Source organism: Rosa chinensis, chromosome 5 (assembly GCF_002994745.2).
Source record: "Rosa chinensis cultivar Old Blush chromosome 5, RchiOBHm-V2, whole genome shotgun sequence".
Taxonomy (NCBI): Eukaryota; Viridiplantae; Streptophyta; class Magnoliopsida; order Rosales; family Rosaceae; genus Rosa; species Rosa chinensis.
The window spans coordinates 43,716,072-43,777,019 of NC_037092.1; the positions used below are offsets into that span (position 1 = coordinate 43,716,072).

The 60,948-nt window shown below is 40.5% G+C and overlaps 1 protein-coding gene, 1 long non-coding RNA gene and 1 pseudogene across 2 annotated transcripts; 1 reads left to right on the forward strand and 2 right to left on the reverse strand.

Annotated features, from left to right (window-relative positions):
• Nucleotides 1–31,731: 31,731 nt before the first annotated feature.
• LOC112167294 lies at nt 31,732–35,139 on the reverse strand (annotated as a pseudogene).
• A 17,558-nt stretch (nt 35,140–52,697) lies between these two features.
• On the forward strand, nt 52,698–55,241 carry LOC112167930 (putative MO25-like protein At5g47540). The gene is made up of 6 exons (XM_024305033.2): nt 52,698–52,917; nt 53,662–53,736; nt 53,869–53,962; nt 54,059–54,118; nt 54,350–54,418; nt 54,998–55,241. Exons 1-6 carry the CDS (start codon nt 52,760–52,762, stop codon nt 55,094–55,096), a joined length of 555 nt encoding a protein of 184 aa, XP_024160801.1. The 5' UTR covers nt 52,698–52,759; the 3' UTR covers nt 55,097–55,241.
• A 1,522-nt stretch (nt 55,242–56,763) lies between these two features.
• Nucleotides 56,764–60,262, reverse strand: LOC112202674. The gene is made up of 4 exons (XR_002937516.2): nt 59,997–60,262; nt 59,795–59,908; nt 57,306–57,385; nt 56,764–57,218 (listed from the first exon to the last, which is right to left on the reverse strand). It is a non-coding gene; the product is annotated as an uncharacterized LOC112202674 (long non-coding RNA).
• Nucleotides 60,263–60,948: the final 686 nt, after the last annotated feature.

Here is a 60,948-nt window from a genome sequence, read left to right on the forward strand (position 1 = left end):
TTACTTGAATTGATTTTTCATCTGTAACAGAGAGAAGAATTTTGTTCACCACTTGGGACCTGCAGAAGGCTTATTTCTTTTTCATGTGTGACGTATGTATAAATTTTTGGTGCGTTCAAGAACAGAAATGCATGAAACGGAATTGTTATAAGGGTATACTTGACAAGATTGATGATCAGGCTGCTATGTTTGCTTTGTTCTATCTGATGAAAGAACTTATGGCTTTCTTTGAGGAGGTTGAGAGTCTGCTTGTTCTCAGGTGGCTTGTTTCTCTACTTGATTTGGTTAGATGACATAAAAATTGTAGTTGGTTTGGTTGCTGATTTGCTTATGCCTTTTTTTGTTCATCTTCTAAGGTATGCTCTGTATATTATGTGAATTGTACATGAGCTGCTATTGAAAACAGAGGAGCATGAAATATGATTCACATTTTCGAGAACTATTTGAATCAAGTTATGGAGATGAAATGATTCAAAATTTCAAATCGTTCTTTCTCTGATCTGCTTCCACCCTTTCCATATCAATAACTTAAATCAACTTTTTGAGTAACTATTAGTTTGGCATTTTGCTGGCTTCATTTTATCTTTTCTATTCACGAAAACTGCACCCGGCTTCATTTTATCTTTTCTATTCACGAAAACTGCACCCATCATTGAATCAATTTTATGTATTAGATACTGTGTTGCCGCTCATTACAGGGGGATAACCGTAACAAGCAAACGGAGTCCTCCCAGCAGTACGCAGTGTTTACAGTCCTCACAGCCTCGTATGAGGAGATATATGACCAGTGCAAGGATCACATTCCGCCACCACCCCCAAGAAAATACCCAAGGGTGGGAAAGCCCAGAAACATTGGCAAGTGGTGCAAATACCACGAGGACAGCGATCACAACACCAATAACTGCAATGCTCTTAAAACGGCTGTTGAAACTTTATACCACGATGGCAAAATGGAACAATTCAAGGTGCGCCAACCGCCACCTGTGGTCGCCAACACTGAACCACTGCGCCGCATCAACACCATTGACCACGGTGCTCCAATTACCAACATGTCTCATAGGGAAAGAAAGCGTTATGCACGCGCCAACCACCCCAAAGAAGTTTGCAACATCCGCTATGAAAGATCCGCCAAACTCCCAAGGTCTGGCTGGGGGCCCATCACCTTCTCAGGGGAGGGGGAGCGCGGAGTGCATCTCCCTCAAGACGACCCATTCTTGATCAACTCTATACTCGAGAAATGGTCAGTGGCAAGCGGATCCGCTGTTAATGTCATATTCAATGGTTGCTATAACCAACTCTAGCGGAACAGAAAATTGCCCCAGGATCATGAGCCCCTGCTCAGCTTCTCTGGTGACGTCACACAGCCGCTAGGTTCTGATTACATGCGCCTGGTAATCTGCACCAGCCCATGTACGGTGGAGATTCATACAGAGTTCATCATTGTCGACTGCTTCAGCTCGTACAACGCCATTATTGGTCGACCGGCTCTCAACAAACTCAAGTGCATCATTGCCGGTTATATGCTCCTCATGAAGTTCCCTACGCCCAACGGCACATGCTGTGTGAGGGGAAGCCAGCAGCTAGCATGGGAATGCTACTCAACGACTGTGGCTTGATCAGTGGGCCGACATGAGATCCTCACGGTAGGAAACCATGCACCAGCGGCCAATATCTTTGAGGATCCTAGGGATGATGAGGAGAAATATGTGAGAAAAGAGCCTGTTAACCTAGAAACATCCTTGAGGGTTATCAGCATCTCCGACGAGCACCCTGAGCGGATCGTTCGCATCGGCGCATAGCTGGCCCCAGAGGTAGCAGATGAACTCACACAGTTTCTACGTGATAACGCCGCCGTCTTTGCATGGTCCTATGCTAACATGCCGGGCATCTCCCCTGAGATCATTACACACAAGCTGAGTATCAAACCATCCTTTTACCCGGTCAAGCAGCGGCGGAGGGCCTTCGATGAGGAAAGATACCGCGCTATCGGAGAAGAGGTCGCCAAGCTCCAGAACATTGGGTTCATCTGCCAGGTCAATTATCCTCGGTGGATTTCCAACCTGGTCATGGTCAAGAAACCTAGCGGAAAATGGCGGATGTGCGTCGACTACAAGGCCTTAACAAGGCATGCCCAAAGGATAGCTTCCCGCTACCCCGCATTGATCAACTGGTCGATGAAACCTCTGGCCATGAACTGCTCAGCATGATGGACCCCTTCTCCGGCTATAATCAGATCAAGATGCACCCCGGTGACCAAGAGTGTACCACCTTCACCACCGATAAGGGCCTATACTGTTACAATGTCATGCCCTTCGGTTTGAAGAACGCCGGTGTAACCTATCAGCGGCTGATGAATGCCATGTTCGCCGAGCATCTCTACAAAATCATTGAGGTCTACGTGGACGACATGTTAGTCAAGAGCATCAAGGCTAGTGGACATGTGGCAAACCTCAGAATCATATTTGCCATTCTCTTGGCCTACTGCATGAGCCTCAACCCAAAAAAATGTTTCTTTGGCGTAACCGCCAGCAAATTTCTGCGCTACATCGTCAGTGAGCGGGGAATTGAGGCCAACCCTGACAAGGTGCAGGCCATCCTCAGCATGAAGGCTCCCGAATGGAAGGTGCACGTTCAGAGCCTACAGGGAAAACTGACCACCCTTTCCCTGTTTATATCCAAACTCACCGACAAATGCCTCCCATATTTCAAGCTGTTGAAAAGAACCCACAAGAAGGTGATCGATTGGACCCCAGATTGTGAGGCAGCATTCCAGGGCCTGAAAGAATACTTGGCGGCAGTACCACTTCTTTCCATTCCTATTCAAGGTGAGGTACTATACGTATACCTGGCGGTATCACCAACAGCGGTAAGCTGCGCCATTGTACGACGAGAGAACCACGAGGAGCTCCCAATCTTCTACGCCGGCAGAGGCATGAACAGGGCAGAGACAAGATATCACCCACTAGAGCAACTCGCTCTCGCACTCATTGTTTCCGCTAGGCGACTCTGCCAATACTTCCAGGCCCACACAATTCATGTCCTAACAAATCAACCGCTGAAGCAGGTAATGCAAAACCCTGAACATTCTGGCTGCCTCAGCAAGTGGGCCATCGAGCTCAGCGAGTTCGACATTGACTACAAGCCAAGGACTGCCATGAAAGGCCAGGCAGTGGCAGACTTCATCGCTGAGCTCATCGAGCGGTAGGATGAACCCAACTCAAGGATACAGTCTAACACAGAAATAATAGCCGCTGAGGACCCAGCCCCCCAGCTGCAGTCAGATTGGAACCTCCACGTAGACGGTTCCGCTTGCGCCAAGGCTTGCGGCGCTGGAGTCATCTTGACAGGACCAGGAGGGCTAAACGTGGAATACGCGATAAAGTTCAATTTCAAAGCCTCAAATAACATGGCGGAGTATGAAGGGCTCATTGCCGGCTTAATCCTCGCCATCGACTTGGGGGCTGACAACGTTAACATATTCAGCGACTCCTAGCTAGTCGTCAACCAAGTCAACGACACGTTCCAGGCCAAAGACAAACAGTTAGTAGCATACCTGGGGTACATTAAGACACTCAAAAAATTCAAATTTCACACCATCACACAGATCCCCAGGGAAAAGAACGCCAAGGCTGACTCACTGGCAAGATTGGTAACCGCCTAACCACACCAAAGTCTAGCGGACACAAGGGTGGAATGCCTTGACAGGCCAACCATCACTAAAACCCTGGCGGAGATTTTCAACATTGAGGTCAATCCCAGCTAGATGGATGAAATCATAGAATACAAATGCAATGGCACACTGCCAGCGGATAAGGTCGAAGCACGACAACTCAAGCGCAGGGCAACCCGCTACAACATCCAGGATGGTAAACTTTACCGCCAGGGGTTCACCCATCCCAACCTTCGCTGTATGACTCCAGAGGAAGGGAAGGTTGTTCTGGCCATGATACACGCTAGGGAATGTGGAAACCACTCCGGCGCCAAATCTCTGGCCAATCGCACAATGCGACAAGGTTACTTCTAGCCCATACTCGGATACGACGCCCAGAAAATTTCCAGGTCTTGCCACAAGTGTCAACAATATGCTGATCTTCCCCACGTCCCGGCGGAACCCCTCTCCGTCATCATTGGTCCATGGATTCACTCCACGTAGGGCCTTGACCTACTTGACAAATTCCCAACTGCCAAGGGCCAGTTCAAATATATCATTGTCACTATCGACTACAACAGTAAATGGATCGAGGCGAAACCGCTGACGACAACAACTACCCGCCAAGGTAACTCACTTTCTCTGGAAGAACATCTACTACCGCTACAGCGTTCCCCACACAATCATCACGGATAACGGCACATAGTTCAACAATAAGGAACTCATATCTTTCACCGTGGGCACCAAGATGAGCTTTGCATCTGTTGCCTACCCCCAAACTAATGGCCAGGTCAAAGCAGCAAATAAGATAATTAAGAAGTTGCTAAAAAAGAAACTTGACGACCCCAAGGGTTTCTGTGGGCCATTCGGACTACCCTAACTTCCACCACTGGTGAAATACCATTCTGTATGATGTTCGGAACTGAGGCCGTCCTACCAATTGAGGTCATCCAACCAACCGCCAGGGTCGAGGGTACTGCTCTGAGACCAACGACGAAGGCATCAACCTCGACAAAGACCTCCTAGAGGAAAAACGCAGCAAGGCCCACCAGCGCAATTTGCAAAACAAACAACGGGTATCAAGTTTTTACAATGCAGGGTCAAAGTCCGGAATCTCCAACTGGGGGACTAAGTAATGAAGGAGGTCATTCCGCCACCAACGGCACTCCGCCCAACCTGGGAAGGACCATACAAAATTGTGGAAGTCGTTAGCCCCAGCACCTTCTACTTGATGGACAAGGATGACGTCACAACGACCCACCCTTGGAATACCGAACACCTTCAGTACTATTACAAATATTCATGCCGCTACCCAAGAACATCTTGACTTAGCTAAATTTTTGTTCAATATTTAGCTAAGGGAAGCTACCCAACGAGTAAAACCCCGCTTTTGTAAACGCTGATCTATCAGCTATCAATGAATCGAGGAATTATTCAAACCATTGTCTCCAAGTCCAAGCACAAGAATTAACCGGCAACGCCAACAATGTTCGGTACATCATGCACTTGGAACAATTTTAATTCCTTTAATGTTTCATTCATCAATAAAAGCTCAAGTCAAAAATCTAACGGAACAAACGCATGCATAACAATCATATTTTCACCAGTAATCACATTTGCAAAGGGTTCAAACAAAATACTTCATATATAAAGGGTCGGAACTCCCCGCCCAAAACATTGTCAAATACATAAGCAAAAGGCCTCAGCGACACAAAAAAAAAAAGAAAAAAAAGAAGCCTCAGCGGCATTACAAAAGTACAGCAGCCTTCACAGGTTCTCCGGAGCAGCGGCAACATCTTCACCCGCCGGAGGCGGTTGTTGCTCTGCCAAGCGGCTCGTTTGGTCGGACCCACGAGCAGTAGGGCTAGGTGTCACCATAGTACCATCCGCTCGGGTGTGGGCGGCCATGAAGTAGGCATGAGAGATCTCGGACTGAGTAGGAGGTGGAGTCCGCTGGGAATCGTCCGCCGGATGCTCATCACTTTCCCCGCTACCAGAGCGAGCCCCACCCCCCTGACCAGCGGCAGACACCCCTGCTGGTACTGGCGACAGCCTCGACGTACCCACAGGCTGCGATGCCTTAACCCAGTCAATGGCGCCCTTTTGCTTCAGCAGGTCCAGATTAGCAGCAGCACCAGCCTTCGCCGCCTCAGTCAAGGCTTGCTTGTACGCTGCGGACTGCTTGAAAGCCTCCACGGCGATGGCCTCGACGCGACTCAATTTAGCTTACAGCCGAGCAACCTTATCTTCCAATTTCATCAGCTCGGAGCCCTTGGCGGTAGACTCCCGCTGAAGGATCTCAACCTTTTTCTCCTTCGCCTCCACCTGATCCTTCACCAGAGCTATGTCCTGCTCCAGGCGAGATATTTGGTTGTTCCACTCACATGATGATCAATGGCCACCTTCAGCTTACTGCGGGAGTCCAGGGCATCACACTCCGCCTTGGTCAACTGCCGTTCAAAGTCCACCAGCTTGCCCTGGGCATCCGTTATCTCCCCCTGGAGACCCTTAATCTCCTCCCTTAGCTGCCGCTTAACCCGAGGTTGGCTCGACACCGCAAGGAAGAGTTTGTGCAGCCCGACAGATAGGTGCCCAAACGCCGAGCTATAGGGCGACTGTTGGATGGTGGTCGGGCGGACCGACCCATCCAACCCTCCAAACCCTAACCGCTCACAGAGGTGGAACAGAAACTCCCGCTTTGAGTCCGTCAGGAATTCGGCATAGGCGGCAAATGAATCAAGTTCTCCCAGCGACACCTCCCCGACAATAGCCACGGTCACCTGCGGCGCCTCTTTCCTCGTCTTCTTGGGATAGCGGGCCTCGACGACCTCCACGTTTTCTTCTTCTTCCTCATCATCGGCGTCATTCTGTCGTCGCTTTGTTTAGAGCACCGCCCGGGTGGTAGCAGCGGCGATGGGCCTCGATCGTTTCTGCGGCTCCAGCCCCACAATGGCCACTGCCTTCTCCTTCTGCGGCCCAAGGCGAGTGGCGGGCGCTTTTTCTTTCTGCTGAACAGGAGCAGCAGGACCCTCACTCCGCCCAACCGCCCAGCGATCACCGCCGCCTGACGCTTGGATAACGGACACACCATCAGAGCCAAGATGCGAGTGGTGCAGCATCGGTAGTACCACCGGAGCCTCCGACGGACTCACCGCTAGTGTTTGAGGATCGATGGTGGTCTACTACGCCGCAAGCCCGGCAGCATACATGCCCTCCAGGATATCCTGCATCTCCGCTCGATCCATGGCCTTGTGAAATACGTCGCGACTAGATTTGTTTCCCGGGGGAGAATCTGGCCAAACCACCAAGTTAGCACCAAAAAAAAAAATTTACCACTTGTTGGCGGATGACACTTACCAACGGAATGTGTCAACCTCAAGTCGACCAGCAACTCCCAACCTGTAAGTAACCGCAGGTCAAGCAGATTACGATTCTGCCAACACCCCCTGATCCGTGCCAAGCGGTACTACTCCTCTCGGGTCAGATTAAAGCATAGGCCCGCTGCACAATAAGAAAACATGTCAGAAAGTGACCAAGGCACATCAGTCAAGTACTGCTAAGACTAAATCAGCGGAACACGACAACCTCAGAGTGGTTGAAACTCTGACTTAATCCTATGCATCGGCGGACCCTCGTTCGCCCCCACATCATATTCCCATCCCGCCGTTGCAACACAATAGGTGCCCCGCCAGGCGGACATGGAATCCTTCAAATTCTCGATAAGCTTGGGAGCCCCCTGGCGGTGAGTTAGATTAACTTGACCGCTGCACCCCTGCCGCCTCACGTACACCAGCTCGTAGAAGTGCAGCACCTCCGCCATGGTTAGACCCTCGCATCCGGACAACTGCCACAACGAATTCAAGGCCATAAGCAGCCGCCACATGTTGGGATAAATCTACCCAAAAGCGAGGCCGAACTCGCACACCAGGATCTGAAGGTTGGGCAACAGCGGAAAGGTAACACCTTGGCGGAAGAATGCCTCATGTACGGCGGCGTGCCCCGCCGGCAGAATGGATGCCCTTTCATCCCTCGCAGGCACCCGCATCTTCACTACGCCAGGAAGGCGGAACACCCGCTTAATTAGGTTTACAGCGGCTACAGTCATCGGCCCGCCTGCCTCGTCCACTGGGGTACCGTCACTAAGGACCCAGGCTGACTCGACTTCCTCCAAACCAGTCTCCTCCTCGTCGGCGGAACCGCTAGCGGCACTATTGCTCGCTAGCCTCTCCTCACGCCTTTTGTGGGCGGCCGCGTACTCACGAGCCCTAGAACTCTCTGGATGCCCGGCACGACCCATGGCAACGTCCGCAGGTATGGTCTGTAGCGGTTCGATGTCTAGCGGATTGGACAGTGAGGTTCCTGTAGGGGCAGACGGGCGCAACGAGTCAATAAACACTCTATCCGCCACGCTCTGCGACACATCAAACCCGGAATTCTCACTACTCGAGGTCTCTATGACGCTAGCCATCATAAACCTTAAAACCCAGGTTGGTTAGTTCAACAACGATCTAAACTATCCCACGTCAGTTTTCACCCAAGAACATCAAGAACAACCCAACCCAGAAAACACCAAAACAAGAACACTGCATATGTCAAAACCCAGATTCGACCATCCAGCAGCCTCAAAAACCCTAACCATCTGTTAAAAACCCAAAACCATCCCCAAAACACAATCTACACCCTCAACCACGTCGGAAAATACCAAACACCAATTCAAACACTGAAACAAGAAAGCGACAGAGGCAAAAATCAACAAAACGAGGAAGATCAAATTACCAACCTTGAGTTGCAGAAGATTTGATGCGATTCCAGATGAGTATCTCTTCAACAACACCCTTTTTTCTGTAGACCGGCCCTAATTGTGTAGAAGGTGGTTCTCGGCTCTCGGAAGCTAAAGCTTGAAGATGACAACGACAGTTCAAAGTTTTCGCAGAAGTGTCAAATCTCTCAAGTTTCCCTCCCTTTTATGTCAACATCAAGCAAATCTAGGCCGTCCGCTAAAAAATGACATTGCGTGGCAATCGTACGCATGCCCCACGATCGCAACTACTCTCCGGATTAACCGAGGCGATGCCTCGGTTACAAAATCAATAATTTCCAGCATTAATGGCAAGGAGGCGAGCGTGCTGAGGAGACGTTATCCCACACGCTAACCCAATGCATGGCCACCACGTGTAGGCAGATGTCAGACGAAGCGTCTATCCAAAATAACAGTCCAAAAATAGCACCAATCATCAAGCGAGATAGTCTCCGCTAAGCGCAACTCCGCTAGCAGAACTTCTTCCCTTGTCATCTTGCAAGCGAGATAGTCTCCGCTAAGCGCAACTCCTCTAGCGGAACTTCTCCCCTTTTTATCTTGCAAGCGAGATAGTCTCCGCTAAGTGCAACTCCGCTAGTGGAAATTCTCCCCTTTTCATCTTCATGAGAGATAGTCTCCGCTAAGCGCAACTCCGCTAGCGGAACTTCTCCCCTTTTCATCTTGCAAGCGACAGTCTCCGCTAGGAGCAACTCCGTTAGCGGAACTTCTCCCTGTTTTATCTGGCACGCAAGATATCCTCCCCTACGCTAAACTCCCTAGCGGAACTTCTCCGCCAAATTCAACATCGCGCAGGGAGCTTAAAAACCAGGCCCCCGTGACATTTCTAAACTGCTCCCCATTAGCGGTGGAATGTCCGCCAACGGCGCTTCCTGAGGCAACGCCTCACAGTAACAATGACCGCCACGCGGCGTTGCAGTCAAGTAATGTCCCTCCGAGACAAGTAAAGGGACATGTCTTGGACGGCCCTGATCAGGCACATTGGCCCCCGACAGTAAGGTATCAAAGGTTGGGCTCCCTACCCAACACCTTTGACTTAGCGCAGCTTCCCCTCAACAAACAATATACCGACCACACGGAGGTCTATCTTAGCTGGGGAGTGGGGGACTCCCTGGGGGGCCTAGCAGGGGCCCACCCGAAAGGGTATAAAGCGTTTGCTTAGGTAATGCATGGTTGACAACGCACTGATACTAATTATGCTTCTGCAAGTCTAGCTGAAGTAACGCTTCAACCGCTAGGCAACTCCCTAACCAAGATTGCCCTCCTTGACTGGGGACTTGGGGGACTTGTACTTACATAAGAATTTGCCAAGCATAATTAGCTATAATGAGCCACGCTCATGCTACCGCCAGCAGTACCAACTACCACCAACGGTGTGACCTACGGAAACACTGCCAAGCAGGCTACCGCCTGAGTCCTGGCTCACCCTCAGATCACCTCGGACGCGCCGCCACGTGCCGAGCCAAGATGACACCAAAAGCTCCAGAAGCCGGGAACTGAAGCATATCAATCCCACATCAAAAACATGAGAGAAGTCAGCTTCCTCCCCACCTATAAAAGGTCAACTCCTCTCTCCTCATTGATTACGCAATAACTGCTTTACCTACTGTTATTATGTCAACATGCATTGACTAACTTAGGCATCGGAGAAGAGAAGACCGCCCAATGTAGTCTCCCCTCTGACGCTCTTTGTATGTCACTTGGCAGATAGCGGAAGTCACGTACACCTTCAAGCAGCTGTCCGCCCATCGGACAGGTGTTAGTAAAGATTTGGCAGTGGCCAAATCTGAAGCATTAACACTCTCTAGCATTATCAAGTCAAATTGACTGAATGAGATGATCTAGGTAGTGAGCCTGTAGCCATATGTTCTGGGCTAGGAGTTTATAATAAGCAGCATTACGAGTGGATGATAGCGCGACACGTGACCAGCGTGTCCACACATTAACCAACACCATGAAACATCTAAGCAGTCCGCAAGTTGGTTGAATCGATCCACAAAATCCCCTTGGATTCTATGTAAGAATGGAATTATTTCTTTAGTGTCCTTTGCATAGGATGGTCTTGATCCTAAAAAAAAAACAGGTTTTATAGAATGAAAGATTGGCCTTATAATCAACCAATGAAGGTTTTGGTTGAGCCACAATGTCACAATTTACTTTGAGAAGTACAGAGAGGAGCCAAGTCTCCATACATGGGGTCAAATCTATGATTTTGCAGCAGGGGGATCATGGCGCCGGCGTTGGCCTGCCGTTGGTGCATGACGGCGGCGTCCCTAGGCGCGGTGGCGGTGCAATGCTCTCTTTGAATCGTCTTTTGATTCTCACTTCTCTTCATTCTGAAGAAGAGATGTCCGTGTGAAGTCTTTAGTACCACGGATCATCATATCATGACCTGGGTGTCCCAAACGGTCGTGCCAAAGCCTATATGTGTCAGAATCCCATAAGTCATCTCTCATGACATGGTTGGATTCAATGACTCGAATAGTGGTTGCATACAACCCACTAGAGCGACACATAAGTTTCTCTAATACTTGTTTATGTCCGTAGTCATTAGAGGTGATGCAAAGGAACTCTTGTCCATTCTCACAATGTGTTTCCACATGAAAACCATTGGCTTATATCTTTCAAATAAAGTTTGAATTAAGGTATGTCCAAGACATTAAGTAAAAGAATCGACACTTTATTAATAGCCAATGATTACATCAAAGTTTCTTAACCAAAGTCTAATCCAAAATAAAAATCAAACTTAGACAAATCGTAGTCACTCAATCCGTTTGGTAACTCTAATCAAATATGACCAGGGAAGTAAAGAGAGATGTCGGTGGAGCGAGGCTCTCTTAAGTACCACTAATCTCAATCACTTTCCTAGACATCATACTTCATTAGATGCGCCACTTGAGAAAGACTTAATACAAAATTGTCATTTATTGATTAAGGCATAATTGCCATTACATAATTCTTGGAAAAAAATAAAAGACTATTTGAAATAAAAATCTGAGGCATTTTGTCTTCATCGCCAGATTTAAAGTCTTTTTGAACTCGATGTCTTGATCACCATTGATCAAGTACTCCATAAAACATAATGTAGAGGATGCTCTCTTGATTGAGACGTATTGACGCAATATAAATGGTCCCTAGGACCATTGGCATTGGAATAGTGTTACCATGGCCAAAAGTGGCGCCATGGTGTCCAACCCCCAACCCTCAGCGTCATGACTCCTTTGGTCATGTATTTGCCAACTTTGGTGATTACCTTCATGAGGATGTTGATCATATCATCCATGGCGACTTCTTCTAGCCATTGAACGATGCTCATGGTAGCCATCTTGAGGCCTACCATATTTTCCATTCACAAAGTTTGTGGCTGTGCCTTTCAACACATGTCATAGCTCTAATTGGCTGATGGAAATTTATGATCCGTCTTGCGTTTACATGAGTCCGGAATAAATCAGAGGACTTCATACGGAATAAATCAGAGGACCTCATAGCATAGACAGGGAAGGTATTAAGGGTTTTCTCAATCAATTGTTCTTCTGTGATAGTTTTTCACAGGCATGCATCAATGTCTGATGCAGAGAGCTTCCGAACAATATTCCATAACTTTGTCAAAGTTAGAGAAGCAGAGATAATTCCATCATGCTTCTAAGATCGGAAAATTGTGAATGTTGTTAAAACATTCACGAAGCGCTGCCCAAAGGTTTCTAGTGCTATCCTCATTCATGTACTCAAACTGGAGTGCCATCTCCATGTGGCGCTTCATCAGGGTAAGTGCTCTGGAATTATCTATCTCAGTTTGTGAGTTTTGAGCGGTTCCTTTAGAACAGGGCTCTTGGATTGTAGGCAATAAATATCCCATGCCCGTAGAATCCAATGGAGTAAAATCGAGCTTGTTCAAGTTTGATATCCAAAAAGGAGAAACAAGAAAGGATTAGTTTCGGAGTCAATGCTTCCACGAAAACTAATATTAAGATTTCCGAGCCTTAATGCTACCAAGAAATCGATTTCCAAGAAATTTGGATTAGACCGAAATAATGATGTTTAATATGGTCAAAAATAGATGATTGCGGACGCTGTTAGTCCGAAGATTATGAGCACTCTTAGTTTATTGTTTACGAACGCTCTTAATTCGTTTAGCGTGAATCCCCACAATTCTGCTTATTAAATAATTGAACCCATGTTCATATATTGCAAATCCTGAAGCAAATAAAGAAATTTAAAAGATAGGAAAGCAGGAACTTTAATCACAAAAACTTACTTGTTGAAATTGGGAGCAGATTTGCTTCTGAACAGCTCCCACTTTGAATGGTGTACAGGTATCAAAACAACTCCAATAGGGCTGAAATTTGGAGGTAAGATAGAAAGGACAGAAACGAACAACTTTTATGAAGGAATGATTTTGATTTGAGGTCCCAATCAAGACGTTTCGGGGCGTGCAAACAGGATGATCTGCACAGGAATGAGCGTGCTGCTATGTTGCAGGGGCAGCGGGGGTGCGACGATGCTGCAGGGGCAGTAGGCTGCGCACGGGTGCTTAAGGACTGTAGGGGCAGCGTAAGGTATGGCTAGCTAGGGCTAGGAGCTTGCGGCAGTTGGTATTGGCCGAAACAGGAAAAACTGGGCAAAAAGTCGTTTCTGCCGGTTTTTCTGCAGGAGGACCAGTTGGTTTGAAGGCTGGTTCAGGGGCTTCTGGACCTGTTCTTAGTGTTCCTCTTCCAGTTCCTGAATCCTAAGACAGAGACGGTGTTGCTGACAAAATTTGGTGGCAATTGGGTGTCTGGAAGGTGGTGAACCGGTGGAGAGATTGCAACAGATGGTTTGTGGCTTCCAGCGGCCGGTTTTGGTTGTGTTGCCACCGGTTCAGGACTCCTTGGGTCGGGGGCTACTAGTTGGGAAGCGGAGGGAACTAGGGTTTGAGGGTTTCCACTTGTTTTAGGGTTTTGGTTATTTGTTACAGGGTTAGGGCTCGTGCTGATAATGTGTTTAAGGAAAATATGATTTACTGAGAGATTGATGAGAGAATTGTGTGTGTTCTATTATTGATAATATAAGCCCTTTATATAGGGATTTACAAAGTACATAATCTTGTCATACAAGGAAATAGAATCCAAATATAATTAGGAAATCTAGAACCTTCTCTCCTATTACAACTCTAGAACTAAACCCTAGTTTGAAGAGTCACACTCAATGTCGATATCCTTCAACACTTACATATTTCTATATTCAACTAACTACAGTATTTAATTTATATTCTTCCAAAATATATGGATTACTTAATTGCATTATATGATCTTGAATTGGCGAGAACAAGATATTTCTGTCAGTGCACTAGACTCAAAAAAGACACTGAGAACTGGAAATTCATTGAACAAGATATAGTTTTCATGTTTCTGCAACTACTTTGAAAACTTTTAAAAGTTCGCCATATGTGTAGCCACTACAGTCCACGGAAAATCATAGCTGTAAGAAGTCTGCAATACATTTAGATATTGCACTCCACACAGAAATCAAAGCCTTAGAGTGTCTTGCTAGTTTTGTTTCCGGTCTGGAAACAAATATGTTACCTACCCCCTACCTGTCAACTATTTCACTCAGCTTGCCATAATGTGACTTGATGATTCTTTGTTTGTTTTGTTTTGTTCTTTTTTTTTTTTCAAAGAAAATTGTACTTGATTTCAATGAATTTCCAGTTCTCAATACGTGCCTTTTTTTCTCATCTCTACTTTGTCTATTGTGGTTATAAATTTTGAAACTGTTTCCTTAATATATATATATATAAAAGCTATTTCATTGGAGATGCACCTTTATGATCCTAATAAGGGACCAAATTGTGAGTTAAAACCCTCTGCAGCATATGAAACACAGTCACTTATTTAAATCTCATTGCAGCTAGTTATGTGAAAGAGAATCCAGTTAAGTGAACTTTTCATTTATATTTGCTGTTAGATACATGAATCTCTGATGTGTGATAGAAATAGGAATTAAGTAACCAAGTTAACAAATTTGATCTTGAATATCAAGTGCACAACTATAGAGAGAAAAACCAATGTGATGTTGTAAGGCCCCGTACCTTAATATTTTTATGAAGTACGTTTTTATCGGTTTTGACCGAGGAGTTGACTTTTCAATTTGTCTGTTATGTCAGAATATTCCTTGAGTACATCGTAGGTTATAAAAAAATTTAGTTCGTGGACATGCAGTTGTATTGATCAGAGTTTTTATGGGAAAGTTGTAATTTAAGTGTTGGAAGGTACTGTTCCTTATTAAAATATTGGTTTTGTTTAAAGAAAAAGGGAAATAGGAAATTTAAAAAGGAGAGAGAGAGAGTGAAATCGGGAGACCAACCACCCCCCCTGTTTTTCTTCTCTTCCGTCTCTTCGCACCCGAAACCGATTTCCAGCCGATCCTTCGCCGCCGGACCTCGTTGGACTCGCCTCCGGCCACCGCAGCTTCCTCTCTTCCTCCTCCTTCACCTCAGGTAAGATTTTTGCGTTGGGTAACCTTGTTTTGAGTGAATTTTTGAGGATTACCGATCGGGGGTTTGGGGATTTTTGATTGGGTTTTCGATTTCCCGCTGTTTCGACCGGAAATCCTCATGGTTTTGGTTCCCTGTGAAGTGCTAAACATGTATTCAACCTCATTTCAGCTTGAGGAAGTGAGTTGGATGTTGAATGGCGGTGTTGAACAGTAAACATCGAATTTCCAGATTTTTGGAGTGAATTTCCGACCACTTCTGCTTAGTTTTAGTTGATATTGTAGGTATAAAGATTGTTGGGCTTGTTGAGGAGATTGTGTTGGTGAATTTTGGTGACCGGATTTGGGTGTTGGAGTGGTGGCGCGTGAAACCACGCGCTGCTGATGGTGGTGGTGCTGAGGAGGCTCTGTTAGCCCCTCCAAAACCCATTAATTTGATTTTGAGTTTCATTTCAGACTTGAGGTTAATTGTTTGGAGTTTCTTGGAAATTAAATGTGGGATTTGGATGTTTTGAATTTTATAGTTGATGAATCTTTTGGCTAAATCTCTTGATAAATTACTATTAATGTTGTTGCGAAATTGTTCTATTTTGTTGAGGAATTTGGAGTTGAGTTTGTGGTTTGGAAAAGAAAAATTTAGAGAGAATTTGAGATTTAGAGATGGATTTGTGAATGGAAATAAGGAAAGTTAAGAAGGAATTCAGAAATTTTGGAAAGGATATTATGTTTAATTTGGTGATCAATTATGGTTAAGGAATCGAGTTTGAATTGATTAGATTATCGAAACAATCCTTGTGAAGGTTAAAGTTTAGGCATGGACGTTAAATTGTTAGGAAATTTCCGTATTCAAGAATGTAAATTTCAAATTGAAGAGTGAGATTTTTAAAATAGAATGAATACTAATTCTCAAAGGAATGAGTTTTGATCTTGAGATTGTTTCCTCATTAAGGTTAATTATGTCCATTTATTTCAAGACGTACTGAGCCCTCGAGCGAGGAGGACACGGGCAGCTAGCAGGATTAGCTGCGGGACTTACTTGTGAGTGGACCTTTATTTTTATTTAAATAATGCATGCAGCATGGTATTCAGTTTTGAAATGTGATTTTATGGAAAGAAAATGATTTAAAAAGGAAGCAGTTGACAAGGAGGCCAGTTTTGGCTCATGCGTATCTTACCTAGTTGGCAGTCCCTTCTAGGTAATAGTCTGGTTGGCAGTCCCTTCCAGACTACAGCTCGTTTGGCAGTCCCATCTGATGCGTCATCTGGTTGGCAGTCCCTTCCAGATGACATGAGGTATTAGTCGGCAGTCCCGTCTACTACCTGTGGCTAGTTGGCAGTCCCAACTAACCACCGCCTCCTATTCCGGTTGGCAGTCCCTTCCGATGCGTCATCTGGTGGCAGTCCCTCCCAGATGGCATGAGATGCCTAGGAAGCAGTCCTTCCTAGTCATCAAATGAGTTTTTTTGAAAAAAAAAAAAAAAGAGATTGAGTTGGAATTTTTATAGAATCTCGCTGCATGTTGGTTTTGCTGATAAGAGAAATGGGGAAGGATTCCATTAATTGTTCGGATATTTTGTCCACTCACTCTAATGGATTTTATATGTTTTCCCCTGGGCCCTTCGTTTTCCAATGCCCAGATTTCAGATTTGCCGAGATCGCATCCAGGCTCTAGAGACTTTGGAATCAGCGCTTCCGTTTTTGTCCATAGGTTATTACTTAACCTACCTTGTTTGATATCAGCTTAGTTATTAGTGTTGCTCTGATAACCCTTTTTAATTTGATGGATGTTTTTGTTCAGATTGTTGTTGTTTACGGAGGTTATGTTGGGATTTGAACTTTCCGAATGTATTATATGTGCTTGGAATGTAAATATGGTATTGTGGGTTGTGTAGAAGTTAAAGTTTTAATCATGTCCAGGTTTGTGAACTTTTTGGGCAGCCCATATTTAGGGGAGGTTCTGCCGATTTTTCGGTAGGATTTCGCTTAATGTGGGCCCCGCAGGCTCGTATCCAGGACTACTGGGTGTTCTTGGGTCGGGTCCTGACAGTTGGTATCAGAGCACTAGGTTATTAGATTCTGTGGCCGATATCTTCTTATAGTTGTCTTACATGCTTGATAGTATTCAGTACCTTCCGAGTGATGGCCCGACTGCAGCGGTTCCCCATCATATACTCTTCGGTGCTGAAGTACTAATCAAGTATGTAAGATAGTTGTTGTTGGTGTAAATACTTTGGTGTAATTCAATTATGGGAATTTCTAGTGGAATGAGACGCGGACGCAGATCTCGTGCTGGTAGGAACCATTCACCCGCTGGTGAGGGTGATGATGAGCAGGTCCCTCGTGGGTTGTTACGGACCGTGGAGTGGTTGTTTGAGCATTTTGCAGCGGCCCTCCCCAATCCTAAGACTGACTATACTGTGGAGCGTGCTAGACGCCATGGGGCGTATACTTTTTCCAGTGCTCCTACGGAGTCCGTAGTTGGAGATTGGATTACACGCATGGAGAGAGTATTTGAATCCTTGGATTGTCCAGCTGCTAGGAGGGTTCCTTTGGCTATTGACCTCTTAGACGGGGATGCATGGCTTTGGTGGCAGGGTACCAGGAATATGGGTTTTGACCCAACTACCATGACTTGGGAAGAGTTCAAAGAGGAGTTCTCAAATCGGTACTATAATCAGGCATCCCAGCACCGTCTCCGATTTTATTTCATGCAGTTGAAGCAGACTGAAGAGATGATTGTGTTGCAGTATGAAGAGCGTTTCATTGCTTTGTCTCGGTTTGCCACTGAGTTGGTGGCGACAGAAAAGTTGAAGGTTGATCAGTTTATTAATGGCCTCCTACCTATATATCGAGATTGGTTGGCGCCTCACGATTACCCGACTTTTAAATTAGTTGTGGAGGCTGCTATGAGGTGTGAGGCTAGATATCTAGACGGTTCCCGACCTTTGGAGAGTGGCGGTCCCAGTCAGGGGCCATCCAAGAGAATTGCCTCTAGTTTGGGTTCTGCATCGTCATCAGGTAGTAGACCGAGCAGTTCAGATTCTAGCTCTCATCAGCGCTTTAGGGGACACTTCAGGAGGCCTGGGCAGACGGGTAGGAGACAGTCCCGGGGTGGCACTGCTAGTTCCAGTGGAGGCTTTGGTAGACAGGAGATTCCGAGAGACTATCCCCAGTGTGCTACTTGTGGTAGACACCATGCGGGCCCGTGTCAGGCAGGTGTGGGTACTTGTTACTAGTGTGGCCAGTGGGGTCACTACAGGAGAGAATGCCCTCAGTTGACCCATGGAGTCCTCACTACGACTAGTCAGAGTGTGGGTCAGACCCCTGTGGGTGCTACTAGTACAGGTTCTCATGGCAGTTTGTCAGGCAGGAGTAGTACTCAGCCGGGTCGTGGATAGAGAGGGCGTCCAGTGACTCAGGCCCGTCTTCATGCTATGACCCAGCAGGAGGGTCGCGCTGCACCGAACGTCATTATGGGTATGTTAATTGTTTTTGGCCAACCAGCTTTCATTCTGATTGATCCTGGAGCCTCTCACTCCTTTATGTCTAAGAGGTTTTCTTTCTTTGCTAATGTGCCCCCATCCCTCCTACTCGGAGAGTGGCATGTTGTTTTACCATCGGGGGAAAGACATAGAATTGAATGGGTATATCATTTTTGTGGAGTGTTTGTAGAAGGAGTTTGCTTAGAGGCGGACTTGATTCCATTTGAGTTAGTGGAGTTTGATGTAATCCTGGGGATGGATTTCCTTCGGATGCATCATGCCTTAGTAGATTGCTTTTGTAGTACTGTATTATTTCGGAGTCCAGGTAAGCCAGTTGTCACCTTTTATGGTGAACGGGAGGTTCTCCCATCCTGCATAATCTCAGCTTTAACTGCTAAGAAGATGTTGAGTAAGGGTTGCCAATCTTATTTGGCACATGTGGTGAATTCAGATGCTGAAGTTATGGATCTTAGCCAAATTCCGATTGTTGGTGACTATCCAAATGTATTTCCAGAAGAATTGCCTGGTTTTCCCCCTATGCGAGAGATAGACTTTACCATTGATTTACTTCCAGGTACAACACCCATCTCTCAAGCACCTTATAGAATGGCACCGACGGAACTAAAGGAGTTATATATTCAGTTGCAGGAGTTAACGGATAAAGGGTTTATACGACCTAGTGTATCTCCCTGGGGTGCACCTGTGTTGTTTGTGAAGAAGAAAGATGGTACTTTAAGGCTTTGTATTATTTATCGGAAACTAAACAGGGTGACTATAAGGAATAAATATCCCTTGCCCCGCATTGATGATTTGTTTGACCAGTTGAGGGGTGCTAAAGTTTTCTCAAAGATTGATTTGAGGTCTGGTTATCATCAGTTACGGATTAAAGAGGAGGATGTAGCCAAAACTGCTTTTCGATCATGTTATGGTCATTACGAGTTCCTTGTTATGCGTTTTGGGTTGACTAATGCACCCGCTGCTTTCATGGATCTCATGAACAGGGTGTTTCGCTCGTATCTTGACCGCTTTGTGATTGTGTTCATTGATGACATATTGGTTTATTCTAAGAATGAGGAGTTACATGCTGAGCACTTGAATATTGTGTTGGAGACTTTGCGGCTACACCAATTGTATGCTAAATTTAGTAAGTGTGAGTTTTGGCTCGACCATGTGACATTCTTGGGTCACGTCATTACAGCTGCTGGTGTTGGTGTTGATCCTCAAAAAGTAGAAGCAGTGTTGAAGTGGGGAAGACCTCCAATGTAACGGAAATTCGTAGTTTCTTGGGTCTTGCTGGTTACTATCGACGTTTTGTGCAAAACTTTTCTAGAATTGCCGCTCCTCTTACCCAGTTAACGAGAAAGGGTGTCAGATTTATTTGGTCTGAAAATTGTGAGCGGAACTTCCAAGAACTTAAGAGTCGGTTGACTAGTGCTCCAATTCTATCCTTGCCTGATGATAGTGGGGAGTATATAATTTACAGTGATGCCTCTAGACAAGGCTTAGGCTGTGTTTTAATGCAGCATGGTAATGTGATCGCTTATGCTTCTAGACAGTTAAAGCCACATGAGTTGAATTATCCTACACATGATTTAGAGTTGGCAGCTATTGTGTTTGCTCTCAAGCTGTGGAGGCATTATCTGTATGGAGCCAGATGTCAGATTTTCACTGACCATAAAAGCCTCAAGTATGTGTTTACACAACCGAATTTGAATTTAAGATAACGAAGATGGATGGAATTGATCGAAGATTATGATTGTACTATTGAGTACCACCCTGGTTAGGCGAATGTGGTGGCGGATGCACTTAGTAGGAACCCATCTGTGACCTTGTCATATTTAAGGGCCACTCGAGTACCCCTATTGTCAGAGTTGAGGTCTTGTTCTTTACAATTTAAAGGAAGTTGGGACAAACACCTGGCTTTGATGGAGTTTGCATATAACAACAGTTATCACTCGAGTATTGGTATGGCTCCCTACGAAGCTTATATGGGAAACAGTGTAGGACCCCCTTGTGTTGGGATGAAGTGGGAGAAAGACAACTTATTGGTCCTGAGATTATTGAAATCACAACAGATAAAATTAAGGTGATCAGAGAAAGGCTCAAGACGGCTCAAAGCAGACATAAGAGCTACGCCGATAATCACAGGAAGCATCTTGAATTTCAAGTTGGTGATTGGGTATTTTTGAAATTATCTCCTTAGAAGGGTGTGGTAAGGTTTGGTAAACGAGGGAAACTAAGTCCAAGGTATATTGGTCCTTATGAGATTGTGGAACGAATTGGTCTTGTCGCTTATCGCTTGGCTTTACCTCCACAACTATCTCAAGTACATGATGTTTTCCATGTCTCCATGCTTCGCAAGTACATAACTGATCCTTCACATGTGTTACCAGCTCAACCTATTACACTTACAGAAGATCTAACATATGAAGAAGAACCAGTACAGATCCTTGATCGTCGTGAGCAAGTACTCTGAAGTAAGGTCATACCTTTGGTTAAGGTATTATGGAGGAATCACCTGATTGAAGAAGCTACTTGGGAACCAGAGGATCAAATAAGGCAACAGTATCCACATCTTTTTCCTTGACAGGTATAATTTCGAGGACGAAATTTTATAAGGAGGGGAGAATGTAAGGCCCCGTACCTTAATATTTTTATGAAGTACGTTTTTATTGGTTTTGACCGAGGAGTTGACTTTTTAATTTGTCTGTTATGTCAGAATATTCCTTGAGTACATCGTAGGTTATAAAAAAATGTAGTTTGTGGACACGCAGTTGTATTGATCGGAGTTTTTACGGGAAAGTTGTAATTTAAGTGTTGGAAGGTAATGTTCCTTATTAAAATATTGGTTTTGTTTAAAGAAAAAGGGAAATAGGAAATTTAAAAAGGAGAGAGAGAGAGTGAAATCGGGAGACCAACCCCCCCCCCCCCCCCCTGTTTTTCTTCTCTTCCGTCTCTTCGCACCCAAAACCGATTTCCGGCCGATCCTCCACCGTCGGACCTCGTTGGACTCGCCTCCGGCCACCGCAGCTTCCTCTCTTCCTCCTCCTTCACCTCAGGTAAGAGTTTTGCGTTGGGTAACCTTGTTTTGAGTGAATTTTGGAGGATTACCGATCGGGGGTTTGGGGATTTTTGATTGGGTTTTCGATTTCCGGCTGTTTCGGCCGGAAATCCTCATGGTTTTGGTTCCCTGTGAAGTGCTAAACATGTATTCAACCTCATTTCAGCATGAGGAAGTGAGTTGGATGTTGAATGGTGGTGTTGAGCAGTAAACATCGAATTTCCAGATTTTTGGAGTGAATTTCCGACCACTTCTGCTTAGTTTTGGTTGATATTGTAGGTATAAAGATTGTTGGGCTTGTTGAGGAGATTGTGTTGGTAAATTTTGGTGACCAGATTTGGGTATTGGAGTGGTAGCGCGTGAAACCACGCACTGCTGATGGTGGTAGTGCTGAGGAGGCTCTGTTAGCCCCTCCAAAACCCATTAATTTGATTTTGAGTTTTATTTCAGACTTGAGGTTAATTGTTTGGAGTTTCTTGGAAATTAAATGTGGGATTTGGATGTTTTGAATTTTATAGTTGATGAATCTTTTGGCTAAATCTCTTGATAAATTACTATTAATGTTATTGCTAAATTGTTCTATTTTGTTGAGGAATTTGGAGTTGAGTTTGTGGTTTGGAAAAGAAAAATTTAGAGAGATTTGAGATTTAGAGATGGATTTGTGAATGGAAATAGGGAAAGTTAAGAAGGAATTCGGAAATTTTGGAAAGGATATTATGTTTAATTTGGTGATCAATTATGGTTAAGGAATCGAGTTTAAATTGATTAGATTATCGAAACAATCCTTGTGAAGGTTAAAGTTTAGGCATGGACGTTAAATTGTTAGGAAATTTCCGTATTCAAGAATGTAAATTTCAAATTGAAGAGTGAGATTTTTAAAATAGAATGAATACTAATTATCAAAGGAATGAGTTTTGATCTTGAGATTGTTTCCTCATTAAGGTTAATTATGTCCATTTATTTCAGGACGTGCTGAGCCCTCGAGCGAGGAGGACACGGGCAGGCAGCAGGATTAGCTGCGGGACTTACTTATGAGTGGACCTTTATTTTTATTTAAATAATGCATGCAGCATGGTATTAAGTTTTGAAATCTGATTTTATGGAAAGAAAAGGATTTAAAAAGGAAGCAGTTGACAAGGAGGCCAGTTTTGGCGCATGCGTATCTTACCTAGTTGGCAGTCCCTTCTAGGTAATAGTCTGGTTGGCAGTCCCTTCCAGACTACAGCTCGGTTAGCAGTCCCATCCGATGTGTCATCTGGTTAGCAGTCCCTTCCAGATGACATGAGGTAGTTAGTCCGCAGTCCCGTCTACTACCTGTGGCTAGTTGGCAGTCCCAACTAACCACCGCCTCCTATTCCGGTTGGCAATCCCTTCCGATGCGTCATCTGGTGGCAGTCCCTTCCAGACTACAGCTCGGTTAGCAGTCCCATCCGATGTGTCATCTGGTTGGCAGTCCCTTCCAGATGACATGAGGTAGTTAGTCGGCAGTCCCGTCTACTACCTGTGGCTAGTTGGTAGTCCCAACTAACCACCGCCTCCTATTCCGGTTGGCAGTCCCTTCCGATGCGTCATCTGGTGGCAGTCCCTCCTAGATGGCATGAGATGCCTAGGAAGCAGTCCTTCCTAGTCATCAAATGAGTTTTTTTGAAAGAAAAAAAGAAGAAGATTGAGTTGGAATTTTTATAGAATCTCGATGCATGTTGGTTTTGCTGATAAGAGAAATGGGGAAGCATTCCATTAATTGTTCGGATTTTTTGTCCACTCACTCTAATGGATTTTATATGTTTTCCCCTGGGCCCTTCGTTTTCCAATGCCCAGATTTCAGATTTGCCGAGATCGCATCCAGGCTCTAGAGACTTTGGAATCAGCGCTTCCGTTTTTGTCCGTAGGTTATTACTTAACCTATCTTGTTTGATATCGGCTTAGTTATTAGTGTTGCTCTGATAACCCTTTTTAATTTGATGGATGTTTTTGTTCGGATTGTTGTTGTTTACGGAGGTTATGTTGGGATTTGAACTTTCCGAATGTATTATATGTGCTTGGAATGTAAATATGGTATTGTGGGTTGTGTAGAAGTTAAAGTTTTAATCATGTCCAGGTTTGTGAACTTTTTGGGTAGCCCATATTGAGGGGAGGTTCTGCCGATTTTTCGGTAGGATTTCGCTTAATGTGGGCCCCGCAAGCTCGTATCCAGGACTACTGGGTGTTCTTGGGTCGGGTCCTGACAGATGTTGATTTCATTCAATAGAAATTGATGTACAAAGTAGTGTGTATAACCCATTGATTGGTTTAAGAATGAAAAAATGTACATAGTTACATGTAGGAGTAAAAAATAAAAGTTATAAAAATTATCTGGAAGTCCTAGCTCCTGATCCCCGATTAAGAAGTGGTGTTCCAAGTTTCGAACCATTTCATTCATCTAGACTAGCAGATGGGAAGAACTCGATTGACTGGGAAGTAGAGGGAGATACCGAGCATTTTCAATTGGATCACTAGTATTCTATTGAGCATCTAAATCACCTGATCAGGGTGATCATCATTAGATACCAAGTTGAAGTTGTTGCCCTCATTCCAAGTTGGGGTTTGTGCAAGTAAGTCATCAATAGTAGAGAAATCAGGCTTATCATCATCACACAGCTCAGGACAAAGCTCAGAAAAAGAAAAATCTTGATCATCAACAAATGGATAGGGAAACACTACTTGCATCAGTCCATGATCTTGATCCAACTCGTGATTGGTCTCTTCCACTTTCATCTAATCAACAATGCCGCCTTCTTCTTCCTCATCACAACTCTCTTCCTTTTTCTGCATTTTTGCTTTAGCCGGCTTTCCGGGTTAATCAACAATGCTCTTTCTCTTTATTTCATTAACTCTGGTCATTTCAACAACATTGCTCCTCTGAGCAGGTGGTGCTTTTCTAGGGTTCTTCCTCAAAGCGTATAGTAGAATCATCAACAATGATCTTGTACTCTTCCTTCAACCAAGTCTAGTTGTGACGAGAATCGCAACCAAACTCACATCGAAACTCCCTCTTGATCCCAATAACAACACTATCATCCTCCTGGTCAACCGCCTTGTTGTACCTCCACCTCCTCTTCCTCATAGAACTCATCCCCATGAGGGACCCAGCCTTTACCTCTACCTCTACCCCCTCCTAGGGGTCTACCTCGGCCTCTAGTTCTGCCTCTTAGAGGATCCATCACCTAAGAAGAGCAACACTTGGTCAATACTTGTATAAAACTTAAACACAAATATAAGTCAAATACAATGATCGCATCAACCAAAACGCTAGCACAAAGAGGACACACTTCCATAAACAAAATCCCCTATGTCCAACAAGAGTTCAATCTAGAGGTTCCCATTCCTCAAGGACTATAATTGAAAAGAAACTACACAAAGCTATTACACTTCAGCTATAGAGCCGACCTATGCTCTGACGACTTAACGTTCAAAACGACACCTAACACTACTACATACCCAATGACTATATCGATACTAAAGAGTATCTGATGGGGATCCGTTGTAGACAGGCCATCACTCAAGTAGTACTGATTATCGCCAAGCGTGTACCTTACGCTTTGATACCAAATTGTCACGCCCCAAATTTTGAATAAGGAAATTCAAATCCGAAATGCGATAACTAAACAATTCGTCCAAATATACTTAGAATTTTTTTTCATTTAATCTAAGCAACAAAACAAACCGAGCCCACAAATGTCAATACCGACTTGTTATCTACAGTCCCATATTACATTACAAAGTGTTTACATAAACTCAAAAGATCAAAGTAAAATCGCAAACGCTCACTAGGAGCATACTACAAACAACAGTAGAATAAAAAAATACGTTCTAACTTAACACTGCTGCGACAATAAGCCACGGTCTCAACCCTGGTTGCCCTAACTCGAATAGTGCACTGGGTTCCAACAACAAACCCAATAAGCTTTTTAAGCTTGTATGAGTAAATTCAAATAAATTGACTCAATCAACACATACTTATAATTTTCTCAACTTAAGAATAAATTAATTCAACCATACTAAACTCCACAAAATCATCCTTTCACTGAAGTAAAACAACTCACACTTTAAATAAGAAAACCAAGTCCCACATGGACAATAAAAGAAAGAATACAAGTAACATCACCGTTATCCCCATGAGATACAATGGTAGACAGATTAGAGCTCTAACTAACCGTAACCACTCACTCGGCCAAAGGTGTGGTTCCAGATATACTTAGCACAGTCACTACTGTGACACAAGGTCTCCACAGACCAGAAAAACATTTAAAAAGGTCCTGCACAACCCAAAAATGTTACACCACAACTCAAAGTACTCTTTCAACACAATATAAATCAACAATCACATTATATATTGCCTTCCCGAAAAGAGTAAATTCTCAATACAATAACGTGAATAAAATCAGAATTATTGTATTCACCACAATAGCACACCATCAAGATATATATTTCACGAAAATATATATAAACACGTACGTAGTCATCCTCACAGGAATGTCACTAATACCAACTTTAGTTCACAAAGCGCAAAACCTGTGAAAAATCATTTTTATAATAAAATTTCACTTTAACTTACCCATGAACCATGGACGATCAAGTTCATATCATTCAAAACAAATATTTATTTTCGAAAAAAATTTAACAATTCAACAATAATTCCAAAACAATAATGTAACCTCTAGGGCCAGCCCTGAGGGCTACCACCTGAGGCAGCCTTCTCAAGCCAGAGGTCTCCGATGGGCCTCCAAATATATATATATATATGTGTGTGTGTGTGTGTGTGTGTATTTGTAGTCCAACTACTTATATATATTCTTTGCCATTTTTACAACGTGATGCTGCTTTAGCATAATGGCAAGTTTGTTGTGTGGCTTTTTAACCACCCAGGTTTGAGACCAAAAGGTTTCGTTTTATATTCTCCTTTTCTTTTTCTGATTTCTTCTCGTATTAAACAACTTTCCTTTTTTCTTTTTGTTTTTTTCACTGCTACTACTCCCTACTAGTGTCATTTCTAGAGTTCGAATCCCAGCTCCATTCCGTGGCCAGCAGATTTGAGGGACCTGGGTTAGTTAAAACACCTAATGGTTCGTGCGTCTGCGGTGCAATGATTAGTCTGGCTATGCTGGGATACACAGCATGGGTGTGTGTGTTGGTTCTATTGTTGTCTTCCACTCAAAAAAAAAAAAAAAAAGAATACAATATAGATGTTTTTGTTTTTTTATATTTCTACTAGTGTTTTTGGATTTAATTTATTTTAGAAAAACATTTGTATAAATATTTGACTCAGGCCTCTAAAAAGTCAGGACCGGCCCTGGTAACCTCGTTCATAAATGAACCTCGTGAGATTTACTCACCTCAAAATCCCGCTGCCTTTTCTCTCATAGATGAGTAACGTACATAATACACTCCATTAGGCACGTAAGTAAATCAAAGTCTCAACTTAGTACACAACTAAAAACGAAAGTGTTTACAGTTTGAATCGTACACTTGACCCAAAAACCAAAATTTCGTCAATCGCTCAAGACCTTCCTCCTAAGGTCCCCGGAATACTTCTAGGATCAATCTTTCAAAAGTAAACGACGATCCAACGGTTGGATCCTCACAGATTAAAAACCGAATAAACCGAAACTACGTTAAACCTAACATGCTTCAAAAGATGACAACAGGACCCATAATAAATCAATATACTCATATCGACGAGTAGAAGAAAAGAACAAAAATAGAAGTCCCATAACTAGTCGGATGCACCATGATGCGCTGCTACTTCAACTTTCAAACCAGCACAATCCAACCATCCAGAATGTAGATCACAACAAGAGGATCAAACTTTATACCTAGAGCTAAGGTAAAATTGCTACCGAAAGCCAAGAATTTCAAATTGGAAATTGGACCTCTACACTTCAAATCGAGTTGCAAGGCTGGTATGGATGGAAAGAGCAAGAGAAGAACTTAAAAAATCGGTAAAATTTCAAGCCCAGCCACCGTCGGAATCAAAACTTCCAACCAGAGCAGTGCCTCTGTAGAGATCAACCTTCGATCCACCGCTTTCAATCCAATTCAGTGGAAACCAGCCCTGTAATGACCACGGTGTGGTGGAGGGGAGTCAGCCTGCGATTTTGGCGTCGTCGGAGGTCGTCGGATGGCGAAGATATGGCTGGGCTGAGCCGTGCTTCGGATCAGCTTGGCCGGATTTTGGGAGAGAATTAAGGTTTCAGGTTTTTGGATTTTTGGAAACTTTGAAAATTATGACTTTATTTTCGGATTTTTTTTCTTCTATTTATAGGGAATTTCAAAAAAAAAGAGAGAAGGTTTTTCCACTGACTATAACCTTTTCATACGATCTCCGATTTTCGCGTTCCATATGTCCACGAACTCGAATCGACGCACTCTATGACTTCTGTGAAGGAAGCTTTGACAAAATCCTAACGTGTAGAAAATCAACTTTTGAGCTCTTGAAAACTAATTGTTCTGAGCAAATAATCGTCCAAAATCATTTCTATTTCACAACTAACAAAAGAATAAGACACCGAAACAATAATTTGTACCAATTTGGACTTTAATAATTTCAAGAAAATTTCATGAAATTAATATGAAATTCCAGGTCATTACAACAACAACCCCAACAACTTTCCTAACTACCGCAAAGTCAAATTCCAAATGAGAAAGCCAGAATTTATCTTGAAAGCTCCGGTGGCTGGAAATCTTCAAATCCAAAATTTTCTTTCCTTGGGTTGAATCAAGATGTGAAACTTGAAGGGTTTGTACAAGATTGCAAAACGAACAAATCCTAGTTAGTCTCCATTTCAAATTTGGCCGAAATTTGGAGAAAACACCGGAAAAGAGCCGAATCTTCTTTTCTTCGATTCTTTGTGTATGGTGAATAGGTGGATGCAAGGCTTATATGGTTGGAAAGCTCGTTCCAAGATGAAGAAAATGGGATTTGTCTCATGACATGAGGTGGACGAAATCGTCACCGGCGAGGCCGAGAAGGTCCGGCAATGAATCAACAAATTTTTTGGCAGTTTTGGGAAACTTTCCTGAAATGGAAGGTCTGATTTGACATTTACAGAAGTAGGGTATAAGCAAAATTACAAAACTACCACTCAATTTAAACCCTTATAATTTCTTTGTTAGAACTCTGATTTTTACTTGTCACGTATCCACGAACTCGGTTTGACGCCCTCTATAACTTTCATGAAAGACGTTTTCTCAAAATATAAACAGGCAAAAAAAAAAAAAACCAACTTTGGGTCCACTAAAAGTTTGAAGTTAAGGTAAAAAGTAAAAATAATCGTCATTTTATGTCCAAATGACTAGTATGCCTATAAATTAAGGTACAATGAGATTGTGCGGCACAAAGCTCCCCTTGTGGCGCAAGGCTTCTCTCAACGCCCTAGAGTCGACTATGAGGAGACATATTCTCCCAAAATGGACGTTATAACGTTCCACTACTTTATCTGTTTGGTAGTTTCTGAAAAACTGAACATGCAACTTATGGATATGGTCACATCATATCTCTATGGGGATCTAAATATAGATATTTATATATATATATATATATATATATATATGAAAGTGCCTGATGGATTTCCATTACCCGAATCAAGTAGCCATCGATGACGGAGCACGTTTTCAATTAAATTAAAACGCTCGCTTTATGGATTAAAGCAGTCTGGAGGGATCTGGAATAATTGTTTAAGCAATTTCTTGATTAGGAAGGGATATATCAATAATGAATTATGTCCATGTGTTTTCATTAAGAAGACAAGTTCCCGGTTTGCAATTGTTGCGGTATATGTCAGTGAAGTGAAATTAGAAGTCTAGATAAGTTAAAAGAAACCGTAGAGCACCTGAAATCTGAATTGGAGATGAAAGATCTCGAAAACACACGGTTTTGTCTCGGTTTAGAACTTAAGCACCATGCTGATGGAATTTTGATTCATCAATTCCCTTACACACGAAAGATGCTTAGGCATTTTCATGAAGATAAAGTCAAGCATGTTAGCACTCCCATGGTCGTCCGAAGTAGTGACCCTAAAAATGACCTGTTTCATCCCAAGGATGATGAAGAAGACGTGTTAGAGGCTGAAGTGCCCTATCTAAGCACAATAGGCACATTATTGTACTTAGCACAATCAAGACCGGATATATCATTCATTGTGAACTTGTTAGCTAGATATAGCTATGCTCAAACGTGACACCATTGGACTGGTGTAAAGAATATCTTTCGATACCTAAAGGGTTTGATAGATATGGGTTTATTCTATCCGTACAAAGAGAAAAACAAGTTTGATATGATGGAGTCAGACTCTACATATCATGGAGCCACAGCCCCACCACCACCGGATGGCATGATTCCTCCCCCCGTCATAACTCTTGTTACGTTTTGATGGGATCTGCTGATGTCAGATACCTCTCTAAGCTATACAAAGGAAGTTCCCAAACTGGTTATGTATTTACCATGGGAAACACTGCGATATCTTGGACATCTACTAAATAGACCCTTATCGCTACTTCTTCGAATCATGCTGAGATTATAGCTATTCACAAAGCCATTCATGAATGTATATGGCTTAGGTCCATAATTATGCATATTCGACGTATATCTGATTTGAAGTCTACTTTGCATTGAACAAATGAAGCAATGTTTCATCAAATGCGACAACACTATGTATATATTGTCTAAGTTCTTCTACAATCAGCAACAACAAACTCTCCTCAAGATCAAAGTGAATCAAGTTCAATATGAAGATAATGTGGTAGAATTATATACTAAGTCATTGCCTAAATCCACATTCCAGAAACATATGAGTAAGACTGGTCTACTGAAACTATCTGAACTCCCTTGCAACTATTAGGGGAAAACATTGACATCATTAGGAGGATTGATGTCCATAGGTTTGATCTCAAAATGTGAAGGGTGAATTGTACTATTTTCCCCCCTTAATTGAGATTATTTTTGTCGCACTGAGTTTTTGTTATTTGGCAAGATTTTTAATGAGGCAACATGAGAAGCACCATCGATGACATGTTTGGACGACACATGGGGGAGTGTTGAAGGAAATTCATATTTAGTGTGCCTGGCGCAAACAGGTTTCATTATCCTAATTGTTATAGGGGTAGATTATTTTAGATATCCTAGTCTTAATTAGAATATGATTCCTTATAATGAAATATACTATACTTGTAATCCTCTATAATTAGAGGCCTCTATTATCAATGAAATACACATCTACTTTCTCCCAAATCTCTCTCCTATCTTTTTTCTACAACACTAGTGTGTTCTATTTCCAGCTTGGGTGCGTTTTCTTCTGCTAGAGGTAAATAATGTTTAGTCGATAAGGTTCGTATAAAAGAATCAATTGATTCCCACTTCACGATCGAGTATTTATGCAGGGTAGAAAATTAAAACCACCATAACAGACATCACACACACACACACACACACACACACACATATACAGAATATATCTAGAGCGAGGGATCCCTTTTTTTAGTCTTTTCTAGAGATAACCATTAGACCAACTTTTCGATCATATATTGGCAACTCAACCGTTTAGTTTTTAGGTCCTAATATGTAGATCACTTCTGTAAATTTTCAGGCAAATTGATTATCGTTAAGGCATTCAAAATGGCGATTTAAGATTATAAGTATGAACTGTTTAAGTTTGACAGATTTGGTTCGTCCATTAATTTAATATAGTTTGATGCCTTAACGATCATTGATTTGACTGAAAATTTACAGCAATTATCTACACACTAGGACCTAAAAACTGAACGGTTGAGATGCCGAAATGTGATTAAAAAGTCGGTCTTATGCCCTATCCCTAGAAAATACCAAAAAAAGGGATCCCTTAGTTTGATAGATTTGGTTCGTTCATTGATTTAATGTAGTTTGATGCCTTAATGATCAACGATTTGGCTGAAAATTTGCAGAAATGATCTATACATTAGGACCTACAAACTGAACGGTTGAGATGCCTTAATGTGATCAAAAAATTGGTCTGATACCCTATCCCTAGAAAAGACCAAAAAAAGGGATCTCTTAATGGAGGGGCCCTATATATGTGTGTTTATGTGTGTGTGTGTGTGTGTTTATGTATGTATGTATGTATAGCTTTATCTTCCAGTTACAGTATTAAGTACATTACTTTTCTTTGCTGAGGCACTGAGCTCGAATTGAAACGAACTAATGGTACGTTGTCATAATTTTTTTTTGAGGGAAACGGAATCAAGTTCCATTATATTAACGACGTCTCTCCGTCAAACTAGAAGGACTAGAAAATCCTTCATAATACATCTCAAAGTACGTTCAGTCTGCATAAAGCAAAGCCATAAAAAAAACTAAACCAAAATTAAAAAATGCAGAATATAAAAAACCCTACACCTATTCAACCTTAAATCAGAGCAATCGACTTGACAAGTATTGACGCCTAAGACTCTTTTGGTGTACATCATCACTCATCAGCCAGCATATAGCTACGACTGAGGGCAGAACAAGGTAAGAGCACTTATTAAAAAAAAAAAAAAAAACAACAACAACAAGAACGAGGCTCACCACGTTGTCATAATTAGTACAACCGGAACAAGCTAAATGCCTTACACATATAGATCGAGTAAGGCCTTTGTTCCCTCGAAATACTACCGTATATTGTGAAACAATAGTGGTTGTACATCAGATCGATGAAGAACCTGCAGTACCACTATCTGTAAAAGGACCGGCTGATGTAGAAACAATATCGCAATAAGCTTGGGTGATTATTTCATGAGTTCCGACGTCTCTTTTCTCTACCAAATTTTGTTGAACATGATCAGCATCTTTGACTGCCAATCGAACTCCCTCCAATGCCGCCGCTACTTCTTTCATAGTAGGACGTTTCCTTCCATTCAAATCTATGCATTTTTGCGCAAGGTAAGCAACTGCTATAATTTCTTCTTTGATACCATCTTTCATAACTTGAGGGTCAAGAATATCAAACAAACGATTCTGCTCCATGGAAAGAAGGAAATGAGTTGCTAGGCTTCTACTTTCTTTCGACCTCGTCATGGAAACTGGTTTTTGTCCGGTCAAGAGCTCAGCAAGGACCACACCGAAGCTGTAAACATCACTCTTTTCTGTAAATTGGCTTGATTGAAAGTACTCTGGGTCCAAATAACCAAATGTTCCATGTACTACTGTTGTGAGATGTGTCTGGTCAATGGAAATGGATCTTGAAGTCCCAAAATCTGCAATTTTTGCTCTATACTTGGCATCCAAGAGTATGTTCGTGGACTTGATGTCCCGGTGGTAAATAGGAATAGAAGCTGCTGAGTGTAAATATGAAAGAGCTCCAGCAACTTCGGTTGACACTCGCAATCGCGCGCGTTCCCCATGTAAGAGGAAACTCATCATCTTGGTCATGAATGTACTGAGAAAGTGTTCCATTCGGTAGAAATTCATAGACCAAGAGGGGAATTTCGGTTTCCAAACAACAACCCAATAGTTTAACCACATTTCTGTGGTTAATTTGTGAAAGAATCACAATTTCATTAATGAATTGTCGCACTTCACGATCACCTCCATTAACCATTTTAGACTTTTTGATAGCAACAATTTGTCCACCCATCAACATTCCTTTGTAAACAGTACCTTGGCCTCCCTGGCCAAGAATTCTATCTATGCTAAAGTGGTCCGTGGCTTTCTCCAGCTCCCTTGAATTGAACAACTTGATTTTTTCAACATTAGCTTGATCACCAGAAGATAATTGTTGCTCCAATACTAAACCACCATTTTGTTTAAAAAACTTCTCCTTTCGTATTTTGTTTTCCCTTTTCTTTATGACTTGGACCAACCACCATGCAGCAATGGCTAGAAATATCAGTCCAAAACTGCTGCCAGTACCTGAATACGTCAATGAAATTAAGAAAGGTTAATTAACTTGATCAAGAAGCTATATATTGCTTGCTCTTACAACTATACATGTGTATATGTGTGTGTGTTCATGTACAATTAACTAAACGAAGTGGAACCAGTGCTCGATCAAAGCTTCTCTTTTGGTTTGGGTACTCGAGTACATGAACCAGTTTTGATCAACAGTTGAGGCATGCTGACTCTTGTCCTATTTTCTATCATTTTAATCTTTAGGCATGGTGACTCTGGCTTTATTTGCTGTTCTTTTCTTTTACCAGCAAGCGACAAAATATATCCAATGATGGCAAGTAATATGATAGCAACCACCACTGAACGGAATGATACAAAGAACTAATTCTTACTGATGTGCCTAATTCAACCTTGCTAAACAACTAGAAGAAAACAACCCTTTTTTTCTTTCTTTAATTAACAATATGCATGTATATACGTACCTAATGTGATCAGAAAGAGTTTCCTAGCAGGTTGATTGATCTCCAATTTGAGGCAACCTTTTGCATTTGTTCTGTTTTTGTACGCTTTGGGACACAAACAGGAGTAATTTCCTAGTGAATTGATGCACGTTCCGTGATTGCAGGGGCTAATTGAAGCCTTGCATTCATCAATATCTGAAAAACCCCATATATATCACAACTAGATCAGTTGAGATGAAATTAGGAAAGGAAAAGCCATACAAATCGATCATTTAATTTGGTAAAATTGCAATGTTGAGCTAGTTTTAGTTTCTATATATATATATATATATATATATATATATATATATATATTAGGCTGAATTAAAAATTAGAAATCACCTTGGCAACCATCTGGGTGGTAAGGGTTTCCTTCATAACCAGGCGAGCACTTGCATAAGTAACCTACAGACTCATTGATAGCCATCTCCCAGTTGACGCATAAGCTATTAGCCTTGCATGCGAAATCCTTCCTCTTTCGAGCTTCATCACAGGGGTCCGTGTCATTCCCAACTGCCCAATTAAGAACCATTGGAAGTTCTATAGTGTTGTTCAGATCTTTAAAACTCGCACGGGAGAAATTGAACTGGCCTTCTTCCACAATGAAGGCGTAGCTGCAGGGGTTAAAATCTATTATTCTCAAATTATTTTGGTAGCTATTGAGCTTCAGCGTCATATTCTTTAGTCCGCTGGGGATGTAAGTCTCACAACACCCAACGCCGGAGCAAAAGTGATTATCGACGCTGCCAAAGCTGTTGCATATGGACATGCACCCTGTAATCAACTCTTCTTCCCCTCGGAAGCCTTTTACAACTGCAGAAGCGTCACAACCAACGGCATAGAACTTGTTTTTGGAATGGGAGATCGTATAAGGAAGACCCAGCCAAATCCTATGTAATTCTCCATCTAAGGACGTGAAATAGCGGCCCTGCAGGGCGTTATAGCATTTTTTAGCTACGTAGCCCAATATCCGCAGCTCACCGTCATCAACGGAAATGTCAGTAACCTTGAGATTCCCTCTACCCAAATATGCTACTGGTGGTTGGGTCGCATGACTGCAATTGATAAAGAATTCTTCTCGCAAGTAACAATCCTTCTTCATGCCAAATGGATATGGAATTGTGAGATTGCCGCACTTGTTAGGGCAGCCAGGGAGGGCCTGAGTAGGCTCTTTTCTTGTCGTAGTTGTACTAGCCGCCGATAATGCCAATAACAGGAGTAGGACTGCCACCAATGAGACTTGCAAGGCCATGCTCGACGACGCCGAATTAAGCAGGGTCTGAGCTCGGTTTAGAAATCCAGGTGTGTGCTAAAGTAAATTTTATGTTTTTTGTTTTTTAATATTACATCAATTTTATTTTCTCTTTTCCTTTTTACCCCCTTTTTCCTTTTTCTTTTTTCTTTTTTCCTTTTTCCTTTTTCCTTTTTCCTTTTCTTGTTTCCTTTTTCCTTTATCCTTTTTGCTTTTTTTTGTTTCCTTTTTTCCTTTAGAGTAATTTTAAATACACATACCTATTTTATTAGTACACACCCTTTTATTTTTTTGTCCATTTCTTTTTCAAATTTTTCCCTGTTTACCCTTCCTCTCTCATACTTCTCCTCATTTGATTTACTCTTTCTGCAATTCTTAAGGAATTAATTTCATACTTCTCCTCATTTAATCCTTCAATCGTTTTCATTGGCTCTAATGCCTGGAGATTCTAAATAGGTAGCAGAAACAAACTATCTAATGTTATGCTTTTTTATTTGTCTCTTATGTTGATTTTGAGTTAGCAGGCTTGCTCACCTAAGGGACAGTTTTAAGGAACTGTGAGGGACAAATGTATCCCAGCTACATGTATTAAATATAAAAGCAGAAATTATAACAATTTAAAAATGTGCATTTATTTTCAGCCGTCAGATTCTTTTGTCCCTCACAGTCCCTTAAAAACTGTCTCTTAGGTGAGCAGGCCTTTTTGAGTTAGTACCTGAGATTAAAGTGATATTAATCTCTAAGTAACCAAAGAAAAAGAACCGATTGATGCATCTAATCTCCCCATATGATTAGATGTATCGAAAAATACATTTTGCAATAGTTTGGGTACCATTTGGAGTTTTTACCTAAAAAAGTACATGCCACGTAGATGATTTTAACGAAAAAGTCAATGGAGGTACTATATTTGGTAACGGCGCAATACTTCAAGTATCATTTGGAGTAAAAAAAAATTCGTAAGTACCTTTCACAATAGTTCAGGTACCATTTAGAATTTTTACTCTTTATTTTTTCTTCTACAAATCTTCAACATTTATTTGAAACAATCAAATTTATAATGGTTTTCAATTCTTCTTAATTTGGTCCAGCCCATCTCTTTCTCCACCTTCTCTCATTGCACAATTGTGGTGAATATTTCAGAAATGGAGTTGGAGACCATAATAGTTTGAAGGGTGGAATAAGGATAAAAAAATTTATAAAAAATTGGGGTGTGTATTGATAAAATAAGTATGTGTATTTAAACTCTTTCCTTTATTCCTTTTCCCTTTCCTATTGCTTGTCTCCGGATTTTATTTTCTTGGTATTAATTTCCTATTTACCAAACAGTATTCAACGTAAATTTTTTGTATTACATATCCTGTTACAAAATAACTATACCTTGGAAATTCAGGTGTGTCAATTAAGAATGATTGTTCCCTTTATCCATGGCTCCACCAGTCATGCTGTTCGTGTTCCCCACTTGGTCGTCTTGTAAATATCACCACGCGTGAAACATGTTGTTAGAAAATCCATTTCATATATATTTTATGAGCTAGTTTATGAGGTATTTCATGACATCCAATCACCTGCAATATCTTATTCATCGCAAGGGTATGTGTGGTATACAAATCGGTGAATTCTCCGCTCCAAAATGCTAATTTTGCTAATTTATTTAATTTATTATCTTTTTTTTTTTCTTAAAGAAGAATAATATAATAAAGAGTTTTTCTATTGGAACCTTCAAATTTACTCACTTGACCTCTAAACTTTTTACACCTCTTATCAAATTTTCAAATACTAAATTTACTCACTAAAGTTCCTCAAATAGCCTCACTCATATAATTTACAAACAAATTATTATGTTTAAAATAAAAAATTTAGTCATTTCAATGATTTAATTACTCTATAAATCTTAACTAAATATATATTTCTTAATCAAACTTGAGTCTCAAAAATTAATGTCTAATCAATAAGAAAATACCATGAACTATTCTGTTTTTTCTTTATTTATTTAAAAAATTTATATTTTAGCTGTACAAAAAAAAAAAGAAATCATTTGTTTTTATTCTAAAAAAAAAATCATTTGTTTTTTAATGTTTTTTTTTATATTGTTTGTACCACATGATTAATTATTTAAATATAATTATATTTTTAATTCTTATTAAATATATATGAATGCTTTAATGAGTATGTAGTGAAATTGGAAAATGAAAATAGATAAGGAAAATAATAAGAAATACAATCTAATATTATTGAATTGAAAAGTCTACATAAAATAAATATTGTTTAAGGATATCTCTATTTGTGTTTGGCCCAAACTCTAGGTAACTTGACCTAGTGGTAATAGGGTTTAATTAGAAGAATCTAGAGATTATCTTTCCTTGTATGATTCTAACTCTATGCATTGTAATCCTCTATATAAAGAGGACCCTATTATCAATGAGAATACACAGCGATTATCTCTCAATTTCTGATTCCCTACAACACGTTATTAGCATGAAACCCTAACCCTGAAACCTAATATTCGTAGCCTTCAAATCCCAGAAACCTCTGCCGCCCTCCTTGAAGCTCTCACCTCCAGAAGCACAGAACCGGCGGTGCTGCCCCTAGAACCGGCCGGAAACCACCCGAACCGGCCCCCGGAAATACCGAAAGCCTCTCTGCCCGGTTCGAAGCCTTCCTCCCTGCCTACTGCTGCCATAATCCACCAGTAGCTGCAGCCTGACCCCAGATCACCGAGCCGAAAAATCACCACCTGAACCGGCCTGGAACCACCTGAACCGGCCGCCTGAAGTGACTGCACCACCGAACCGCCGCCTGCATCTCCCTTGCTTCAGTCAACCTTGCTTCGGTCAACCTCAGCCCAACCGAGAAGCTATCAGCCTGGAAGAAACCCTAGGCCCAGAAGCACAAACAGGATCTCGGCCCAAAGTCTGAAGCCCAGAGGTCCAACAGCCTGAAGCCCACTGACGTCATCTGCCACGTCAGCATCCACACAGGCATCTAGTCAGAGTACAGTCAGCCTGCCACGTCAGCAGCTCGGTCAACACCTCCGGTCAACCTTTTTCCAGCGACTTCCGACCACTTTTCCTACGATTTTCCGGCGACATTTTTCAGGCCAACTTTTCCGGTCAAGATTTCAGGCAATTTTTCAAGGTAAACTTTTCTAAAAGTTCCCGTTTTTGAAGTTTTTCAATTTCTTCTTCTTTTCTCGGGGATTTCCATCATCCCTTCTCCTACCCCTCTTTCTTCTTCATAGGGGAGACCAATAGCCGAACTGTGGGGGTTCGTGCTCGCTCCAAGCTTGGAGCTTGTAGAGTCCTCCAAACTTAGAGTTTGTTGAGAAGAAAACGATCGACCACATACATCGTTGTTTCGATCTAATCCAAAACCCCTCTTGGAATCGGATTTTCTTGGAAGCAACTACGCTCAGAAATTTAATAGTTTTTCGTTGTGGCTTTTTTTTTCGCTCCGAAACTAACCCTAATCTTGTGTTGATTTTCAGGATGAGTAACCTGAACAAGTTGAACTTCGTTCCACTAGAGACAACTGGCGCAGGATACCATAGGTGGGTCCGAGATATGCACCAACATCTTAAGGCTGATGGACTTCTAGGAACCATCCAAGAGCCTAGTCAGAACGTGCTCTCCATTGAGCAAGCTACTGCTTTTGAAGCAAAACAAGCTAAAGCCATAATTCTCAGGACAAAGCACATGAATGACGCGCTCCAAAATGAATACCTCAATGAGGAAGACCCAAGAAAGCTATGGGTAGAACTTGAGCAGCGATTTGGCAACGTTCGTGACTCCCTGCTTCCTGCTTTAGAAGTGTGATGGCATAGCCTCCGCTTTTGTGATTTCAAGTCTGTGCTTGATTATAACTCGGAAGCTCTTCGTATCAAGTCTCTGATGGAGTTTTGTGGCCAAGCCATAACTGATACGATGTCAATCGAGAAGACTCTCTCTACCTTCCCCATCTCTGTACTGATAATTTCAAAGAATTATCGGATTGATGTAAATACAGGACGTATCACAAGGTTTCATGAGCTCATTGGCGCCATGAACGTAGCTGAAAAGCACGACAATATTCTTGTGAAGAACTATAATGCTAGACCCGTGGGAACTAAGTCCATTCTGGAATCTAACTATAGTCGCGCCCCCAATGGAGGACGCAAGGAGCGAAACCCTAAGAGTAGGGACAATTCTGGACGTTCTGGTCCATATGTTCACCCTAAAGAGGAAGGAAATCGCCAAGAGAGGCGTGCACGGAATCGTGGAGGTCAACGTGTGAAGAGAGAGAGAGAGGCGGAGCCTCCGACCATGGTGGTAAAGCCACCAAAAGCATAGGTCGTCCAAATCGCGCCCCAATGGCGCCTCGATCAAGGGAGCCTGACCATAATGATATTTGTTTTCGATGTGGATTAACTGAACATTGGGCCAAAGCATGTACAGCACCCCAGAATGTTGCAAACGTATACAAGACGTATCATGAAGCAAGGGAAGCACATTACATGGAACAAGAAGATCAAGATGGCGATCTCGATCTAAGGGTGGAAGACTACAAGGAACAAGACCCAGAAACTGGCGATTTTGATTAAGTCTTTTATTTTCCAAGAGATGTAGGCGATTGCCATATTACTTTTGTAGCAGATGCCAATGATATTTGTCTTTCTTCAAAGTAGGCGTACTCAATGTAAGTGTGATGTCTAGGAAGGTTTTGAGATAAATGGTACTTAAGCGAGCTTTGCTCCACCGACATCTCTCTACTCACCTGGTCACATTTACATTGGAATTACCGAAAGGAGTTAGACGACTACCATTGTTTTGCATTAACTAGTTTATTGGATTAGATTTTCTTTGATCAAAGAAACAATGATGTACTCCGTTGGCTTATGAATAAAATTTCGAGTTCTTTTCATTATGACTCAATTTTGATTCTGAGCATATTACTTTGTGACTACGATGGCTGGGCCATTAATATTAATTCGAGGACATGGAATAGCCCAAGTTCCCATTGCTAAATAGCACCTTGATTACTGTCACAGAAACTCTCTACGCCCTTAGGGCAAATTGCCCCATGAATAGCCAACGGATTCCATGCGAAAACGCATGTAGAGAACGGAGATGAGTTCCTTTGCAAATACCTCTAACGATTGCGAACAAAGGCGCATCTTAGAGAAGTTTATGTGTCTCTCTAGTGGACTCTATGTCATTATTCGAGCTATTAAATCCAATAAAGTTATGAGAGAAGATCTCTTGGATTTAGACACATATTGGCTTTGTCACGACAGGATAGGTCATCCTGGTCATGATATGATGATCCGTCTACTAAAGACTTCACACGGACATCCATCCTTTTAAGCAAAACGAAGCAAGCATCTGATGACGCCATAAAAGGCGCCAACCATGAGCATAACGCCATGGTTGTTCCTCCTTGTGGCCATGACGCCATACATGCTAATTTCCATGGCTCCAACGCCATGATGGGAGATGTAGTCATACATTTTGTTTCTAATAGCGCTACAGACGCTTAGGCCCAACCAAAATCCTCATTGGTCGCTTCTAAGGCCTTTCGCTCATTTTGCAAAGCCCGTTCCTTCGGGAAATTAGGACTGAGACCGTCCTACGCAAAGGATATGAAAATACTCATTCTGTTCTTACATCAAATCCATGGGGATTCTATGGACTGATTCAACCAACTTGCGGAAGTTTAAATATCTTATGATGTTGGTTGACACACAAACACGCTGGTCACGTGTCGTGCCATTGTCCACTTGTAATGCTGCCTATGCTACACTCCTAGCACATATCATATGACAACGAGCTCACTCCCCAAATCATCATATTCAGTCCATTGGATTTGACTATGCTGGAGAGTTTACATCGAAGACTTTCGATGGTTATTGCATTGGGACTGATGTTGGACATTATATTCTCATGTACACACCCAATTGGTCTCGCGGAAACTACTACGATGATAGTCTGGACATTGGTAATGCGCACCACTCTCATTATATCCGCTTGAGGTGATGCAATATCGCATGCAGCTATGCTAATTCGTCTACGACCTACCGCCACTCAATGTACCCCTGCGTTACAGCTAGTGACTGGGTACAAGTATTTTGTAGTTACGCACATTTGAGTGAGCCGTTTCTGTGCCCATTGCGCCTCCACAACGCACTATGATAGGTCCTTACTGACGAATGGGCAACTCAATTGGATTTGAGACTCCAACAATCGTCCGCCACTTAATGCCCTTGCAAGGCGATCTCCTTCCCACTAGATTTGCGGATGTCACTTTGATGAAACAGTCTTCCCGTCGTTCAGGGGAGATAAGAACACAGATGTTCAACAGGAATGACAGGAATTGTCATGGTCTGTCCCCACTATGTCTCATCTTGATCCCTATTAAAGTGACGAGGACACACAAATATGCTGCACATGCCTGCAAGGAAGGACGTCCCTACGAGAGGACGTAGCGCCACCCTACATGGAGGTAGGCATGGCGCCAATGCCAAAAAGAGTGGCACTCTGGCGTTATAGGCCATAGCCCCAGCTAGGATGAATGGGAGGCCCGTGAGTTCGAAGGATACTTTGGCACATTCCAATGCTTTGATCATCGACACTCAAAATCCGTCTCATGAGTATCTTCTGGGTTACGGTTATTGTTGGGGGACCCCTCAACGTCAGAACCTATTCCTGAGAATATAGAGCTCTATGAAACTTACACTGGTGTACATGAGACGTTGGATAGAAACTCCATCATGATTGACGATGTAGTTGCGCATTTCGTTGCGCATGAGTTTGTTGAGTCTGATGACATCGAACCACGCTCCGTTGATGAATGAACACCAACGTAGAGAGATTTGGCCTAAATGAAAAGATGCGATCCAGGTTAAGATGGATTGTCTAACGAAGAGGAAGGTTTTCGAGCTAGTTATGCCAACACCTCCTAACATAAAACCTATTGACTAATGGCTCTTCGTTAGAAAGCGTGATGAGAAAAAGAGATGGTAATCTCGCCTTATGGCGCAAGGCTTCTCACAAAACGCCCTGGAATCGACTACGATGAGACATATTCTCTCGTAATGGATGTCATTGCACTCCACTATCTTGTCAGTTTGGTAGTTTCTGAATAACTAAACATTCAGCTTACAAATGTGGTCACTACGTATCTCTATGGGGATCTAGATATGGAATATACATGAAGGTTCATGGTGAACTTCATTTACCCAAGTCAAGAGGCTCTAGACCACGGAGCGCGTTTACAATAAGATTGAAACGCTCACTAAAGTGACTCCTTAATTGGGAAGGGATATGCCCGCGCGTTTCTATAATAAGTTTCGGATTCTATCGCGGTTCATGTTGGACATGATCCTCATTAGAAGCCCTTAAAGAGTTAAGGGAAACCGCTGAACACTTGAAATCCGAGTTTGAGATGAAGGATTTTGGGAGAACACGATTATGTCTCGATTTAGAACTTGAGCATCGAGTCGATAGATGCTTAGGCATTTTGACAAGGTCAAGCCTTCAAGCACCCTCATGATCGTCCATAGTCTTGATCCTAAAAAGGATCCTCTTCGTCGAAAGGATGATGACAAAGATGTGCTAGAGGCAGAAGTGCCTTACTTAGTACAATAGGCACATTATTGTACTTATCCCAATACACAAGACCGGATATCTCATATGTTGTGAACTTGTTAGCTAGATATAGCTCTGCGCCAACGCGACGCCATTGGATTGGTGTAAAAGATATCTTTCGATATTTGAGATGTATGATTGATATGTGCTTGTTCTATCCCTACAAAGAGATGATGGATTCAGACCCATCACACACTAGGTACGCCGCCAACACTGGTCTGCGTCCACTATCCCCATCCCAAAACGACATGTGTTTTGGAAGGTTTTGCTGATGTTGGGTATCTCTCTGACCCACACAAAGGTCATTCCTAATCTGGTCAAGTGTTCACCATGGGAAAAGACCGTGACATCTTGGAGGTCTACAGAATAGACCCTAGTCGCTATATCTTCGAACAATGCAGAGATCATTGCTCTTCACGAAGTGGTTCGTGAATGTATATGGATTGGATCCATAATTACGCATGTTCGAACAATTGTGGTCTGAAGTCTACCACAGATGAGCCTACGAGCATTTAGGATAATGCTGCTTGTTTTGAACAAATGAGGCAAGGCTACATCAAAAGCGATAACACCAAGCATAATCAGCAACAACAGACTCTCCTCGAGATCAAAGTGAACTAGGTTCAATCTGAGGACAGTGAGGCAGACTTGTTTACTAAGTCATTGCCCAAATCCACGATCGAGAAACATGTGGCAAGAATTGGCTTGCAGAAATTATCTGAACTCCCATGATCATAGTCATCAGGGGGAGGCGCAGACATCAGGGGGAGATGTCTACATGTTCACCTCGAAACGTGAAGGGTGTGTTGTGCTCTTTTTCCCGTTCGACAGTGGTTATTTTTGTCTCACTAGGTTTTTGTTACTCGGCAAGGTTTTTAACGAGGCAACGAGAGAAGAACCGCGTTTGGACAACACAAGGGGGAGTGTTTAAGGATATCTCTATTTGTGTTTGGCCCAAACTCTAGGTTACTTGACCTAGTGGTAATAGGGTTTAATTAGAAGAATCTAGAGATTATCTTTCCTTGTATGATTCTAACTCTATGCATTGTAATCCTCTATATAAAGAGACCCCTATTATCAATGAGAATACACAGCGATTATCTCTCAATTTCTGATTCCCTACAACAAATATAATATTTTTTGGTATAATTATTGTCTTTAATAGTTATTTTATAGTAGGTTATATTTGTCATTTAATAATTCATGTTTCCTTGTAAAACTTGGGTTTAGATTCCTTTCTTCATTTGAAATGGGAAAACCTTGAAATATCTCTTGTAAAAGTAGGGATAAGATCTGAATTAACTTCCTTGAAACATTAGGATTGACCATCTTATGCCATGGAACTTGAGTTCTCCATGAATGGTTGTAAATTCCCGAGCAGATTTCATGTCCGACCTATCTTCATTCAAATAATCATAATTTTCTCCATATGTATTGAAATCAAGATCCGTAAAATTCTACAGAAAGTAGACATCTATAGATTTCCAATGATATAAGGTGATTCAATCTGGGAAACTCCCAATAATTCGGAGAAGTTGGGTATTTTGCACAGACATATTCTGGAACGTGGTATTGCAATCGCCTTTCAATCCTACTTAGCTCATTCTAGCTTCTTTTCTTCTTTCTATGGAACAAACCTACAAAAACACTAAAACATGTAAATAAATCATAAATAAAGAGAATTAAGCACAAATACCAAGATTAAGAGGCATAGAAATATAGGAAAATATGAGCACATCACTTCACCAAAGCACTAAGGGGAAGTTTGTAAAAGCATGTTATTAGATCACATATGGGTTATATTTTGTGCATGAGTAAGGTTAGATGCGATGTCTAAGTCTCTATTCTTCTCATTGATTTAGTCTCATTTTTGCTTTTTTATTTGATTTTTGTACAACTTAATTTCTTTTATCCAAATTAAAATCAATTCAAAAGCCGATTCACCATTTTACCATTGTAAATATCATTATTGATAGTTTTGGGTTCCAAAGGGCCGAGACTATTAATTTCTAAAAAGATAGACTTTCTAGGTTTTATTTTCGAGGTAATCTAGCTTAGGGTAGAGTTACTCAATCACTTGGGTACGATACTCTTACTTTTCCCCTTTACTAAAACTTGACCTCCTAATCTTGGGAGTAGGGCACATCATTCATAAATTGCATACTTTTTAATACTCAATGATGTCCCCAACAATAGTACAAAGAAGAGATATTCTGGATAGGGATATGCATTTTTCATATCTTAATTAAGGGAAAGGCAAGTTGCTATGGTTCTTTTTTTTTCCGTACCTTTTGATTAGGAACAATGTTAAAACTAAGTTGCTCTTTTTTCATTACCTTGTGCATGGATATGTGTGCAACTTTGATACCTAGTACAAAGGTAATTTCTAAATGGGAAAGGCAAGCTGCAATGATTTTTTTTTTTATTAAATTCAGTTTATCTCCCTGAGGTTTGGGGGTAATTTCATGTTAGTCAATGTCCTCTCAATTTAATCAGTTTACCCCTCGAGCTTTTCAATTCTCATCAACCGTGTCCATTCCGTCCAATTTGGATGTTAAGTCTAACAAAAAAGCCCATTTTAAGGGCTAAAATTGTCATTTCAATGAAAAAAAACACCATGACCAAAAAAAAAAACACCATGACAAATTTTTTTTTGTCATGGTTTTTTTTTCCCCTCTCTCTCATTGAAGAAGAAGAAATTTTTTTTTTTGTCATGGTTTGTTTTTGCTCTCTCATTGAAGAAGAAGAAATTCTTTTTTTGGTCATGGTTTTTTTTTTTCCCTTCTCTCATTGAAGAAGAAGAGTTTTTTTTTTTTTTCTCTCTCATTGAAGAAGAAGAAAAAGAATTTTTTTTTGTCATGGTTTTTGATTTTTTTTTTTTTTAATTATTCTCTCTCATTGAAGAAGAACAAGAACAAGAAGCAAAAGAAATTTTTTTTTTTTTAGAAAGACTACAACATATTTGAGGTCCAGGGGATCACCGGACGACATAAGACTCGGGATGAAAATTTTGGAGTTAGAGAAAGGGTCGTTTGGAGCAAATTTTAAAATTTGGATGTAGTTGATGAAAATTGGAAGTGCAAGGACGATAATGATTAAAAAAAGAAAAATCAGGGACCAAACTGATGTTTGCTCCAAAGTTTGAGGGGGCAAACTGAATTTAGTCTTATATATTTTTTAGTCAAACGTGCCGAAATGACTGATTTAGCCCTCCTTAGTCTGATTTAACGTTTGACTTAAACGGAATCTGGGAAATTGGACACAGTTGAGGAATATTGACAAGTTTGAGGGGTAAACTGATTAAATTGAGAGGATAATGACTAACATGAAATTACCCTCAAACCTCAAGGGGGTAAACTGAATTTAATCCTTTTTTTTTCTACCTTTTTATTAGGAACCATGTTAAAACTACCTTGCTATTTTTTCATTACTTTGTGCATAAAAATTTACACTTTTCATACCTATTACAAAGGTAGAGTACTGTTGATTTCTTTTTCCCTACCTATTAAGTAGGAATAATATTTAAACTTGACCATGGACTAATCTATTACTATATCTCAAATATAGTTAGGTATCAAACATAGTACTCAAACAAATATCTAACGCGCAGCTGCTCCGACGTGATCCAGAAATCTTAACCTTAAATCAGTGGTCCCTATGCCGATCTGCCTACTTCTTTCATCAAGCCTTCGACGTGTCTGACATTGAAGAAGTCACTGCCAGTTTTGCTGCTTTTATGGCGTTGGTCGGTGATGATGTTCTTGACATCTCGCGCACTCCAGCTGCAACACCTTGTTGTCCCATGCAATCCTTCCTACTGGCTCGACCTCTGACTCAAAAACCTTTTGGACTGCAGGTTCTCACAAGTCAGTTCCGACGTGTATGGGTCTTGGATGGAAATTTAGGGTTTAGGAAAGGCCTAAAAGAATTTTGTGTTTGCTTTTGACCTCAAGCGAGATCAAAACCGTGTGCTATGTAGAGGGTCATGATACTTCAACCGTGCGCCTATGATTATCTAGGATTACAATGGATTGGATCAGCTTCACACTGTCAAAATGGCATCACTTTTCTTCTGGGTGCGCATTAGTAACATCCCTCCAGCCTTGGAGGAGCCAGAGACCATCAAAGCGGTAGCCTCTATTGCGGGGAGGTATTTGGATATGGATGAAAAGCTGTTCAACGCAAAAGGAGCCATTCATGTCCACGTTGCTCATGCCATAGACAAGCCTTTTATTCTGAAAAAGAAACTAAAGCTGGCACCGATATTGTTGAAGAAATTGCTCTCTTTTTTGAAAACTTGGTGGGTTTATGGAAGGTTTGTAATCTGATATTCCATGTGGATAAGTAGCAAAGCTATACCACGCTCCACCTCGCAGCAAGACGCTTTGCTAAAGGAAAATAGATTGGAGATCCCAAATCCTTTCCAAAATGTGATTAGTGGGGGTTATGTAGCAGGAGGTTTTAGAATTCATGGGGACAGTTCCTCCCCCTCAATCCCTCGCACTCTTTTTGGAATGAAAGAAACAACAAAGCCACGTAAACTGGTGGTCCTTAGGAAAAAAGCTAAGGAAACTTTGGTGAATGTGGAAGTTTCAAGAGCATTGGCATTGATTGAGAGATTTTTGGGGAGATGAAAAACTAAAGGCATAAAGGCACCTCTAGTCCTGGATGTGATGATTGTTGCTAGCTAGGACCAAAATGAAGTGGCGGAGCTTGACCCAGAGCAAGTAGAAACTATGATGCAGGAACAAAACAATGTGGTAAAGCTTGCACTGGAGAAAGTGGGAAAGAAGATCACTGACGCTTCTTGTGGGGGAAGTGAAACTGTAATGCAGGAAGCTGCAGTAAAACTGGAAACCAAGAACTGACACCCACAAATATAGGTACTCGAGTAGACAAAAGAGGCAGACCCACATCTACTCGTAAATCTCTAAAAAAATTGAAAACTGATGGTACTGGACTGCTTTTGACTATGGATGAGGATATCCCCATTAAAAAGCTGAAAAACTGGTTCGGTTACAGCCAAGGCCCTAGGGCTCAGAGAAGCCACGGATGGACTTCTAGTCTCCAAGCAATCATCTTCGCAAGCGGAGGGCTTGGCTTCAAAGAAGAAAAGAGAGCATCCACTAGGTGCGCGAAATAAAAATCCACCAAAGACGTCAAAGATCCTAACTGAAGATGTTCTAAAGGTTCTCTATTCGGGTAGCCCTCCCAAACCTAACCCAAAGGGCAAGGAGAAAATTTGAGGTATTTTGGACCTAACCTATAGAATGAGTGTTGATTCTTCCATTTAGATGCATAGTTCTTTGGTGTACTGAAATTGAGCGCATTGGCACCAGGAACTTTGTCTGCTATAATTTTTTTTTTTTTTAGAATTATGTTATTATGCTAGGCTTCTGAATAAAGGAGCAGAATTGTTTCAAGTGTAATGGCATCTATCACTCGAGTGGGAGCTATGTATCATGCCATTCTGGCCTGTGTTTGCTTTGAATAAAATTATTTCTTCCTTAAAAAAAAAAAAAATCTATTACTATATCTCTAAGTATTTTTGTATCAGCGACACTACTTAGTTTGTCTTTTTTTTTTTTATGACTCTATGATATAGATACACTACATTGTTTGAGAATATATTGACCTTTCATGTCGGTATACATGATATGTTTACATAGATTTAGCTGCCATATTATTTATTCTAATTTCCTTGAGTAGAATTTAGGAATTTGAAATTCAAATTTTAAATATTTAAACTGAAAACAAAGACAAACGAAAACCGTTTCCGAAAACGAGAGCATCTCTCTCTCTCTCTCTCTCTCTCTCTCTCTCTCTCTCTCTCTCTCTCTCTCTCTCTCTCTCTCTCTCTCTCTCTCTCTCTCTCTCTCTGTAGATGCTCGGTCGATTCTTCATCTTGATTTCACTTTCATTGACTATCAAATTTGTCTTTCTCTACTGATTATATCTATCTAGGTCTCTTTTGGACTATATCTTATCCAACTTTTGCTATTGATGAGTCAAGCCTCTCCCTGTCTTCCCTCCAGTAAAGGGAAAGAAAAGTAATTATTTCTCTTCCTTCTTCAATTAAGCATATTGATTCATTAACAGTGCTTTGGGCACTCTTCTCTTCTCTTTTAAATTAAAACAAGCATGTTTCACACTTGAATTTGAAGTAGTTTGTTCAAATCTAGTTTTTAGATCCTATTCCCAAAATAGACGACATGCGTTAACAATATATATTTGGATTTCTGATTGAGATCATCTTCGCAAGTCGTCCTATCCCTTGTCTATTTTCAGTGGCTCTACACATTTGCTTGGCAAAAGTTCAGTGACTAGTCTTCATGAGGATTCATATGGTTTGCAAGGTCAGAATTGGGGGTTCTCCAACAAATGGACAAGAGTTGTTTTGTTGTGGGCAATGATCCATCTTTGGCTTTCTCTTTTGCAGTATCTTGACATATTTGGCACTCTTGCACTGTAGTTCTACCCCTTGACATTTTTTCCTCAAATTATTTTATTACTATCAAGATTTTATGCATTATTTTAGATGAACATTTCATGTTCTACACCTTTTTTGTTGGAGTGGTGTTTGATTGTGGGTATTTTTATATTTTTGTTTGTCAAATTTTATATTTGACTACCAATTTGTTTGTGCTTCAAGTTTTATACATACTTTGTCTTCTGTTCTAGTTTTTCTCTTGGATATTTAGGCATTCTTCTTGCCTCTACAGTTTCTTTGGTTTGGAATTGCCTTTATTTTGTTATTCCCAGTACATATTGGTCTATTGTTTCTAATGATTTTTTTACTTTTCTTTGCATGGTGCATGGGTGAAATCTGAGGAAATGAGATCGCATGATGGCCAAGTTCATAGATTAGAGAATGTTGCTATGGAAATGGTATTGGGATGGCAAGAGCGGTTGCAAGCAGTTTCTTTTAGAATATATGCTGGTAGTTTTGACATTGGATAAGGTGGTTGTTACCTTATTTGATGATATTGGATAAGTTGATTATCACATCTTATTTGATGATTAAGGTGGTTTGAGATGTATATTTTCTGGGCTCAAGTTGCTTTGGCCCATGTTTTATTTGTCATTGTACTATTTGGTTCTCATGATTGAAATCGGGCAGCTCAACTTCATATTTTTTAAGTTGATGCTTATGATTCCCGACTTTCATGAGCGAGTGTCTTTTGCACCATGTGATGTACTATCAATATTGAGGTTTAACCTCGGTGCAATAAAACTTTCTGTTCTAACCAAAAAAAAAAAAAACTAAAAACAAAATCCCCAAATTATGAGATTTTGATTTGTTTCCCTTATTTACCTTGAGAGGCAAAATGGACAGCAAAAAAAGTGGTTGGACCACAATTAAAAATAAAAAAGTTTTCAGACTACAATGAAAATTGATGTAGTAAATTGGACCTTCATTAAAATACTCTAAATAATACTAATGCAAACTTTTGAACCAAGAATTAAACTGAAATTGTCTAAATAATACACGTATGAATTTTCCTGTTTATTATAGTAATAAGGGGCTGTGACCACTTACACAATTTGAGCATAAAAATTGCCCACTTACTCCACTAAGTGTTTTTTACTCCCATTTACCTGATCTAACATCTATTAACAGTATTGCCCTCATTTTAATTAATAAATTACACTCATATCTCTCTCTCTCTCCCCCTTCCCCTCTTTGATCTCTTCTCTCTCTCCTCCCCCCCCCCCCACTGATTTCTTCTCTCACCGAAGACCGAATCCGACAACGTCTGCGGCCTTTGTCATCATATGCGGTTTTGTCGCCATCTGCGGGCTTCGTCACCATATGCGAGGAGGTAGGATTTGGGTAGGGCCTGGACGGCGAGGAGGGAGTTGTGGGTGGTGTCTGTGTTGAACCAGAGGACGGGGACTTGTGGTGAAGGTCGAGGAGGGCGATGCGGCCCTGGCAGTCGCCTGCGACGAGGAGGAGGTGGCAATAGAATTGAACATATAAATTGATCAATTGTATTTGTAATGTATTCATTTTGGTTTGGGGAGTTTATGTAATTCACTGGAGGGCAATAATATGATTATTTGAGGGTAATAATATGATTATTATGAGGTAATAATATAATTATTGGAAGACAATAATATGATTATTAGGAGGCAATAAAAAGAGTATTGGGGGGCAATAATATGTTTACTGGGGGGGGGGGGGCAATAATATGTTTATTAGGGGACAATAATATGATTATTGGGTATTACTAGGGGGCAATAAAATCGGACGCCGGAATCCGGCCACCGGTCCTATGGCCGGATTCCGGTCACCAGTTGCTGGATTCCTGTCACTGGAGTCTGTGGTCGGCCGCCGGTCACCGGAGTCCGACAAGGTCTTCAATGACTTCTCTCTCTAAGTGACAAAGAAAGAGAGGGCAAAACTGTCCTAAAAATAAATAAAAAGTAATAAAAAATACATAATTGGGTATTATGACAAAATATATATAAAATATTGTGTAAGTGGATAATCTCTTAGAGTGTTTGGGTAAGTGGGGTTAATTAATCCAAAAATTGGATAAATTATCATTTTCCCTTGTACTAACTATGACCAAAAGTGGCGGGATCAATTGGTTTATGCCACAAAGCACCCTCCATTTCTTCTATTTTTGAACGAAAAGTTTAAGTATTAGCAAATTATTGAAATTTTCACCTATACAACCATCACCAAAATTAATAATGCTGCAGTACCTTAAATCCAACAATATTTCATCAAAATGAATTAAAACCCACCCTCTTTTTCTTCTGTTTTTGAACGAAAAGTTCAAGTATTTGCAAATTGAAATTTTCACCTATGCAACCTTCATCAAAATTAATAATGCTGCAGTACCTTAAATCCAACAATATTTCATCAAAATGAATTAAAACCCATTATTTAATTTTAAAAAAGTACACAAAAGTCCTTTACAGCATTTCATTACACAGCGAAACGCCAAAACCCACAAACATTCATTTCTGCTTATAAGCACATAGTTTTATTATAAAGGATATAGTGTAAGATGTTTTCAAATTCACATGTAGCATGTGTTTATTTACCCTTTTATCCTCTTTTAAGTTTTGTGTTTTGTACCCAAAGTGTCTGTCATCAAATATTCGTGTAGTAGCAGGTCATATATGCGTATAATGGTAGATATCATATGTACGTGCAGTCGCAACAACATTAGCATAAATTAATGTAGTAGCGTAAACAGATATTCGTGCAATAGCAATAGCAAACATTCTTGTAGTAGCAGTAAAGTAAATAAATTTGTACAGTAACAAAAAAATATATTTGTGAAATAACAGTAGCATATGTTAGTGCAGTATCATATACATATCTAAATGTCCACATTTTGGGGGTGAATTTACACCAAGTAAATGAGTCTTCCGGAGCACCACAATTGCATGCATTAGCGAAGGAGGATTCAAGCTATTTTATTTTGTCTGATATGACCTTACAAAGTTGTGTAGGTTTGTGCATTTTTGGGCTTCAATGTCATAGTGAATGGTACCATAAATCCTGTATGGATTGCATGTATGTACCGTTTTGGCTTTTAGAATTTTGTCTAGCTTTCCTTGTTGCTCCTAGCACAGGTAGGCTAGCTACCTTAGATCTCAAATCCAATACCAATTGGATATGGATAGACCAAGCTCCAACAAGTATTTTGGATGCTTTACAATTTGATTGTAACCATTTATCTTAATCCACTAAAAGCCCTGCTATGGTTTTACTCAAAAATATACATATCTAAATTTGCTATATATAGACCTAGCAAATATCTAAATAAAACCAGCAAAACAAATTTTGACTATAACTTTCTTGGGATAATGATAAAAGAGGTCATTTTAAAATGTCTTATTATAATTCAGGACACACAAATGTCCCCATGATAATTAAGGTCACCTCTTTACAACCTGCCATTAAAAATAACAAAAATTACAAGTGATGCCATTGTCTCATCATCTGTCTCTTCCCCGATCTATTTCAGACTATAATTAACACCCCCTCTCTCTCAACTGACTTCACCGTCATGGCTCCTTCGACACCGCCGACGGCGTCTACAACTCGCTTGGTCCGAATCTCACAACTCCGGCCCCCCTCATCGCCTCCGTCAATTTCTTTCGATAATGTTCTTTCCTTCTTCATCTTCATCCTGAACGTAAAGCCACCGAGCACAGACTCAATCAGGTTCTTGTAATTTCTTGTATCGGAGACCTTTTGATAATCTTTTTGGGTTAATTGGATATGTAATCTTGAGTTAAGTAAAGTGGGTATAGTCTATTTCAGCATTATCCTCAGTTAAGTGAAGTTTATTTGGTTTACTGAAGAATACTATTGCAATGAAATTCTTGTGCGGCATATGCATTATTGTTGAAGTTACATATGCATTGAATGCTAGGTTGCAGTTCATTATGCATCATTGTTATTAATTTAATTCCTTGAGTTGATGATTGTAAGAAGGATGCTCATTTCTAAAGATTTGAATTTATGTAAAGTATAGAGCATCCTTCATATCTTCGAAAGACCTTGAATTAGTTGAATGATTGCTAATTCAATTGAATTTTGGTTGAAAGAAACCCTAGATTAACATGATTGATTGCTAGGCGTTTAGTTTTGTATGACCGAGATGAGGAAATTGGCAATAGTATTGTGAATTTGGAGTCTGAATACTATAGTGTTTGATGTGAATGTTAGACGAGGAACCTGCTTCTCATTGCTATATTCAATATCAGTGGGTATGATTAGAATTTGCTATCTTGTTGTCTTGCTGCTATTGTATATTAATTTGTGTACATAGTTGTGTGGTTTGATAATTTGCGTTACTAGATTTGTGTTAACTTCTTTTAAACTGTATTGATCTTATAGATATTCTGATACCTGGGTAAGATCAATTTATTAGTACTGTTGACATAGTTATTTTGTTTGGTTCAGTTATGGAGACGGTGATATTGCTCTATCTTATGGTGCAATTTTAAGGGAATGCATTCGTCATCAGGTTGTTGCGAGGTAAAGCCTTCAATATGTACATCTGTAGATGAGTCAAAGTTTGCGCTTTTGTATTCTGGAGGAGTCAGAGGTTCCGTTCGTCATGAGTTGGTTATTATAGGCCATATTATCTTCAACTGGTTTACTTCTCAGGTACGTCCTGGAATCAGACCACATGAAGAAGTTCTTTGATTATATACAACTTCCAAATTTTGAAATAGCATCGGATGCTGCAGCCACTTTCAAGGTTGAGTATGGTTTGATCATTATTCCAGATTGTAAAAACTAACACAATCCACTATATTTGTGTACTAATTTTACTGTCATTGACATACTCGCACAGGAGCTTATGACCAGGCATAAGTCAACAGTTGCACAATTTTTGTCTAATAATTATGACTGGGTAAGATTCGCAATCTACATGAGCTCTTCTGGTTGTGGTGACTTTTACTCTATAACATAGTGCTCCAGGCTATGGATAAAGATGATTTTAGATATTTAGGCCGTCAAGGTGTCTAAATGTGATGATTGAACTCCGATAAGAATGATTTTAGACTTTTTCTTTTTGCATTTTGTAAAAATAGAATGATCATTCTCAATATCTGAATTGTTTCCCACTATTGGCTGGTTGTAGTTTTTCCAAGAATATAATTCGCAGTTGCTGGAGTCTCAGAATTACATCACCAAACGACAGGCTATCAAGGTAAGTATACATAGTTTTTGTGCCCCCGAGAGTCTTGTTTTTGTCATCCAATTTTCTGTAATATATTCATTGCTGAGATTTATTTTGCTAAAAGAACAGGAATAGTTGTTCTGTTACACTGATGAGTACATCTTTGAACTTTGTTTCAGCCATTGTTTGCATGTGTCAAATTTGTTGTTACTGGCCAGGTTACTGGTCATGTTCAATGTCAATCACATCTCACTTGCTAAGTCATTGGCCAAGTCATTGTTATATCCATTACCATGTCACTGGTCAAGTCATATTGCACTGAACAAGTCATTGGCCAAGTCATATTGCATGTCACTGACATATTTTAGAATTTTTTTAGTCACTGTTATATCCAAGTCACTGGCCGGTTAACTGTTAACCTCAAATCATTAGTCATGTCATAGTCATGAACATGTTACTGACTATGTCACTGATCATGTAACTGTCAAAGTTACTGATGATTTTCTCATTTTCACAAGAAGAAATCTTATAAGTATACAATACTTTAGAATGTCACTTTATTGTTATACTATTCAAATTCATTGACTATAATTTTTTCATGGCCAACAGATTGGATTGTGGAATTTTTGTGATGTACTACATGAAGAAACCTTCGAAAGAGGAGGGGATTCAGAAGACAATCAGCAAGAAATATATTTTGCAATATAGAGCTCATATAATCAAGACATTTGCGAAACATAGGCATAGTTAGATTTCTATAAATTTAGAGTTTTAGCAATCTGTTTAGGGTTAGGATGCAAGTTACTGGCCAATTGTAAACTCCAGCTTACTAAATCAATTAGCTTTTTTATTTTTTTATGGTGTCACTGTTATATTTAGTGACTTTGCCAGTGACTTGGCGAGGGATTGACAATGACTTTACTGGTAACTAGCTAAGTCACTGACCAGGTAACTGTTAACCTCAAGTAACTAGCCAAGTCACTGACCAGGTAACTGTGTCACTGGATTATGCTGCTTGAATGTAAGATGAATTGTTGAATAAATTTCTTGATAATAGTTCATATGCATAGCATGAACAGTGATGTCATTACATATATATCGCCGCAAATTTTATAGAGGAATCTTGAATAGTTTAGTTGTATGTAATTGGTGAGCACTGGTCCGTTGATTTGTAGAGGAATCTTGGCAAATGACATGTGATTGACAGTTACATGGTCAGTTACTTGGTTAGTGACATGTGATTAACAGTGACTTGGCTATTAACTTGTGACTTGGCTACTGACAGTTACTTGGTTAGTGACATGTGATTAACAGTGACTTGGCTATTAACTTGTGACTTGGCTACTGATAGTTACTTTGTTAGTGACATGGTCAGTTACTTGGTTAGTGACATGTGATTAACAGTGACTTAGCTATTAACTTGTGAGTTGGCTACTGACAGTTACTTGGTTAGTGACATTGTCAGTTACTTGGTTAGTGACATGGTCAGTTACTTGGTTAGTGACATGTGATTAACAGTGACTTAGCTATTAACTTGTGACTTGGCTACTGACAGTTACTTGGTTAGTGACATGGTCAGTTACTTGGTTAGTGACATGTGATTAACAGTGACTTGGCTACTGATAGTTACTTGGTTAGTGACATGGTCAGTTACTTGGTTAGTGACATGGTCAGTTACTTGGTTAGTGACATGTGATTAACAGTGACTTGGCTATTAACTTATGACTTGGCTACTGACAGTTACTTGGTTAGTGACATGGTCAGTTACTTGGTTAGTGACATGTGATTAACAGTGACTTGGTTAGTGACATGTGATTAACAGTGACTTGGCTATTAACTTGTGACTTGGCTACTGACAGTTACTTGGTTAGTGACATGGTCAGTTACTTGGTTAGTAACATGTGATAAACATATGATCTCAGATTGATTATTTTTTCTTTTGTGATGACTTTGAGATACCATCACTTCCTACGCTTTTGTAAAGATCATTTCCAACTGAACTTTTTCTATAAATATAAAATGCCAGATGAAATTTTTTACCTACTAGGGGAAGGTCACTGTGACTTCATGAGAAGGAACTCATGTACTACAACCAGAAGACATGTACCAGAAAAAAAAAAAAAAAAAAAAAAAAAAAAAAAAAAAAACGTGTACCACAATCTTTAGACGGAACTCAGTTCCTCTATAGGTCTTTTTTTAACATTCTCACTACCTAAATTTTGTAAACAAGTTAAACACTATCATTTATACCAAAAGAAAACAAGCTACAGAAAGAAATGCTAGGCGTTTCCAAAGACATTTTTAATACACATCCATGAAGTACTTTAAAACTACGAAAATCTTAGTAAGCATACATATCATCGCTAAGATCAGACTTTTGCAAGTACCCAATCTCTTCCTTGTATTGCAAAACTACAGGTCAAAAGTACAGAAAAATTATCTAACATTTAGCAGATACAACATGAGACCATGACATGATCACTAGAAACAGTCCAAAAATTGCAAATGTCGCATGGGAAGTTTAGTTCCACAAAACGAAAGCCTCAATGGATCTGAAACATGGATTTATACAATATAATTTGACCAACTAACTGCATACAAAAGAACACTTTACAGGAATACCAACATCAAGTCCAATGACCTAAAACGGTGATTAAATTTGTGTGGTTGAATATCCAAGAGAGATAAAAGAGGACCTGGAAGAAGGTAATATTTATCCAAATAGAAGGCAACACAAAACAGATCATTCATGATTGTTTAGCCTAAAACAACATAATCTCCATATTACAATTGTAGATACTACTCAATAGGGATTGGATCTTACCACTTCCTGTAAAAAAAAATAAAGTTACTTTCTTAAAGTCTAACTAGTATTAAAAGGGAGAATGTAAAGAACATCTAGGGTGTCAAATCTCACCATAAACTATATTCCAAGACAATGTTGCATTGCATTACCATATGATGGATCCTCTATCCATTCAACCAGGCTTTCTCGACCTGAAGGTTATACAAAAGTTAATACAAGAACTAAATATGAGTCTGATTATAGATTTTCAGTAATATGACAGGCAATAGCCATATGAAAAAGCTACAGAGTCAATAGCCATATGAAAAAACTGTTTGTAACTGCAGGCTTTCAAGCAAGAGATGAAGCAGGTCCAAGCACCAAAGAAGTTTCAAAAGGTCAAAGATTGTTTACTTATATCAATGTAGAGAATCCTTGCAGATATATTTCTCACTTCAACTCTAGCTATTGGCATAGTCCAAAGTTAATACAGAACACCATTCCAATTCTTCAACTATTTGATTTTGATATAAATCCTAGACATTGATACTGCTAAGTTTAGAAAGTCACAGACAATGTACTCCAACAAAAAGACAAACAACATCCTGTTTGCGCTCGAATCCATCAATAAAACACGAATACGAAATTCGGAACGAAACCCAAATACTGATCCATTATTATTCATCTATGTTATGTTTTTCTCTTCTTTTTGATTTTCTTCTTGGTTCAGCTTCCCACCGACTTTTACAATTTTTTGTGTATTTATTCTGTTAATTAGGCTCGTATTATTCTGGGTAGGTGGTTGCATTTGAAAAGCTATAGTTTTTAGAATTGTAAATCTCGGAATTTTATTATGTAAAAATTCTGAATTTCTTATATTTTCCAATGATGTGATGATCGTGTTTTGATTTCTGAGAATTGTTAAGTTGCTCTGACCAGAACGAACCAAGTGTGCTCAGATTTTGGAGGTTTTTCTGTATGATTTGTGAAAATGTAAACGAATTTTCATGTTTAATTTGGTTTCAATTTGATCAAAGAAGTTGTGTAATTTCATGCTAGCTATTTTGTGATGATACGTTGCAGTTATTCTAAACAATAAGGAAATGGTTCTTTTTAATGAAATTGTCTTAACTTGAAAAAACGAAAAAACGGTCGGAAGGTTTGAATTGAAAGATTAGTTGAAGGTTCTCACTTCTCACTGTGTGTGTATTGCAAGGGATAAAGCTCTATGATATGCAGTTGCCTTTCTTGCACGTTTTTGGGAATAGACTTCCACTATCTGTCAAAAAGGGAACACTACTATATGTTTATAAGTGATTTGTTTTAGGATTACTGTTGATGATATGCAAGTATATCTATATTCGTTAGAACTATAAGGCAGAATATGCTTTACTTTATTTGCAAGGGCTCCTATGATAAAGAATGGAGTTCGAGTATACATGTATTCTCGTCATTCATTCTTAGGAACTTTGTTCAGGTTAGTAGTTGTAGGATGTATGGCTGAAGGCCAAATGTAAAATAATCTGACTAAGATGTGGTTAAGGCTCAATGAGCTTTCATAAGAGCAGGACTGACATATGTACAACTATTTATTTCAACTTTTTTATTCCTGCTAATTGACAATGTTGAGGGAGGGGGTACTTAACTACAGCTACAAACGCCAACTTGATTAGTAGCAATACTAGGGTGCAGGGGTATTTGAACTCGAGACCTCAGGTGATGGAGTAAATAATTACAAGAGCTAGAAATCCCCAGTTATATGGAACTTTATGAAAGAAAAGTGTAGATTTTGAAGTCCATCAGCTACTCAATAATCCAAACAAACCAACTCACATAGACGCTCAAGTCATTAGCAAAACTGAGTTCATTATATAACAACAACAAAATAATCATGAAACAATAGGACATGAAAAAACAAATTAGGCTTTTCTTGGCTGCTTGCATTATGCAGGGAAAACCCAATTCAGCAAAAATTGAAAATTGGGTTGTTTCAGACCCACTATATAAAATAAGCAAATCCAACTTTTTCTCAAATTCACACAACACAACCAAACAAATGCATCAAGATGTATTCGGAACATGAAGCAATTCTCAGAAGGCTATTCAAAGTGAGTTTACATAGCCAAAGAAGAAACATTCAGAAATATGCACCAGCAGACATCAATTTCAAGTGCAGCAGGGTGGTGGTAAAGGAATTGTTTCACTAATCAAACTATTAGTGATGATATCTCTCCTGTGAATCCTCTACAGTCTACTTTTTCTAGTCAACAAGCTATTAGTGAGGAGAGAATCACAAGAAGTTAATCATAAGATCACATATTAGTAAGTTACAGAACCAAATCTATATATCAAAGCACACAAAACTGCTAATTCTCTTCAAATCCTTCCTCAAATCTTTGAAAATCAAAGTTAACTACCATCGCAGATCTTAAAACCTGAACCTCGAATTTCTCCATCTCAGTTGAAAATTCTACTAACTACTTGGGAAGTCTCCCAAAATACTAGAGTTCTGAGTATTCAAAGCTCACGGAAACAACAAATTATCGATTCGAAGCAAGCAATATCAAGATGCATTTACGTAATCTCATTTAAAATACTGATCCATACCTAGACGTTCGTACCTGGATTGAAGATGAGATTCCGGCACCGGTCGTCGATCGAAAAACAGATCAGGTTGTGCGCGGGTGAGAAGTGAAAGAACGGGTCGATTATGGTGAAGAGGTTGGGGTGGCAAACTTCGAGAAGCATTAAGCAATTTCATCACTATACAATGCCAACTATGCAAACCAAAGATAAACGGTGGAATCGAGGCTGAAATATTACCGGCTTGAGGTAGATGATGTCGTGAAGGTTATCGAGCTTCAAATTCCGGCGATCCTGAAAGTCGTTCGCCATAGCCACCATTGTTCGCTCACTGAAATTTGAACGCAGAGAGGAAGACGAATAGAGTAATGGAAGCTCCGAGACACGGAGACTAAAACCTATGATCGAGAGAGAGAGAGAGAGAGAGAGAGAGAGAGAGAGAGAGAGATTGGTAATGGTCGACTCGGAGAGAAAGCTCCAACGGGGTCGTAATCAAAATGGAGAGAGGAATCAAAATGAAGAGAAGATTTGAGCTTTAAGGGCAGAATGGGAATCAATAAATTTAAAAACTGACCTTTTTTAACATCACTTTATTATTCACAAGGACTAAATTAATATTACTAACAATTTATTATGGACCTTTTTATCAAGTGGAAAATTAGGTGACATTTTTATCATTTCACACTCTAATGTGACCTTTTTCATCATTTCCCTAACTTTCTAATATTATCCTTTTTCAATAAATTAAAACGCACAAGAAAAAAAAATTGAACAGTTGACATTCTTCTTCTTCCTATTCAACCGCAAAACCAAAAGCGAAGATGACAATGCGTCGGGATTCTCATGGATTTTGAGAAAAATTCATGGTTGAATCAGGTTGGTGGATAAAGACGAAGGATTCTGGGCGCACTTGATGAAAACAATTGTAGGTTCAAAGCTTCTTCTAATTGATATTCACGAAGAACAGGGAAGAAAAAGATTATGGAGATCGTCAAAAGAGAATTAAGTGAGAGAGAGGTTGAAGTTGATAGATCAGGTAATATAGTGGCAACCCATGTATATAAAATAAAAATATAGATAAGTAATGCAATTTTACATGTAAAATTTGTGTCCGTGCCTATATTGTGCATGTATCTAATGTAAATTGGGTTATGAGTGTTTTGTAATGGCCTTTTTTTTTTAAGGGTGAAAT

Excerpts from the sequence above, each read along its gene's own strand:
- LOC112167930 (XM_024305033.2), top strand. The coding sequence starts at position 52,760 with ATGGCTCCTTCGACACCGCCGACGGCGTCTACAACTCGCTTGGTCCGA. Across the intron at positions 52,918-53,661 it reads CCGAGCACAGACTCAATCAG|TTATGGAGACGGTGATATTG; the intron begins GTTCTTGTAATT and ends TGTTTGGTTCAG. Across the intron at positions 54,419-54,997 it reads CCAAACGACAGGCTATCAAG|ATTGGATTGTGGAATTTTTG; the intron begins GTAAGTATACAT and ends CATGGCCAACAG.